Consider the following 69,972-nt stretch of genomic DNA (forward strand, 5'->3'; position numbering starts at 1 on the left):
AGTCGTTTGGACATGAATAATGTTTCACGCATTCCAATCCGAGCGGGCATGTAATCTTTTTCGCCTCGTATGTGCTCTTGGGCAACTTATTTGGCTGTGGAAAAACCGAAGCAAGGTAACTCAACAAGTCCGTGAAGCCCTTGTCTGACCAGCATGATGCTGCCTTCAGCCTCAAAAGTTCGAGCGTCACTTCTAGCACGTTGTTTTCTTCGCCAGCTCCATCATACAAGGGTGTGTTTGCGTCCTCCAACAATTTTTTGAACTGAGCACACTCTGCCTCATCTTCGGGGTCCTCCAGCTGGTCCCGTAGGTACGGGTCATCTAGCATTTCGGCAATCCTGCCACGTGGAGCTACTTCACCTTCCACATTAGCCTCCTCATCGACCCTTGTTTCTTTCTCGGAATCATTCGTCAGATCATACCGCAGGACATCATCATTTTCGCTACCGCTACCGACATCAACCACATCCTTCCCGTGACAAAGTCCAGCGAGAATAACCATCGACAAAACCCGATGCCAGCACATGCATCTGAACATCTTCAGGCTTCATCATACATGCGTTTCCACATTTGCGACATGGGCAACGCATCATCAAAAGTCCTTTTCGTTCGATATCACCTTTCGCGACTCCAAAAAAGACCGTCCATTCGGTTATCCATCGAGCATTGATTCTTTCCTTCACGTACATCCAAGAACGATCCTTCGATCTACAACACAATACACAAGAAAAGAAAAAACTAAAATAGTTAGCCTAATCATTGACAAGAAGATTAATGTGCTAATTAACCGGAGCTAACTAAAATTTTGAAATTAGAAACATTCGGAGAGAAATTGGAGGCCGGCGAGAAAGATCAGGAGGGAGAGAGAGCACGCAAGCGAGAGGGAAGCTCCGGGCAACGATGAGGACGCCGCATTTCGGTCGGTGGCCGCGGAGCTCAAAAATTTTAAATTGGGAAGGGGCCGCAGCTGGTCCGTCACGACGGCGCGGCGCGACCAGCTGCGGCTCCGCAGAACGTACTTAATACGCGAGTAACATCAGTGTCGGTCGAGGTTTTCTCGATTGTTACTGATAATCGTGTACACATCAGTAACGGTCGAGCTGGTCCGACCGTTACTGATGCATGGTTCATCAATGGCGGTCGATGTAACTCGCGAGCTATGAGTGTTCATCAGTGCCGGCCGTGTCGCGCGACCGCCACTGATGTGTGGCTAGGCGGGGACGGACTGTGCCCGCTCGGTTCATCAGTAACGGTCGTGGCCGCGACCGACACTGATGTTTTTTATCAGTAACGGTCGCGCCGGACCGGTTGACAAGTATAAATATAACTGACGAGCACCTTCTTTCCTCCCTCACGACGTATATGTCTGCATCGTCATTTGATCACGCATCTTCCGTTGAAACTTCAGTGAGAATAGTAGCTGCAGTGCAGGCGTCGTGGCCATCTGATGACGGTCGGGGCCAATGCGTACTGGGTTAGCAGACTTTGGAGCGAGTTGTCCCTTCAATGATCACATCAATCTTGTGCCCTTCAACGCCAGTGGAGTACTATCGATTTCCTATCGGCTGTGTACTTAAAGGATAAATATATGGTGACATGATCCACTCTTGAAGTCAGAGCTCCTTGACAAGAAGAAAGAGAAATTGGAGTCAAGCAGAATCGAAGGCATCCTCCATGCATGTCCAGATAGATTCACTGGCAGAATCAAGTGCGTGTCCGGTGTCCAGCAGAATCGAATTCTTTCAACTGTGATCGAGCCGTGGAGCTGTTCTTCCCACATGGTCTGGTCATTCTGTACCAGAAAAGCTTAAGAAACTTGGTGTTTAGTTAGCAGAGGCAGAGTCCAGGTCTGTCGTAATAAGGCCCAACGACACTAACTCGCCAAATCAGAAGTTAAGAAAAGATTAATTGGAAGCGACCCATGCGAGCAACGCGCACCTTGCCTCGATCCAGCCATCCAGGCATCCAGCCCAGGTGCAGGTTCGCATGCCTCGACTTGGAATCTAGATCATAGAAATTTCGTTATTTCTTTGCGCAAACCAACAGCATGGCTCACGGGAAAAGTGCATATACCCGCAAGGCCAGGCCAAATCCCAAAGCGGTGTGGTCGTCACACTGACGTGGTGGGCCAGTGACACACGAAGGAAGACAGGAGGAGCGTTTGGCTAGGCGGGGCATTTCCGTAAAAAAAATTGGTTTAGCGGGGCCGGGCTTTGGTGGTGGGGACTGTTGACAGCTGTCCTTTTCGGCCGCCACAGGTCAAAACGGAATGCGGATACGGGATGGACAGAACGGCGCTGTCCGTTTTTCTCCCGCTATATCTCTTTCCTTTACCGTGGCGCGTTTCCAGGTCGGCTCTGTCATCCTACCGTGATCCCGATCTCCTAATGACATGTTATTATTACTACCCTTGTAATTAGCCTGTTGTTGCTCCACTGAAGAGTCCAGTGCTACGATGGGCTATGAGTGTGCTGGATCCGAGGAATTCAGGGAGTCATAGGTTTGGAGTGGACTCTCGACAAGGCAACATAGCATTACTCCAATTTCAGAATGGGCATAAAAATCGTTGAACCGAAATGGATGGCCAAAGAACCGAGTACCGGAACCGATTAGACTGAAACCGAGCAATACAACTAAAACTTCAGCCGGCACACTTGAAGAACCGAGGTACCGGATCCGATTGGACAGAAGAACCAAATCATTCATATACCATGAGATATGTGTGTCCATGGAGATTATGATGGGGAATGGGAGAAAAACATCATTTTACAACAACATAAGTGGGTTGGCCATATCTTCCTCTACGAAAGGGCCCTAGGGCTGTTTAGATTGGTCGCACGGTGCATATGATGGTGCAAAATGAGTTAGGGGTGAAAACTGGATCAAAGCATTGGCAAGGTGGAGCATTCCAGATCAACTTTACCATCAATGTGGCCAAGTAGGGCGATGATTGGCTTCAAGTGGAGAGCATGATCTCTATGCAGAATTTTTACTATGTGGACATGTGGTTGGACCACTCGGTTGCTGGGGCCGCCATCGGAAAACCTCTCCAAGAAATTCTTCAAACCTCCCAAATCACTTCCAATGCCTCTAGCTTAACTTTGGGCTTAAGGATTTAGATATCATGGGGGAATGACCCCCTTTTGGGAGCAGGGCGGAACCAGGGAATACTCGTATGGAGGGCCAGAACAAAGAACATTGTTATTAGGAGGGCAAAAACGAAGAAATTCATACTTTATATTAGGGTAGAAGCAAGGGCTTAGGTGTGATTTTGGAATTTCGGGGGGGGGCTACTGGTCCTCCTGCCTCCTCCACTGTTTGGGAGGAGCACGCGGCAAAATGTCTTGTTTCATTATAATTAATGAATTGTCATTATTTGGAAAGGAGTGTGTTCTGAGGGTTTACGAGGTTGACGCGTGTGATTCTAGGCAAAGGCTCAAATCTTTTTAACTGGGTTTGATATCAATTTTGATGGAGCCAATGGGTGTCGTTTCTCTTTCCGTTCGACGACCATGTTGGCAGTCGAGGGCAACTTGGACCGATGACGACGTTGTTAGCTTCAATAGAACACTCGTGCTTCCTTCAGGTTGGTAGCCTTGGGATGTCCATGTTGTCGCTTGTTGGACGGTACTCCTGGCCTAGTTTACCAAGGTTCCTTGCCTCGTTGTCATGGTTTTGCTTGGTTGTCCGTTTATCAGCAACAATTTGTACAAATTTTTGCCTAATTTCTCCCACACACACTGACACACACACACACACACACACACACACACACACACACACACACACACACACACACACACACACACACACATATATATATATATATATAAATGTACAACAGCTCCCTGCCCTTTTGACAAGGTTTGTGTGATAAAAGACACATATCTACTATGTGAAAGGAATCCATCTTGTAAAGAAAGGTTTTTGTAATTCCAAATCTACCAATATAGTTCCAGGATTTAGTTACATGGTAAGAGGGTTGACACTCCGTAATTTATACAGGTTTGCAAGCCCATCGAATGCATAAGGAAATTCCATGAAAAAAAAGAGAATGTATATGGAAATGCCACAAGATCCCAATTTACAAGCTTTCTTTTATTTTGACCCATTTCGTTATGTGAACAAAAGATGTATAACGCGGAGAGAGAGAGCACCGAATCCCAAGAGAACGATGCATTTTATTTTGGCAAGAATTACATTGTTTCTCCACATGGATGACAGGATGAGAGCTGTCAAAGAGGATGGGCCCAGGTGGTAACTAGTCTGACCTCACAGGACACGCACAAGCTGAAGACAAACGACCATTTCGGTTCACTGACAGGTGGGCACCCAAGAGAAACTTTCTTCTCTGCCCCTCCTCGCCGTCGTGCCCCATCCCTCTTCTTTCCTCCATGCCTCCCGGACCCGTCCTCGGTGCCGGGCCTCGTCGTCTCCCCGATCTTTACAAAAAGAACCCCAAATCCACACCTTTTGTACCATTGTCCCCAGACCCCGACGGTGTTCCCTTATTAAAGGCCATCTCCCCAACCAGACAGAGCTAGTACTAGCACACTGCGTAGCAGCACAAATGGTGGCTTCCTCCTCTTCCCCATAAAGCCACGGCCTGCGCTTCTTGGCGTGTTCTCGGCCCTTTTCCTCGTACGGCCGCGCGCATCCATGGATATGGCGGGGGAGGAGGAGTACGCCTACGAGTACGAGTTCGACCTGGAGAACCCCTTCACCAGCCCCGCTGACGAGCCGATCGCCAGCCTCCTCGACGCCGAGGGCCCCCACTCGCCGTCCGTCTCGGCCGCCGCCTCCTCCGCCCGCCGCCAAGCCGCCGGATTCATCTCCAAGGTACGGGTATTCATTACCCTTGTCATGTGCTTCTTTATTCCTTTCTTTCTTTGTGGCCGGTACATCCTTATTCCATCCCCAAACTCCCTTGTTGATCTGATCGGCCTTTGGTACATCCAGGTGCGGTACGACGGGGAGCTCGCCGTGCACCCGCGGGTCGCCTACCTCGCGCTCAACTACGTGGATCGCTACCTCTCCAAGCGCCAATTGCCGGTAAGAACGCGAAAGATGGTGTTCTTTTTTGTGTGCCCAAGATTTGTCCCCTCCATCGGAATAATTTGGTCTGATCTGTCTGAGTTTCGGCTCGGGGCACGTGGTTCCTTCGTCCGCGCAGTGCGAGCACAAGCCGTGGGCGCCGCGGCTGCTCGCCGTCAGCTGCCTCTCCATCGCCGCCAAGATGCAGCGCGTCGACGCCATCTCCATCGCCGACATCCAAGTAATTACTACAACGCTTATACTCCCTTCCGTCTGTCGCGAAGGGGATTAGTTAGTTAACCAAAGGAATTGCGGCTGGGCGTGCGTTGTTGTTGCAGAGGGACGAGGAGTTCATGTTCGACGCGGTGAGCATCCGGCGCATGGAGCGGCTGGTGCTGGGCGCGCTCGAGTGGCGCGCGCGCTCCGTCACGCCGCTCGCGTTCCTCGGCTTCTTTCTCTCGGAATGCTTCCCGCCGCCGCGGCACCCTCCCCTGCTCGCCGCGGTCAAGGCGCGCGCCGTCGACCTCCTACTCCGCGCCCAACCCGGTACGTCCATTCCCTGCCCACGCCAAATGCCAATGCCATGCCATGGCATGACATCCATCCAAGAAACTCCCAACTCTTTTCCGTCAGATTCAGCAGAGGTCTTGTCTCAACTGCTGTTTGCGTTTCGCAGAGGTGAAGATGGCGGAGTTCTCGCCGTCCGTGGTGGCCGCGTCGGCGCTGCTAGCCGCCGCCGGGGAGGTCGCCGGCGCCCAGCTCCTCCCCGCCTTCCAAGCCGGCGTGGCCGCTTGCCCCTTTGTAAATAGCGTGAGCATGATCTTTATATAAAACCGCACATACATTTCGTTTCCACTGACTAAACCCCCACGCTTAATTCTCCACTAATTTTACGACCGCAAAACAAACCCTGTCAAGTCAAACAAACAAATTAACACTCCAGATCCTTTGCGAGAGGAGGAGACCTAGCTCCTCCATTTATTTACACCCACTGTTTACCTTTTCGTAGTTATTTCCCCTCGTGAAGTGGACCCCCAACAACGCGATTGACCGACTGGCCTGCTGCTAATAATAAAACCTTGTTGTTTTCTCAATGGAATCAGCAATAATTTTCCTCTGTTGTCGCAATGATTATTACCTGGCACCGCATGCCAGTAACGTAGTACTCCTCCTAAGATCTCTGCAGATCGAGATTGTAATCCTGTGCTGATTTTTCGCCGTGTATCATTGTCTCTCTGCCACAGGAGAAGCTACGAGAGTGCGGCGAGGCGATGGCCGCGGCCTGCGGCGTGGGGCCGGCGGCGATGAGCGCCGACACGCCGTCGACGGTGCTCGGCCACGGCCACTACCGCAGCGCCAGCTCCGAGAGCGACCGGACCGTCGGATCGGTCGCCAACGGCGCAGATGCGAAGAAGCGCTGTTGCATGGGTCCACCTTCCCAGTGGGGGTAGGCGGCGTGCGGCGGCACCGGATGATGACTCGAGTGACAGCTGGAAGAGTCGGGAATTTACTCTTGCCCTGTTTTTCTCCTTTTTTCCTTTTTTTTGTGTTCCTATTTTAGTCTGATCGAGGTAAAAGCAGGGACGGAGATTGGGGAGAACCGGTGGTGGTAGTAGCTGTCATTTCATTGTTTTTTTTCTTTGCTACTGTAGTTGGAGTGAATTTTGCGGCAGCGGTACGTAGATCGATGCGAGAGACTGGTGGATGGATATATTGGGACGTGAGGGCGGAGGACGGAAGGAAAACGACAATGTTTTGTTGCGGAAAATAAGACTGGAATCATGTTAGATTATCTGCATTTCTTTGATTGTTGAAAGTAGGAGTAACCTGCATTGGTAGAAAACCCCGTCGGCAGTGTTGAGAACATTTCAGTTTTGTTGACAAGATCTGAGATTAGATTACTAAACCATGCTTGCCGCGAGGTACTCAGCTGCGAGAAACGAAGAATGGTCAACGGAGATACGTGCGTACGAGGCGTGTCAGGGCGGAGCCAGGCAGGCAGCTTTTTGTACTTTACCTTTCAGGGGACGCCCTCCGCTAGATGGGCGACACTTGGTTTCACGGCCGCATCCCGGCCTTCTTCTGCGGGCAGGCCCCCACCCTGGCCCTGCCTGCGTAACCCCCTCGTGGCTCTCCCGCCTTGTTGCATGCAGTTTGCATGGACCTGTACACGTCCAGACCAGACGTACGTACTTTTTGCTCCTTACCTTGTTAAATGACTCAAATTTGTCTGAACGTGAACGTATTTATATATTAAATTACGTTTATGTTTTGTTTGGATGCAAATATTGGAATGCTTGGAATTGAATTGGACTCAATACCAAATCAACCTTGGTATTGGATTGGGCTTCAATACCAATTCCAGTGTTTGGTTGTAAATGAACTTGCTTCTTGGAATCGGATCTGATTTGCAATGCCAATTTCTGTTTGGACATCCGTGACATTGAATCACAATCACCATCGTCTTCTATGTGCAGTGCAGAAGAGGATTGAGAGGTTGAGGAACCTTGTGCACGTGCGCCGGTGTCGACTTTCTCGGTTTCTCCATGCCCAGACGTGTTGCATGCTGGCCCTTGCCGCCGTCAGCATCCTTGTGGCGGCCTGCGCAACCCTGCCCCTCGCTCTCTGGCTCCACTCGGCATTCCTCCGCGCACACCCATGCTGGGCGCTAGCCTTCGCCGCCGTTTGCCCGTTTGCCTCCTTATCGCGGCCCGCATCTCGCCCTCTGGCTCTACACGGTGTTCCTCTGCCCAGGCAAGCCGCTGCGCGTGTGCTGCCGCTACAGGTCCTGGGAGGAAGGTAAGAAGGCTTGCGGGTAGTCGGAGAGGAAGGGGCTGGACGAGATGGAAGATTGGTGGTCGGCGGCGGCCGGTCAGAGTTGAGGAAGACGATCTTCTCGAAGGGATTGGCTCGCGGTTGGAGTTGAGGAAGACGCAGAGAGGCGAGTAGCGAACAGGGACGGGACGGGAGGCTCGATTCCAGCCAATACAGAGGGTTACCCCACCGAATTGGATATGGCCTGTTTTAGTTGTCTGCAATTCCATATGGTATTGGGCCCAATTTCAGCTTTCAATTCCTAAGCCATCCAAACACCAGAATTCAGCTAACCCAATACCAATTCCGAATTCTAAGCTTGAATGCCAACATCCAAACACAGTGTTAGATACATGTAACAAAAAGTTATTTAATATGGAACAGAGGGAGTACTTGCAAATTGTAACCCTACTTATACCCGTATCCCTTGAACGTCGCAAATGTACACGGCCCACTCGTAACATCATACGCACCAGTGGTATAAAATCTGTAGCTGCAGGTACGGTACGTGAGCTTTGCAAAAGCGCACTGACATGTGGGCCCTATACGGTCGGTCTCCGCGCGGAGGTTGCTGGGTCCACGCATGCAGTTACTCATACATAGGTAGCCAAGGCCCAGACCGAACGTGTCCGGCAGATGGAGGAATTGCGTGTGCCAAGTGCCAACAACAACAATTCAGGTATTGCAACCTTTGTTCCACCGGAAATTCCGTGGAGATTAGCGTTGACGCCCACGCGTGGTGACCCGAAGGGCCGGCCTTTTTTAACTTACTACCACTCGAGTGCCAGCTATTGCTCGTGGCGCCGGCCGGCATGCATGTTGTGCTCGAGTCACTGTGCAATAAATCGACCACTCGTATGCTGTTGCCATGCGCGGATATGTTCAACTCATTACTGCTATGCGTTGGGAGTTTGGACGATTGGATGTGTTCAAAATTTGAAACTTGGAAATACTTACTTAATGAAGCTGAAAGATCAGTTGGTTATTGAATGAGTACCACGTCAAGCAAAAGAAGCATTAGTTAAGGCTTTATCTGTGAAGCTGAAACAATGTGTGCTCCGTACGTACGTGCAGGATCGTGAAGCTGAAACTAGGGAGTAGAGACTTTCCTCCTTTTCCTTGCAATGCCAAGTTTGCCCACGCAGACAGAGCAATCAGTGGAAAGTGGAAACAAAAACGACACGTACGGTCGACCATCAGCCAGTCTTACTTTAATCCTTCTACCAGATAGATCTGGGATCGATGAGGTCGTCCACATTGCGATGAGCAGTTTGGAGCAGCAAGCAGGCCGGCTCTCGAATTGAAGAAATTGAATCTGCCACAAGAAAGCTGGACACCACGGCTGGCCGGAGCCTTTAGAGGCACCGTTACGTACAGCTTATTAATGCCATGAATGTAAGGCCATTGTCGATCACTAAAAGGCTGCCCGGCAATATAACCTGCCACTGGTGCAGTGGCTCGGGCCCGTAGCCCGAAGACTGCCTTGCGATGAGCAGTTTGGAGCTTTGTTTGAAGAAATTCAATAATCTTATCGAAGAGCTTCGATCCCCTCCCCCCTTCCAACAAATTAACCTGCCAATATGGCGCTGGGCGGCGCGGCACGGCAGCGGCACAACGCTTCTTCCGAGTACAGGCTACAGTAAGTAGCGTGCATTGCATGCATGCAGTAGCGCGCAGAGTGTAGCTCTATAGGAGCCCGCGCGACGTGAGATATCCGAGAGATCGAGACAAAGGAGCCGGTGTGGCGCTGCGGCTCACATGTGCGCCACACATGACTCCTCTCTGCTCCCAGCTGCATGCCCGCGCGCGTAAAAGGCTGCAGCTACTTGCTTCTGCAGTAGAGCCAGCAGTAGAGTAGCTACGCACATCAGCAGCAGCCAGCAGCAGTGTTGCGTTGCATTGCGCGACAACGTGCGCCACTCGATCCGCCCGTCCGTGTATATCTTGGCTTTTCTCGATCGGTCGCGTCGACAGTCGACACGATGATCCTCTGCTGGGCTGCTGCTACATCGATCCCCGTACGTAATCATCTCGTACGTATACGCAGAGTAAATAAAGCTCGAGCTACTTACCGTATGATAAACACTCCAACTACGCAGTACGTCCATGCGTGATGCGTGTGGGATTATGGTATAGCTATGGGCAGGGATTAGTTTAGCTGCAGGTAGTGCCCTGTCACGAAAGGCGTGCGTATCTGCAGATCAGATGGATGGATGCATATGGGTGGATTGGACTGGATTGGGTTGGGGAACGCAAGCGGGCAAGCAGAATCCGTGGCGTATTTGTAGGATCTCGCTCGAGAACCACGGGGCGGACCGGGGCGGCATCCCATCCCTCCCCTGCTGGCTGCTGCATGCCACTCGATCTGATATGGCCTCTGCTGTCTGCTGGGCTGTGCCTGTGCGATGCGATCTCTCGCCTCACGTTCGCGTCGCCAGCAGAGACGCAGCTTCGCTTACGTACGTGGTAGCAGTACGCGCCTGCATGTACGTGCGCGGCACATCCGACTGGCAGGACGAGTCAGTTATCAACGGAGCTCCGAGGACCAATGGTTCGTCCTGATCAGTTAAAGCTAGCCGTTACTACGTACAGAGAGTTTATTCTTGTGAGCTCCGTAAGTGCCACCGGAGATTGACGTGACGATGGGGATTTTTTTTTTAAAACGCGAAAGCCTTGCGTCGATGCATTGATAGAAGATTGCTGCCGTGAAGAAAAGAAGTAATCCAGACCACGTTTTTTTTTGTTTTGCTAGTATTTCCTCCGTTTTTTTATATAAGCCGTGTAAAATTTTGTGCCAAATTCCGAAATATAAGGCGCGCAGCATCGGCTAGGAGAAAATCGGCAGCCCGTGCAGACGTGGAGTAAAAATCGGTAGTTTGCTTTGGGTGGTTGCACACATTTCAGGAGTGCAGGAGGCAGTTTGTTTCGTGGGAATTGACTTGTGTGCAAGTAGTTGCGTTTGGCTGGCTCGTCCGTGGATGGAATCAAGTACCCGCGCTAATATTCGTGCCAAAGGATACACGTCTTATATAAAGAAACGGAGGGAGTAGTACCATATTTTGTCTCAATTGAAACATGTCATTTTACAAAATGTCATGCGTAAGAGTTGAATAATAAGAACTTCTTTGGATCACATAATTTTCAAGAAAAAGGGTGTGGTTATATCTCAAACATCTGATTTTTAAGCAAAAGTCTTAAATTTGAGTCAAGCGTCAGAACCGTTGGATTAAGATCTGGGTGCCATCTTCACTATTTCCGCTCACACATGCTGTCATTGGATTAAAGTCCAACGTCCATGTCGACTTATTTGTAATTAAAAAACAGGTGACTTCACAATAACAAAACCGTTCATAATATAGTTGTCGTCGTCGGACTCTATGCTAGCCACCACGACAAATAAAACTAATAATTAGACGGGACCTTATCCGTTTTGGACCACAATTTAGAAGTGAAACGTTCTGTCTACACTTCATAGATGTCGCGACATATATGCGGTCAGGATTAAGAACAAGAACCAGTAGGGCGCGCAATGGACATGCAAGACACTTATATAATTACTTGTCTAGTCATGTTTCCTTTATATACTAGAGATCTGAGCCGTGGATTGTAAACTACAAACTCCCCCCTAGGCCGGCCAGAACAGAGATGAATGTCTTGGCATGGCACCCTTGAATTGAATGCACTATGGTTCCTGCAAAAACTATTGCCGCCAAGGTGTGACCACCTCTGCATGCATGCATGCATGGGTCTTGCACACTTTCTATGACTTGGCATGAAGACCCCTTTGCTTTCCCCAACCCTTCTTCTTTAATCCACTCTCACCATAGGATGCTACCACCATGAGTGGTGAACCCCAAAAGCAGGATGTGTATTACAATGAAAAGCCCCTTGTGTCGAGTTGACGCAATGCTTTTCTAGACATAGTTGGTGTGTGGGCATGATGGACTATGGAGTAGTGTAGTCCCGAACTATATACTCCCAAGAAATGATCAATGCCTAACTCTCCTATGTTCTTTAAGATCGATGCCGAGCATGAGATTTTCCCGTAGGGTACCATGCGGCATGCATATATACTGTACTTCATTACATCAAGGCCAATCGACATGACTGCTAACATGACAATTCAGTTGTGTGTTCTGACTTCTGAGCAGTAGCAGTATATATGGTTTATATGTCTTGCTATTTACAGTCTTGGCCAGTCCTGGTAAGAAAGATTTGACTCTTCCGTCGACGTGCCACAAGATTTCCTCGTGATGCTTGGATGCACCGAAATCTTAAACAAAACGAGTACAAGCAAAGCAAAGTTAAAACCAATCCGCGCCTCTCGTTTCGTTTTGTTTATAGCCTACATGCTGCTACATGCCTATCGCAAGTGCAGTCAAAAGTACAATGCTTTCCTTTTGGTTTGGTTTACTCTCCTTCTCTGACTTCGAAGAAACGAAATGAAAAGAAATATTTATTGGCAAACAAAAGCGGCAACAAGGCAAACTCCACAGAGTTTAGAGACAAGACTTTTGCCAGCTTCCAACAACTCTGGGAAATTAACCCAAAGGCAACGAATCAATTACCCTCTTCTCAGTTTTTCTCTGTCATCAAGATCCTCTTCTATTCTATCAATATTGTATTATTTTTTTGAAAAAGGGGAAGAGCCTCCGGCCTCTGCATCAGTCGATGCACACGACCAATTTTATTCCGAAGTATTCAAAAGTTATACATATCACCGATCAGAAATCGTGGATACAAAAATGAGCCGGCAAAAAAAAATCTAACATAGCGAGTCTATGCTTCAAGTCGTCTAGTACACTGTCAGCCAGCTCGGTTGAAAATATTCCGAGCGACCATCTCTAGACGGTTGCATCCAGTATCCAAAGGCTCCCACTGAACTGCAGGGAGCAGGAAGCCCATAGCCAAATCCAATGTGTCGGGTTCGGGATGGAGCTGACGTGTCGCCCGACATGTGGGCCCCACCGGTTAGTATTTGGGCAAAACCACCAACATGAGCGGTTTCGGATTAAGTGAGATGGTTTGACACAAAAACTGTGGTTCTGCGCACAGCATTGCATTAACTGTGCTCAGCAACAAAGCTGCCCCAAAAAATGTGGTTTCTTCTCTCTCATATTTCTCTTTCCTCCACATGAACGAATTTCAAATAAGAGTCGGTTAACAGTTAGCCTTTGTGGATGCCCTTTGGGTTAGATTCTTTAGGAAACAAACTACAGTTAACCATTGGACATCATCATATTTAATGATAACAAATCATTTAAAATCAGTTGAAAAACACAAACCATTCCGTATATTTTACGTTGACTCTAAATGACATGGAGAATCAGTGCTGATTCTACCATTGCGGATGCCCTTAGTGTTGAACAGTGCAAGATCCAGCAAAATTAGGCAAGATAGGCTTATTTTGAGAAGGACGTGCCCCGCCAGCCCTGGGGGTAGGATGTCTTGGAGAGTCGGTCCAAGAGAAGGTATCCATCCCATCCATCCAGATCCAGAACCCTATTCCCTCTGATTTTAAATTCTTGATTCAAATTTGTCCAAATATAGATATATCTATTGTTAAAATACGTCTAGATACATGTAATATTTCGACGACAAATTAGAATCGGAAGGAGTAGCAGTGAACATGTGGTCTTGGAGAGTCTCCGTAAATCTCAAAAAGCTATGGATCAGCGAGAGATGCGCGCCCAATAGATCCCGACGGATCCGGACGCCGACACGATCGAGCAAGTCTACGGCACGCATATTGTTAGTTTGTTACATCATGCAGATGGAGACCAAACGTCACATATACGTAGATCCCGTGTCCAAGATCGAGTATCAAAACCTGAAGCACGCATGGTCTGGTCGACAGACTCGATAGCCGTTAGAGAGGTAGCGCGCTAGCTAGCCTATCGCTGCATAATCCCGATCTGTGTATGGTCATACGGATCACCAACATGCCATATATACGCTGCTCTTGTCAACTGATGTTGTATAGGTCGACCTGAATGTTCGCCGAAGCAAAAGCAAAATCACAAACAGCCGCACCGACCGGATTGAGCAATCAATTTAATGGCACGATCGACAGCGCGAGGATACGGTACGGGGCCGCGCTGCATGCATGCGACAACGTACGAGCACCGGGCTGCATGCATGCTATCGAAACGTTTATAGGTCGGTCGGACTCTCGGAGTCGGAGATGATGGATACAGTCATACAGAGCAAGACCTACAGCGCTGGGTGGGCCGGGAAGCATGTTGCACGTCAGTTTCGGATGGACGGGTTGCCTGGATATGGTGCCACACGAATTATTTTCCCCGCCATCATCGTCTTGTCTCTATCATCGTGGCGCCTTGCTAAGATCTAGCTCGCCAACGCAGTTCTCTTTTTAGCCTCTAAGCCAAGATCTAGCTCGACAATTTCCGTTAATACAGGATCTCCGATGGGAGGTATAAATGTGGGCACGAATCTGTGCATCGGCAGCTAGGATGTGGCATTGCATTGCTGCATCAGATCCCGTACGTCCGGGTCCCGTCCCGTACGTTACGTGGTGCCGCACACTGCCACGCACGTACGTACGTAGACCCATCTGCAAGCGTCCACTGTCACGTGAGCAACGAAAACTTCCCGGCCGTAATTCTGTCCTCTGGTGTCCGTCAACATCGTCTCTTGTCCGTAACTTTCGCGGCCGCTAAGCTACAAGTCGTAGGTTGCAGGCGCCAGACGCGTGGTTGGGGCTGCTAATCTTGTCCTTCGCGAGCCCGCCCGCTCTGCTTCGATCTCCTGCTTATGTAGTATGTACCGTACGTGCATGCAAGATGGATCGGATCCTCGGGGTTTAATCGCTGCGGAGCGCGTGTATGGCGTAGCGGTGAAACTTTGGGAGGAACGGTCGAACGGCCGTGGCTTACCGCACATGCAGGCCAGGCCTTATATATCGTTGGCGAGCCGGCGGATGCAGTGCGGCGCATGCATTGCACAAGCTTCAGGGTGAGGCCTGCGGCGTGTCCGCATTGCTCGGCCCGCTAAGCCAGGCTCGATTTGCTTGCCTAAAAAAAGAAGCTAGGCTCATTTTACGGAGGCTCGATCGACGGTTGCTGAACTGTGTTGTGCTAGTTTATTTTATAATTTAACCGAAAAAGATACATATGTTAATCAAATAATAAAATAGATAAAAATGGGTGGGGAAAAATTGATTGTTTGATTTTTTTTTTACGGTTTTGCTATTTCTTAGACGACTTAGTCGATGATAACAACTTTTTAATTCAATCATTGAGATTCGTGTAAAGTCTGATGGATAAGAAAATTTCAATTCAATGGTTACGATTGTTGACTGAGAAATAACTATTTTTTAAGCGATTGAGAAATAGGCACCCCCTTAAAGATTTCTCATCTCACTTCATTCTCTTCTTTCTCTCTGCTTTTTTTTTTTGGCACTTCACTCTCCTGGGTTCTGCAACCAGGAAGAACAAGGTGTATGGTTAGGGTTAAAAGTAGTGCAGAACAATACAAATGTTTTTCGCCAAAAGAAAGAACCAATACAAATGTAGCAAGGCACAAGGGTCCTTAAAATACCAGTCCCTACACGGTTTAGAAGTAACTCAGGTAACATCCCCTTGAAATTTTGCATGTGAGATGCACCACCGCTCAAACAAACAACGCATCGTATATGAAACTCTGTAAATGAAATCCATATCCATCTGGCCAATCTACCACTGCCCATACAAAACAGACAGGTTACAGCGTCCTGGCTTTGGTTGACATCAGTGTAACTGCTGATGATGAAGCGTGAGACTCTGGAGTCTGGACTCAGCCTCTGCGCAGACCAAAAGATATTCAAGTCAAATGCGGTCATGCTGCACGTACATGCACGAACAGAGAGGCAGGTCAATTGAATCGCTGGTCGGATGTTCTTGGTACTGCACGCTTGATGTCACATTTGGAGAAGTGCAGGCCCAGGCTGCTTTCTTTGAGATCAGGTAGGCTGAGGCGTGCAGATTTTTGCTGCAGAGTCCCATTTCACATTCACAATTTTTAGCTGGTCTGGTTTTCCAGCAAACCTCGACAAATCTTGAATATTTAAACTGTTTCAAAAGAATATTTCCACATGCAAGAATGCAGAATTATTTAACTTGTCTAAACATAGCATAAACCATGATAAATATGATGTAAATCAACCTAGCGATTTGAACTAATCCAGAAAATTCCCCAAAAAAACCCTTCTTGTCCAAACACCCCTTAGTTCCTATGCTTAGCTTTGATAAACTAACAATAACAGTAGTAGTGTGGTTAATATTTTTCATATATATTTTGCAGGATATCACCATATTCTGTTGGGATGAGTATCTTTCATCTAACCTCTTAAGTTTTTGCCAGGTTGTAAAAAGTAAAAACCCTCAAACTTGCGCGAGGGGATCCAAATCCTACTGGATTTTTCCTGCAAAAAGAATGATTCCTACGGGATTTGCTCAATCTTTTTTGAAGAATACACAGTCAATTTGTGCATCATTGTATTGGAGGATATGCATCTTAAACAATAATCAAAGGCAAATGCTGGATTGTAGGCAGAGATGGATTTTAGAAGCATTACCAAATATCGATAATACATCTTGGATCATTATTGCATTTACATGATAACAAGAAAACAAATTAATAGACTATCACCTTCCAGTTTTATCTGCACATACAGAGTGCAGGTACGACACAGAAGACGTTTCCTATTTATCTGACTATCTTGACTCAGATAGGTCAGGAAAGACAGCATGTAGAGGAGGAGTATTTCCCGGAACTCGATAAATAAGATGCCAAGTCACTGAATGCCTCAAAAAGGGGGGAAACCATAGCTAGGTATATTTACATTCTCATGCTCCATGGTATCAAAAAGAAGATTGCTGGACAATAAACCAAGAAGCCAAAAAGGTCTACTTAACACAGATTGGTAGAGTTACAATCTCCTACTCCATGGGATTCCACGATAGAGGATTGCACAAGCAGCACAACAATAAACTATGAAACCAAAAAGGTCTACTTAACAACATGCAGGAGGTTACCAATCTTCACTGCAAGCCAGGTGCAAATGTTTATTTCATCAGAGATTCAGTGGTGGATCAACTGACCGAGAGGCGCATCCAGAACCACGGACATGTTTTGGGGTATTTGAGAAGAGGAAAATTCCGACAACGGATCCAGAATTTGACTAATTTTCAGGGACAAATGAATATTTTCTCTACAATATTGGTACATGTTCACTTAAATCGCGCTGTTAGTTATTTATATCAAAGTACCTTTTTCTCATCGCCCTTGCAAGACACTACCACCCTTAACAACACCTCTCCCGTTCCTTCGAGCAAATGACTGAATCTTCTCTATGCCCAAATTGCAGAGGTTTATCAAGAAAGATGCAGATACTGAAGTTTTGTCTGTAGCGGAGCTAGAGGGTGCACTTATGCAAGGCCAGATTTCTCCACAGCCAATCAAAAGAGAAAAGGCAACACAACTTAGCCATCCATATGACGGCGTGCTGAAAGGGAAACCTTGCCCCTGTATGGATTTTGATGAATGATGACAACATGGTTGAGGAACTAATGAGTTACACTGAGTGTTTCAGGTTTTAGTTCCTCAGAAGAGTTGGTTTAACCAGCATCAATGACCCCTAAAAATTGAAGTACAGGTACTGACGTGAAATATGAAGAACTCAGTGAAGAACGGTGAAGAAGGTGAAGCATATCATTCTTCATAGGTCTTTCCGTAGCTTTTTCTTTCACTTGAGTATACGAACGCCGTACTATTAAGGGGGGTTTGAAGTGTGGAGCTGCTTTAGATGAAACCTTATTCTTCATGTTCAGCTTAGGCGAAAACCATTTTCTGTGTGTGTTTTTCGTCAGAGTGAAGAATGAAGTATTTCAGGCTTCACAGAAACTTCCGCATGAAGTCTTCACTCTGAGTTCAAATGTGTTTGAAAATCTGTCGCTTTCGTGCTTGACCACCTAATCTAACCGTTGTGAGACAAAGTGATAAAGTGTGAGCTGGAAGCTCAAAGTTCACTTTATCCAACGGGTCACAACGGCTAGATCAGCCGTGACCAAGGCTATATAAGACGACCCACCCCGAAGAAATTCGGTGGTGATCCCGAGTGAGTTGTTTTGAAGAACACCTGATAAAACCCTTAGAACTGAACTGAGCGTGAAAAATGGGATCCCTTCTCTAGCCGAGCGCTTGAAGCTTGTTACTCTTGGTGATTGACATCACCTAGACGGCTAGGAGTCAATGTTGAAGAGCAATCGAAGATTGCGATTTGCCATCAATCAGTCTATGAAGGTCCGGAGATCACCTCAAGATCTACCACGAGTAACTGGGCGAGACTTCGGTCTTAACTCAGGAAGATTGGGTGGACTTGTGTGTCCGCGAGTCTTGTGTGACTCAGCCCCCTCAACGGAGACTTAGGATTGTGCCAACAATCTGAACTTCGGAAACAAATCCATGTGTCTTCAGTCTTGGTGATTTCGTTCCTCAACTTTTACTCTCTGAAGTATTACTGATTCATTGTGTTGTCTTCATTACTGCTGCTAAATCGTTTCTTCTTCTTTCCGCTGCAACTCTAAAATTGATGTGTAATTTATATTGTTGAAATACTGTGACTGTCTTCAGTCTTCAGTCTTCATTTTGAAGAAATAATTAAAACTGGTCACATTCACCCCTCTCTGTGACATACTCGATCTTTCATGCGCGCTGTACCAAACTCCTGTATAAGCCAGCAGAAGTTGCTCTACCGAACGACAACCAATGCCTAGTGGAATACTGATATTAGGCCGATGTTAGACCCATCTTACTATCTTAGAAGTTAGATCGCACATGAAATGGCGATGATGGGCCAGTCATGATGCCTTAGGCTGTTCTTGGACATTGCCTATCACAAATGAAACTTTCTGCAGTCCATGGGAGCTGCCAACATTCTAGTACCCTTCCTCCAACAGAAGGTGTTATCGAATTATACTCCTAAAAAAATGTTAAATTTGATCATCCATAGTAGCCACATCATCCCCCGAAATTCATAGGTGATAATAGCAGTTTAAGAACAATAAAATGAGAGGCAGCCAACAGATATCCGGTGGTTCGGTTATAACAGATTCCGTGCAACAAATTAAAAGATGACTCTACACATTTAAAATATAATTATAATACCATTTGTGCCGAATTAAATCATCTTTGAGTTGCTCTTATCTGAGTCATCTCAAACATTTATGTCAGATTCAATGTGTAGTAGCAAAAACATGACAGACCGGCAGACGCCACCGATTGATATCTTTATGAGAGTAAGATACAGAGATTCCATTAGACAAGCAGTAGCTAATCAAACTACAGGCAGATATAGCCAGTCAATGTTAGCTGATGTCTTTTACTCAAAGAAACATGTTCAGAGACACAAAGATGGTAACATTCCCTACCAGCGGATAGGAGTTTACCAGAACAAGATCATTTTGCGAAAACAGAGACTAGAACCAAGTGCGAAGAATACAACACCCCAATCAGATGACACCGTTTTGCCATTTCTTTGAGCAGCTTCATCACATGATCCAACTGGGATTTCTGCTTCTTCTTATGCAACAAGTAGGATCTTGATAAGTTTACCCTCCATAGATATTTGATTCCAAATCCACACAAAATCAATCTGTAAAAGAAACTCCCAAGGAACTTGATTCTCTATCCCACCCAAAGATTTTTTTTATTAATTTGACAGCCCACCCAATGATTTGGTTTTAAGCTAGCCCACATATGTAGAAAATGTGACTAGCATTTTCCCTTCGCTTCACATAAAGAAGCCAATGGCTACGTGCCAGCTGAGCTACTTTCGGTACGTTGCCTTGGAGGCTTTGCCACAAGTCACGGGATACTTGAGAGGCAACTTGGCCTTCCAAACGTCCATATTTCTGACTTTTGAGAATGAACCACACCAGCAAAAAGAATCCTGCTGTATAGAGATTTAGCTGTGCATGTACCAATGTTTTTCTAAGCCCCGAGAAATACCAGACTCCTCCCCCATCCAGTAGTTTTTGAATTTTCTGCAACTCATTCATGAGCAAATCCCACCGTTCAACTTCATCATTTCCCAAACTGCTTAGCTCCCAGTCACCCTCGGTGTCAGTAGTAACTGATGTCTTCTACAATAGTTGAGCCATCATGCAGCAGTCGATAGCCATGAGTGCTTTGTCCCTCCTTGAGAAGTCCTGCCCAATGTGTCATGAGAGTACACAGGACACACATTAGAGTTATCAATCATAAGTTCATAACTATATTAATTTAAACCCTGTTTTAAGAACTCGAATGCTCCAACATAGTAAACTTGCAAGTAAAACATATACATTCCAGTCTGCATGGGATTCCACACAACCAGAGTTTTAAACAGCACATAAAATTGATGAACACATGCTCATCAAAAAACATAGTAGGTAATTTTACGCACATAAACTCAGATTTAAGAAAAACTTCACAATAACCACATGTATCTTTGCAAAGTAATATCAACATACCCTTTCCTGTGACATCATGTCTCTTGAGGTACAGTTATGTGTGTAGGAACTAAGTATCGAAGCCACAAAAAATGCTCATGTAGGAATTAAACTAGAGAAAGTGTGTATCATCACTAGTCAATTAGAGAACTTAAGGAGCAAGAGAAAGATATGATGGTCATTTCAACTTATCTCCTTTAATTCTAGTGGCCGGAAGAACAACTGGCAAAGCCAGTGTCCTCCAATTCATTAATAGACATGTGATGCAACGGTACTAAGTTGTTCCCATCTACCATATCAGATTCAATAAAAGGGGATTATGGAATACATGATTGTCATATAGGTGGTATGGCCGCGAAAAATTCTCAAACAAAAAAAGTTATGTTGAATCACCAGTACAAAAATCGGTCTTCAGGACAGCTAGATTGTTTTTTAGATGATCACAGCTAGATTGTTGCAGAATAAATAATGATGATTGCATTCCCTAGTTTGACTTGCTTTACTAACAGTCTAACAGCACGAGAATACTGATGCAGCTATACATTTATGAATAATCGAAGAACAGACAGAGTTAAAGCGTGACAATGGTGGACAGAGATAATTTTGGTGCACCGAAAGAAAGCGTAGTAAGGGAAAAGGAAGGATGGCAGAACAAATTTATAACATAAAGCAATTCCCAACTGCTGAAAAACACAAGGAAGGTTACAGTAGCAAGCTTACTACTTCATAAACTTGGTGGAGACAATAATGGTGGGAAGCCTCTATACAGGTGAGCATGCATCATTTTGTGCTTCGATACATACATCCTCTCGAACTGCAATGTCTTGAGATCAAATGCAAAATACTCTATATCCGGCCTGTGCTGTGAAGAGCTGTCGAACCATGGCCAATCTAATGAAATCCCTCTTAGGAGTAAGTACTCCTCGTCTGCACCTATGATGCACCAGTGATAATTAGGCAAGGGGTGGTCTATTGCGTTGTGCTGCCACTCTTTGGTGCCTCCACTTTTGTTTCGCCAAATCTTACTGTAGAAATCTAACGTGCGCATACCAATATTTAACAACCCAATCTTGCCTTCTCCTGCCTCCACAATGGCGAGCCGTCCTCCTTGGCTGTTGGATGGGAGGTCTATAATGGAGAATTTCATCCCACATGGGTCAAGCATGAGCAACTTGTCCATCCATTCCAACACCCAACAGAAGAAGCCATGTGCATAGTGGCGCCGATGCAATCCGCAGCGTGCATACAATGCATCCACAACATCACTGGACAAAGCGCCTAGACCATGGCACAGAATGCTACTCCATTCACCAGTGCGTGAAGAGAAGACAAAGACGGCGACCTTATTCTCGCACAGCACCTTGCAGATCACACCGAATGACGAATCCTCGTGCACGTCCGCTTCACTGGCTGGAGCGAAGAAGGGCTCGAAATCCAACACGCCGTGGTGCTCGACGGGGGCCGCTAGGTCTTCAGGCACGGGCGGGATCTGGACGTAGCGCCGGGACAAGGGGTCACAGACGACGAGATCCACGAAGGTGTTGGAGGTGGCCTCTATGAAGTCGCCGCGGCCTTCGGAGGCGGAGACGGCGGAGAAGAGGACGCGCCCGTCGCGGACGTCACGCGGGCTCCAGCAGGCGGGGTTGGGGAGGAAGCTGAAGGTGAAGTCGGCGGACTGCGCGAGGGCGTGCGCGGCCGGGGCGGATGGGTGCGGAGGCTGGGCAGGGTAGAAATCGGCGCGGAGGAAGCCGAGGACGGGGAGCTTGTGGAGGGAGCGGAAGCGGCGGACGAAGGAGAGGGGAGCGACGATGTGGCGGAAGGAGGCGCAGGTGGTGGAGGCCCGGGCGAGGTCGGCCGCGGCGGGGAGGCAGAGTAAGATCTCCTCCAGGAGCTCGTCCGGGAGCGACGCCAGAGGCTCTGGGGGCGGAGGAGGGGCCTCGGAGTTTGGGGTCGGAGAATCGTCGGGGTTCGATGGCAAAGGAGGGTCGTCGGCGGTCGGCGGTGGCGGGGTAGGCGATTGTGAAACCATCGTGCGGTCAGAGCAGCCGGCCATGGAGTTGGGTTTGGGCAACACAGTCGCAGCCCAGCGTCCCAGCTTTTGTCCTACACCCGTAGAGGTCGGCAATCGACTGTCTTGAGCACGTCTGGCCTTTCGAATCAAGGTTTCCATTATGTCGCGAGGTCAGTACCGGACCATCAACCGTGGAACCTGGGAAGTCATCATCCATTTGGCCATCGATCCTTATTCTTTTTTTTGAAGTGATCCTTAATTCTAATCATGTGAAAGATTATGAATGCAGGAATGCAAAAGTGAAATTATAAATTGTAAGATCCTTGATGGTTATTATCCGTATGCTACATGCTCTTTTATCTTAAATGCTCAGTCTACGTCACACAATCAAAATGTAGTAGTCGACGTAAGGATATAATCCCTACGTCCCAAAATAAGTGATATGGAATTATATGGATTCTTACTTATTTTCGGACGGAGGAATATTACTTTTTTTTTTAGAAAACGAGACACTTCTTCCTTTTCGGTGCTGAGCGTCGTTTTGACGTTTCCACAATACGGTAGCCATTCTCCTTTTTATGCCGTACCAAGCAATTGAGTAACCGTGAAACGGACTACAACAATTAATAGGGAGAGGAAAAGACAGCGCAAGCTTATCGTTCCGGATTAAATCAAGCATTCTCTAGCTCCAATCGATGCACGAAACAGTACACGGCCTCCCTTCACCTACCCTAGTTGCTCAGAGGCCTCTTTCGCCACCGACACAAGCATGGCCGCCTCAGAGGCTTTACGCGGCCTCCTTCCTTCTACCTCAGTCGCCGCCGACCTCTCCTTCCTTCTACCTCCAGTCGATGCATGCAACAGCAGCACACGGCCTCCCTCCTCCAGTCAATCGCTTCATGCAGCCTCCCTCCACCTACCCTAGTCTCAAGATGGCAATGGATATCCAATCCATGGATCGCGGGTATGGGACGAGTTTTTGATCCATGAATATCTATGAATGGATACCCGCCAATTCGTGGAGTGGGCATGGATATCACATTTGATCCATGAATACTTGATATTTATTAAAATAAATAAATTACTGACATGTGGGTCAATTAGTTAGCTATATGCGTCATATAAATAGTTCCATTTTCACTCAACCCTAATCCTAACTCACTCCTCTCCCTCAATCCCACACTCCCCCCCCCCCCCATCTGTCCTCGACTCACACTGTTGCTGTTGTATACTGATGTATATGTATTAGTTACTGACATGTGCGTCCATGTGGGTCCATTAGTTACGATTCACGTTGTTGATGTTGCTGTTGATGCTGTATATGTTGTTGTTTATGAATATATTGCATGGATATGGATAATTCATGGATATCCGGATACCCGGTGGATATGGATGTGCATCCACGGATATTTTCGTGGATGGATAGGTTGTTTGGCGGTGGATATGGATTTGGTCGACCCGTCCAGACCTGCCCCATTGCCATCCTGACCCAAGTCGCTTGGAGGCCGCCGCTGCCATCGTCACAGGCATAGGCTCAAAGCCTTCACGCAGCCTCCCTCCTTCTATCCCAGTTGCCGGCGATCTCTCCTTGTCTCCCAAAAACCACCAGGCTCGAAGGACGCTTCTGTGGCTGCCGCAGCCCTGGCGAGCTCAGAGCACATCTTCGCCATTGTTGATGAGGATGCACGCGGCAGACATCGTCGCTATGTCGTGTAGTTTTCCGGCTGACAGCTTTCGTGCTCTAGTAAAGCATATTTAGAGTATAGGTGCAGAGTTGTGGGCGCGCATAATATCGCTGGGGCACACTAGAAGTTCTCAAAACTATAGAAACATGGAGGGAGCTACTTGGCGGATGACCACCAGGATGGAGATGGGCGAATGATTTTTATCTCTTTTTTTTTGCCTTTTTGGCAACCTTTTATTTCAAAAGAAGCATCTTTTTTGTTTTAAAATTTTAGCTTTTTATTTTTTGACTTTTCATTTTAACTTTTAATTTTCAAGCCTTTTATTTTTATTTGAAAAAAATAAATAAAAAACTCACCCGATCCAAGCCACCCTTGTCGTCGTTGGCGCGAAGTGCGGCGGCGCAGGGGACGAGAAGACCGGAGGAGTCCGGATCTAGTCTCCCCTGCCAACGGTGGTGTGCGGACGTGGCGGGGAAGCGCAGGAGGAGAGGCGGGCGTGGCGGGGAAGCGTGAGGAGGGACAGCAGCGGCGGGGAGGGGAGAAGGAGGTGGAGGAAGGCGGCCGCGGCCATGAAGCAGGAAGGGTGGTGCCCAGGTGGAAGGAGATACACTTTTAGAGGAGAATTCGTCCGTGTGATTTTGTCCCGCGGAGCTTCGCGCGAGAGGCTTCCTGGTTTGACCATTTTTATTTAATGAATGATCTGAGGTTGTTTGACCTGACACGTCGCCAACCATGCTATCAGAGAGGTGGTGCCACAAGCAGCCGTTGCCATTGTATTTACCCTTCGCAATTGTTTCATCGTACGCAATTTTCTCATTTTTTTCAAAACATGATTATAAAATGCATGCAAAGCATCAATACACCACGCAGTATGAACAAAGCAAGCGTTCTCGCTTTTCACCAGCGTGGCAAAGAAACTAACGTCCTCATCAACTTTATAGATGCCAAACCGTCAAAGCCGCCGCCGACGAAGAAGCTAATCCAGGACGAGATCTCAACCAATTCTAAAGGGGGGAATTCAGCAAAGCAGAAGAATATGAACAGATAGCAGTCTCGCTATGAGGGAAATGCCGCCAAGTTAAACGACTATTAAGTCTGATCACAAAGGAATATTGGCCAGAAGCCACGGGAGGCATCAAGTAGAACCTACAGTTCCTCCTACTCCCGGCAAACATCGGTTAGCTAACCTCTACCCCCGTAATCACAAAAATATTCCCAGATACTCATGGGAGCCAACTCGAAATGGCACCTAGCTGCCAACTGACAGCCAATGCCCGTCCGCAACAATAAGTTACCACCACTAACAAGTCTGAACAGAATGGAATAACATCATCTTCACAGAACGACCTCCTTGAATACAAGGGTCCTGTAAAATAGCAGAGATAGGGCAGCATCCGATGGGTATTTGCAGTTGTTCGATCAAAAAGGCTGCTGGGTGCAAAAACATATAACTTCCTTGGCGCCAACACCCATGAATTGTTAAGCTGTTTGATCAAGAGATTAAGTCAAAACTTTGTGATTTGACATCACGATGCATGTAACTGAACATTCTATAAGAGTTTTGGAACGACGGACATCTCTTAACTGATATGCTATTCTAGAAACACCTGTACTAGAATGACTTACCTAGTAACAACTCTGTCTACATGAAGGCATCCAACTTTGATCTCTTAAGATGCTGTGGTCTGAAATCCTCCAACTTGAGATTGGAGCTTGACTTGGCCTCATTCAAGACGGCATCCCCCTTCTCTACTTTGATGGACTCCAGAACTGCTCCAAGGATATCAGCTGCAATGCCTTCCCGCACAAGATATCCAGGTTCCTCTCCGCCTTCTTCAATCAATCTACCTACATCTTGCAAAAGCAATATCTTTTCCAGAACAAACCTTGCAAGAAGTCGTCCAAGATACTCTGAGGCTCTTGGAGAATCACTTAGAGCGTCTTCCAATGAACCAAGAACAGATGAAATGCTGAAAATGTTCTTAAGAGTCAGGATACAACAAATTGTGAACAGAAGTGGGAAATGAAAAGATACAAAAAGAAAAACACTTACCCCTCAATAAGTTGAGGCTTGCTTAACAAATTATATCCACCGCTGTAAAGGCCAACAAAGAGCTTTGCCAACAACTCTCTTTCCATATCTTTTCTTTCAAAGGAATCATTTACCCAAAGTGATACAACAGTAGGATAGAAACTCGGAGCATTCAACTCCTCAATACACAACGCAACCTCCTTCTCATCTTTTGCACTGCCAAAATAGTCGCATGTTAACACAGGACATAATGGAAACTTTGCAGTGTTCAAACTTTTCTGAACAACACAGATAGAAAACCTGGACATACAATAACAACAAACAACAACAACAACAACAAAGCCTTTTGTCCCTAGCAGATAGGGGTCAGCTAGATATGAAGCCCAGACAGAAACTCATGGAAAAAACCTGGACATAAAGCAATTAAAATAGATAATGCTCCACAAAACCAAGACTACAAGCAGAAGACCCCAACAAACCCATGTGCATTATTTGGAAGTGGTAATACAACACCTCATTTTGTGGTAAGGTCTGTATATTAATTATTAAATGAAGGTGAAGTTTATCAATTATCATTTTTGTTTCTAATATGTTCAAATTTTGACACTTGACAACCAAAAGCCACCACAAAACTCACGGATGATCACTTCCAGAACAATCAACTTCAAATTTGAGTGGATGAGACAGAACTGATACGGAGTATGAAGTATTAAGAGAATAGCAAGCAATGCAAAATTGTCAATGATCCAGGTAAAGAACATCAGCACTCCAAAAATTAGCAGTCAAAATCAGCAGCATGCTACCTCCATTTAATTTAAGGCGTATTAGATTTCGTTAAGACAAGACTTTGACCATAGATTTTTCTCCAGTGGTTTATATGATACAAAATCACAATCATCAATAAATACTTTAAAAAAGCAAATCTAGTGATTCCAATTTCACATGGTATGAAGCACTTCCTCGGTCCATAATAAGTGTCTCAGATTTAGTACAACAACTTTGTACTAAATCTGACACTTGTACTAAATCTGAGACACTTATTATGGATCAGAGGGAGTACATGTTAATAAAGTATTCTTGGTGAGAGCCTTGGTCTTAACGAAACCTAATACACCTTATTATGAAACGGATGGAGTACATAGTACTTCCATGTGATGGTAACAACGCAGGCATCACTTTTAACGGGGGGTCTTGTGCGTATTGAAGAAATGTAATGCATGGACAATTGTAGAGGTTGAAAAGCATTACCTGTAATATTCCCGGATGGCTGCAATAGATTTTTCTCTCAAATCATCCTCAGAGTATGATTTATTTCCTGTGCGGCCCTCCTGGCTGGCAAGTCTGTGTGAAGACCCAGCAGATTGTGTAGCAGGTGCTGTTCTCCCAGAAATTCGATCTGGAATCCTTGAGCTAGTGTCCTCTCTTGGAGTCGAAGCCACAGAATTATACCCGTTAGCACCAGCTACCACCCTGCGATTGTCAACACTAGGAAGCTCAACATTTGATAGAGGTGGCTGCCCTCTTAAGGACATACCCCTAGCTAGGCCACCTTGTGGTCCAAGAGTGATTTCGTCCTTGACAGAACGCTGTGGAAGGGGGACAGTTCTACCATCGAACTGATGCCTCTCCTGCTCAAACCGGATATCCTGATGACCAAATCCATGGGAGTGTGAAGACATTCCTCGACTGCCAGCTTGCTGAGAACCTGGAGATACCAATGCGGGTCCTGAGCCACGAGAGCCGTAATCCATAGGGGGTGCCCCTCTTCTTGGAGCAGAACTAGCAACTGGACCACGAGCTAACCTACTCGACTGAGCATGTCTTTCTTGAGCGGCATCCCTGTGAACCTCATCGATCTTCTTAGGGCCTTCCACTTTACGCCTTTGCTGCCATCTGTTCTTCCTGAGATCAATTGAATCTCTCAGCAGGAATCTAACACGGGAAGATATCAGCTGATTTGTTGACAAGCTACGCATTCTTTCAAAATATGCGTCCATATGTTCCTTAGCCTTTGCATGATCTATCATCTCTCCGATTGTGCTCATCAATTTGCATAGTGCTTCTATGTTTTCCTCATCTAGGGTCTCAAAATCACCACCCAGCAACTTCTTAATGCATTCATGCATGATGCGCTCAGTCAACATCCTCTTTTTGTACAATTCTCCGATCAACCTAATGTTCCCCAGCATGCGCCTTCGAGCACGAACTCTTTTTTCTTCCCTTTCCTCTTTAGTTTGCTTAACCTCACCTTCCTCCTCTGTTTTATCTGCTTCAGCCTCTTCTCTTTCGCCCCTCTCGAACTCCTCTTGGCATTTGTTCAACAGTAATCTCTTGAATGTAATTTTTTCATTGTCCTCACTGAAGTCTGGCAGTGCACCAGCCAAATGGAAACAGAAGTTCGCATACATTTCACAGAAAGTTGGTTCCATCAAAGCTTTGTCAAATATCTGTGAAATAACCCCAGTAAGAGTTGCCACATTGTCGATGTTCACTTCTTTCACACTTTCAAAAAGTTTGTCAAAGTTCTGTGGGGTCAATTTATTAAGGATGGCTTTCAACTGCCGCTGCTTTGCCTGCTCCTCATCAGAAACTTTGCCAACAACGTACTTTTTCTCTGCCTTGTGCATTATTTGCATTGGCGTAACAGGAGATGGCATCAGACCCTTTTGCTGCCATCTATCTGCATCTGAGCCACTGCGAGGTATTTGAGGTGCAATGGATTGCATTGGTCCCACAAGAAGTCCACCGCGTGGATTCCTCAAAACACCATGATTGACTCCAGGGGCGCCACGGTAATTCATAACTGCCGGACCGTTTGTCAAATCCATGTGGGCATCACGACCAGGACTGAAAGGAACGCCTAACTTTGTCCACTTATCATCATCCATAGCAGCACCACGGCGATCGCCACGAGATGTTGGTCTATCAGACCCCCGTCCAGGACTCGGGTGAGGTTCACGATCAATAACATAGGACTTTCCTACCAAATCTTTGAATAGAGAACTAGTGACATTATCCATCCGGATGCCAACAGGGAGACCAGGATACTGATGTGCAAAGGTTAGCAGAAAATCACGCGAATACTTCTTTCGGCCATTAGCTTCATTTGTATCTGAATCTGGCACTTGCACTACACTGGCCTGGTTTCCAGACCCCGAGCTATGCAGCTTTGGAGTAGACATGTCTGCTGCATCTTCCCAATCATCAGGCTCGACTTTTTTCTTTCCATCATCCTCACGAGCACTGACCTCCCTTTCTGAATCCTCAGGCAGGACATCTGTTCCATCAACCATTGAAGAACTATCAGCACCCTCTGCTGTGGCACTACTTTCTGATTGTTCTTCTGGTCCCTTGTATGCATTATAAAGATCAGAAGTCCCGGCAGCATCAGCTTTTGAAAGCATTTCTTTCCGTTTCTTCTTTTTCCCAGATGAAGACTTTGTTCGAGTAAGCTCCGCAGTAGGTTTTTCCCTTGATAAGGGTTGGATGGAACCTGTTGGTGCAGCACTTGATTGATCAACACTTGACTGATCCTTCACTGCATCTGCATGTTCCCCTTGCCCCTCAGATGTAACTGAGTGATCCACAGGTAACATGCTAGGAGTAATACTGGAAATGGCTGATCCTGCATCCTGAATACTCATGTCATCTTTATCATTGCTAATGTGAATGGTAGACTCTGATGAAGTTGCAGAATCAGCTGCAGACGGAGCATTGCCATCAACAAAAGCTGGCGAAACTTCAGTATTCCCATGTGATCTATTCACTATACTTTGTTCGTCCGGTATAGATGGTGTGGAATCTTTCTGTAGCTCTTCGTGGTCAGTTACACAAGCTGTCGCGTCTGAATTATCAGGTTTGGGAGGTTCCACTGATGTCTGTTGGACCAAGTCCATTGTGCATGTTTGAACTGATTCATTTTCAGCACACTTGGAAGAAATTTTGTCACCGCTAGATTCTGGTGAAGTTTTCTGAGTGATATCACTCCCAGATTCAGCAGCAGCAACAACTTCCCCAGTGCTCTCGGAGGACAATTTTGCAGACCTGATATCCGTGCTAGGATCATCAGAAGCTGGCAATGCAAACATGTTAGGATAACAAATAGGCACGTAATGCAATTATTCCTTCATTAATTTTCATCAAATAGATTGCATACCATTTATTGATGTGCTGTTAGCTTCACTCGCATCAACCACTGGAGAAACCCTACTTTCAGATGACACGGCTGTTAAGTTTGAAGCTGTGCTGGTTAAATTCAACTCATTGTTGCTATTGAAGCTATTTGCTTCCTTGGGACCAACCACATCTCCAAACTTCATAGAAGATTGCACCTTCAGCTCTTCAGCAGGCGAAACTGACTGAAAGAATGCAATGCAAGCATATTAATATTATTAAGCAAGGAAAACATGCGACAAACCATAAAAAATGGTGTTACTAAAAGGACAGGCAAAGATTGTACATGAGGATGTTGCGGCGAATTCTTGCTGTCTTTTCTGGAGGCATTTTTCTTGCTCTCCTTAACTGAATCAGCTCTCTGAATAACTTCTTTGTTCTTTCTATCAGCTCCAGACAAAAATGAGGGTGAATTTGCAACAGGAGATGTCACTGCATCAGTTTCTAATTTTGTAGCTTGAATCAACAAAGGTTGAGTCACCGCAGTGGAATGCTTTTCTGTGGCAGATGGTGCTTTACTCTCCTTCTCATTAGATTTATTCGAAACCACAATCCCAGAAAGAACTTCATTATCCTTTTGTTGATGCGGTGTCGCATGCTCAGTCACCCTTAACTTAGGTGTGTCAGGTTTAACTGGCGGTGTACTTATCTTGACAGAAGGGATAGATTTCTCCATGTGCAAACCACCCTGGTGCAGTTTACCTGTGATATGTGACTGGCCAGATGCTGCAGGCGCTGCTGTGTTGTCCTTGTGACTGGCGGGGAGTGTATTCGACATAGATGGGTTCATGAAAGCAATAGGTTGCCCAGCTTGTGTGGCAGGATAAGTAAACCTGGGAGCCTGTGATCCAGTGGGAAGCTGGCTGACACCAGTGGTGCTAGGATAATACATACCCGACTGGTTATAGGACTGCTGTGGAGAAGGATAGTAGCCCATATGTGGAGCTGCAAAACCACTGGCTTGCTGGGATTGTGTTGCTACATTAGATGGCGGCCTCTGAACAGGCTTATTATGCAAAACCACTTCTTTGTTAGTATGTGGATCAATAATTTTGACACCACTCCTCCGAGGAGCAACAAGCTTATTCTGGTGCTGCTGAGGATACTGTTGAGCCATGTTCAAACCAACATTGGTCAATTGGGGTTGGAGTTGGCCAGGATACATCATAGGTTGTCCTTGATGCATCATTTGCTGTAATTGATGCTGCTGTAGATTCTGGACATACATCTGCTGCTGAACCTGGGATACATTGCCACCAGGCAATCCCATGGACATCTGCATTGAGCTAGGCACCACACCCTGATTGTGACCACCAAACTGCAAGGGGCCTTGTGGTTGTTGAGGGTGGAAGTGCATGGGCATCCCAGGTAAAGACTGAACAGTGGGTCTCAGTGGTGTAACATTTGGAATGGATGGAGAAACATGCACATCCCTCTTCACTTGGGATGGAACATGAGTGCTCACGGTGTTTGACTGACTGGGACCAAGAGCATCCTTTCTTGTTTGCTGTTGTTGTAGCAGCTGCTGCTGCTGTGTTGAGGGCTGATGCTGATGCTGTGGCATGGGCAGCAGCTGCTGCTGCTTCTGTGGCGTGGGCTGCTGCTGCTGTGGCACGGGTTGCTGCTGCTGTGGCAGGGGATGCGGCTGTTTCACGGCTGGTGGTACAGGCATAGAAGGTGCAACCTTAAGTCCCTCTGGAAGTACCTGTGCAAGATGGAAAGATAACTCGATAATACATTCTTTACAAACATTGAAACCTAGCAATGACGGACAATGTGATACTAAGAATGCAAGCACCCAAACATCAGTACTTGTAAAAGGCTCCATGGATTAGATACTTCACAGGAACATGTATAGTTTAATACAAACTGTTGCTGATACATCCAGCAAATAAGTGCATCTCAAAAACAGCTAAGCACAGCAAACATAGAACAAGAAACATCAATGCATGGCAGGAGAATGTACCTGATTACGCTTCTGCTCATCCAAATTCGGAGGAGCTGAGGTTGTCCTGGCAGGAAATTGCTATGCAAAAGTTTCCGAAAATTAGAAAGGTAAATCAGAAAAGAACCAGAACAGAAAAAAATAGTATAGAAGTAGAAGATACAAGCTGCAAAAGACAGGGAACATAATCATTACCGGTAGACCGTTCATGTTTATGCTACCAAACTGCAAGTTAAATCCTTTTGATGATTCCCCTGAAAAGAAGAAACAGACAAAGAAGCAGAATTTTAACCAGGAAGTTCAACATGAGCGTCTACTATCTGTGAACAATGACCTCGGGAAGGTGCCCAGCACCACCACAGATGGTCACAGTATATGCTCAGTTATTACTTACGACTTCAAAGTTGCAAGAAGAGAACTGAACCAAACCTTTCGGTGCTCCCTGAGGAGCCGGTGCATTGGAGCTCTTTGATGGTGCCTTGGGGGCAGCACGAGGGATATTTTTTGGCAGGGGTATATACACTGGATTCTCGCTAGCAGGTGACGGCGAGGGAGCTTGCACTCCGGATGAATCTGCAATTTAGAACATTCATGCAAACAACAAAAACACATCAAGTCACGGTTTTGGTTTGTCCGAATTGTAATGCCACATAGCAGGATGGGTCGTCAAATCACCATGATTCTGGGGCCGTGGTGCGGAGACCGGAACATGCACAGGTACATTCTGAGGCACAGGAGGTCGCGGCGGCGGCGTCTGCAGGGGCCCGGGTGCCGGTGCAGGCTGGAAACCAGTGGTGTCTGGCTGGTTCACCACCCTCTGGTGACCACCGTGGCCATTGCCAGGCTTCCTGAAGCTGCAATCGAGATCCAAGGTCACGTCAAAACCCTAGCTTTTCTGAAACCCCCCATCGTGACGGGATCAAATCATCCAGCAGCAACGAATCAGGAAAAATCGGGTCAGGTCGGGTGAAAGGCCAGGTTTACCTGCGGCTGGATGAGAGGGGAGGCTGCCCGCCTGAGGGGCCCCCGCCGCCCTTGCCCGCGCCACCGACTCCGCCTCCACGGTGGCCGCTGAAGCTGCTAGACCGGCCGGGTCTCCTCGCGTGCCCCTCGCCCCTGTCCCCTCGCTGGGACATAAATCCACTACCCTTCCGATCTCCTCCTCCTCCTCGTTTACTACCCCTGATCCAATCACAAAACAACCCTCCTCCAAATAAATCGCCGGAAAAGCCGCGCGCGCACGTAAACAGATTAGAAGAAGAAGAAGAAAAAACTAGCCGGGACCGGTGCACGAGCGCGGCGCGGCGGTCCCCCTGGCGTGCTCGTCGGCGGCGCGCGTACCTGGGGGCCTCGGAGGGCGGCGGCGCCTAGGGTTTGCGGTCGTGTCCAGTGGCGAACACGAGGGGGGGCGACGGACGAGCTGTTGTTGTGAGATGGGTTTGGGTTGGAAGGGAGGGGAGAAGTGGGAGCGAAGCGAAAGGGAGAGGGGACACGTCGGGCACTAGTAGTAGTAGGGCAGCAAATCGGGGGCGATACGAATTGGGATTTGCCAAAGGAAAAAGGAAAAAACCATGCCTGCTTCGTAGTAATCCCGGACTGATTTTGTTTGTTTTAATTTTAATTTGATTCCAGTTAGGAGAGAGGGAGAGGAGAAAAGGCAAAGGAGGAAACCTTGAGCGGTCAGGTCAAGCGGAGAAGGCCAGATCAGATGCGATTGGATGGCTGTCGTTCGTTCGAGACGCCGCTTTGCTCGCCTTGGCCGTAGCCGCCCGCCCCAGTGCGTGTGCGCTCCAGACTCTCCTGCTCGTGCGCCGTTTGGTTATCTCGGCAGATAATAAATTACTCCTTGATTTTGGCTTGGCCTGCTAAATGTGCCATCTCCTTGATCCTAATGTTCTTGTTCGGTTTGGTACCTTGGTTTTGATTTAGGCCTTCTGATTGCGGGGATTCTTTATCTGTTTGTTACGTATTGATGATGCACGTCTGGGCTCTGTTGGGAACGACCGTTGTTGCGCTGGCTGGGTTTTAACGCATGCCTAAATTTCCTGCTGGTCCCAAATTGTCAAACCGACTTTCGTTCCAAAAGTGGTTGCTTGTTATGGTTGTTAAGCTGTTGTCATTATTATTGGCTCCATGGAGTTAAGAAGAGACGTGTAGTTCTTCACATGAGATTTTCGTTTTTCATTTTTTGGGGGGTTAAAATTGATCTACATTCCATCCTTTCAGGAACACATGCTCCTTCGGTCTCTCAATTTATTTTTAGCGTTGCGGATCATGACCAAAATCCATTTTGGATGGGCTGGCCACTAGAATGTGTTCAATTGGTCTCGCTGGGTGTAGTGATATATACTAGAGCATTGGTAACCAAGACGAGATCGCCGGTGGCCCACCACCTCGGTTGCTTTTTGTCTCTAACGTGCTGGTATCCCACACCGCCAGCCAAGCCGCATCCTCATCACCTCATGGGCCATGAAATTAAGGCCCATGGTAGTTTGTTCCTATCTCTCCGTATCTCTCATGAAAGAAGTCCAATTTGCACCCTCAAATGCACAAAATAATCCCTAAAGTTGGATTTGGACCGATTTACACCCCCTCAATGTGCAATGCCACATAAATCGTCCAATTGGGGCACCCAAGATGATGTGTCGTATATTTAGAAGTTTGTGCCGAATAAGCATTAAATTAGATTCTAGCCTCATTTTGTACTAGGGAATGTGTTGTTGGAACTTTAGCCCACGATATAGGATGGCCCGTGTGTTCATGAGGAAAAATCTAAATTTCTAAAAACCAAAACTTGCGTTAATGATTTACTCCCATATTGTTAAGACACAGGGTTGAGACACTACTTATTGTCCACTCGCAATGTTGCGACGGGGATGTTGTTGACCAGACAAGTGCAAAGGTTAGTAGACGGCGCCAAGGTTTCCCCTCACGTGTGCCTTGAAGTTATCAATCCACAGGAGCTAGAGGTTGGAAGCGACTCCCTCGAGAAACCCTAAAATCACAGCACATACAATCTCTTGTATCCCTGACACCTAGCAAAGTGGTCAAACCTATATGCAATATTTATTTGAAGAGATTGATTAAACTCAATTGAAAAAGCAATTTATTTTTTCGGAATCATAAATTACAGAAATTAGAGAAGGACATCGACGAATGCTAGAGGGGTTTTAGAGGCTCGACGCATGGGTTCATGGGTTTGCTAGTAGCATCCTCGTAACACGTGGTGATACGTTTAATCAAGCAGAGTATGGATAAATTTATGATAATTGCATATGAACACTAAAGTTGATACAAAAATAATATGGGTATTGCTACCATATATCTAAGCACCCTATAGTACGACTATATGCGTAGCTAATGCTCTTTCCAGATGTGTTATACTGAGAACAATTGACTAAACTAGATGATGTCCCGCGCGTTGCTGGGAACCTTGTTAAAACAAATGTATAAATAGATGCTTGAAATTAAAAAGATAGAAATGTAAAAGTGTCTTAGTTTACATTAAAAACAATAAAACCTAAGAAGTACGAAGTATGTGATAAAACGATGTATAAAAAGAAAAAACTTTTCCCCGGAAAAGAATACATGATTGAATTGATAAATTAATAACCCCTCCGATCCAGCTTTGTGTATATACGCATGTTTGTCGTAACTTTGTCTAGATAAAAATGTGTCTAGATGTGTTTCAGTGTGTAGGAGTACAACAGTGCAAATGTAAACATGCATGGCTGGCTTGAAAAATAGACATGCATGGCTGGCTTGAAAAAAAGACATGAATGACTTATAAAAAGAGACACCCCCCTCACCCCTACGAAAAAAGAAGACATGATTGAATTGATGTCATGGTTTGAAATGATAGATTAATGTAAACGAATACATGCATGGCTTAAATAAAACACACATGATTTGATGGGTGACATGTTTTGCATGACAATGTGGTGAGCCTGTTGTCATGCTTGTATGTTGATAGAATTAAGTAGGGGGGCTCCTATTTAGTTATAGAAGATAAATGCATGGCGTTGCTCACATGAAGTTGCTGGAATAAATTAGATAAGTCATAAAAAACCGTAGTAATTTTGAATTGATGAAATTGATTTGTAAATAACTCAGGGTTGCTATAATTAATTCAAACTTTCCGTTAGACACAACGTGGAACTAATGAACTAAGTTTTAGTTAATTTACTTTTAATAATTAATGGTGGCATTGGCCGGTAATTAAATGCATGGTTGATGTGAGACGTTGGATTTGCCTGACTTAATGTTTTTGGATTCTCTACCACAACAGCAGTATACACATGCTCCCTACAATCCTTAAATATATGGCATATTTTGAACATTTGATCACAAATTAGTCTATTAATATATGTTTTTTGAACTAAAATTGATATCATTGTTTATAGTTATGATTTGTATCTTATAAGTCATACGTTGATGAAGTGACTATTGATCAAAAACTCCATGAAAGGAGACAAAATACACTCTATTTTGAGGAACAAATGGACTAAGCCCGTTAAGACGCAGGCTGGACCGTGCCGACCCATTGACCGGCTATACGTAAGACACAAGTGGGCACGTTCCCATGTAGACTTTCTGTTGATTAACCTACATTATAACTGAGATTGTTATGGGAGGCATGACATCATCCCATTGCCTCAAAATTTGGAGAAAGGGAAAGGAAAAAAGAAAAGCATCCCGCGTCAAATTTTCTTAAGTAGCGTTTGGTCCAGAGTAACGTGGAATGAAATTGAATGGAAAATTTATATTTCTATTAGAATGTATTGGGTAATGGAACGGTTCTAGTTTTTTTACATTCTAAAAGCAAACATTTGAACCACCAACTGATTTCTATTTTTTTTTCAATAAAATGGTTAAACATATTAGGTGAATATTCTTTTTTGAGAAATCAAATGGTTCCATTCTGGTTTCATGTATTTTATGAACCAAACATAAAGACGATGCTCAGTTATGAAATAATCATTACATTTCAGCATCTTCTAAAAACCAAACACTACCTTGCTCCTTGCTCGCTTATCTTGGCTTGGAATGAAATTGAGAAAGCAGAAAAAGAGCAACAACAAAGGAAAACACGTTGTAAGCGTTTATTAGTTCCGAGCTGTGCGCCGCAGGCATCATCTCTCAGCCCACCATGACACGCCGACCGAAGATCCAACTGAACCTGACCGGTTTGAGCTCGCTGCGGGCCGCCCTCCGCTGGGCCAGACCCTCCATCCTCCGGATCCTGGACGGCAGCCCGCACCCGTAGTCCTGCGCGGCCCGGCCCTCGCCGGACAGCCCGCGGTCGAGCTCCGGCACCCGCCACCTGCGCACGAAGTGCTCCACCAGGTGGCCGTAGTCCCTCGCCGTGTGCACGCCGGCGCGCTGCGCAACGGCAGAGAATCTCGCGAACAGGCTGTCGTCGTCGTCGTCCTGGCCGTCCGACATGAGCAGCCCCGGCATGGTTACCTTGCCGCGCATGACGCACCATGCCGTCAGGGTCCAGCTCGAAGAGCCTGCCGACACCCTGGTGTAGCCCGCCTCGTGCCGCTTCTCGTCGGCCGCGATGACGCCGCAGATCCTGGCGAGCGCCCCGTCGCCGTGCTGCCTGGCCAGCCTCCCCGTGTGGCCGTGCGAGACGAAGGTCGCGCGCTCCTGGAACGCGCCGTAGATCACGCTGTGGTACGGGCTCTTGGGCACCACCATTCCCTTCATTTTGCAACATAAAAACTACTGTAGTCAAGAGTCAAGACTAGATGTAATGGCAGTCCCTAGTAATGAATGTATGCTCGTAGTACTACGTAATTGTCTCGTACCATGCCGTTGCGGAGGAGGTGGTGGACGGTGGCCTCGACCTGGCGCATGTCGACGCGGCCGGAGAGGTAGAGGTAGCGGTTGAGGAGGTCGCCGTGGCGGTTCTCCTCGGTGGCCCAGCCGCGCAGCCAGCGCGCCCAGGGGAGGCCGCTGTCGCCGGTGTCGTCGGCGATGCCGTCCGTGCGGTTCCCCATGCTCTGGTACGACGGCAGCGCCTCCTCCGTGACCATGTTGCCCACCAGGCACACCAGGACCTCGTCCGGCACGCCCGCGGCGCCCAAGCGCAGCTCGCACAACCCCTCCGTGAAGGCCGACAGAGCCTCGTCCTCCTCCGGAGCGCCGGCGGAGCACGGCAGGAAGTCGTGCGGCTGCCACGAGGACTCCACCGGGTTCAGCAGCGGGAGCATGTTCTCCGCCACCCACCCGTTGAGCGACCGGACGATCTCCACCTGCTCCCGCGGCACTGGCGCTGGCGCGCACTCGCCGTAGTCGATGCTTCTTGGCGGAGCCTCCGGCGGTGCAGCTGCTGCCGCGACCAATCTCCTTCTATTCAAACAGCAAGTTAGAAGAATTAACAATGGAACGTATCCTGCGCGCGCGCAAGTTGCAGCTGCTAACCTAGGATTTGCAGGGCAAAGGATCCGCGTAGCTCTTGTCGACCTCGTGCTGCTCTTGTCGGAGAAGCGGAGCTTCCCGGACACACATGCTGCTACACCTAGCGTCACCATCGATGGCCAATATTACACTAGTTTTGTTGGTTGTTGTTGGCTTCGTTGCTGAATGAATGCCTGAATCTTTGAATGATTCTAGACTTGCATACGCACACATATATGGGAAGGGAATATTGAACACACCGCATCTAGCAATTCCCATGAATGCGCTCCAATGTTAAGACAAGAGCTACGCAAATTTATAGTTTCGGCAAGTACTCTTCCTTCAATGGATTGCAGAAGGGGTAGGTGATCCCGGAGAAGCGATTCGGTCTGTCCACGGTTAACTCGATTTTTAGGACTTTTTCTTCAGTTAACTCTTCACTTGCACTAATTGGGTTTTGGGATAAAGTACACGAGGAATAAAAAATCTGAAGGCAGCAAGAGAGGGAGGAGGAGACAGTGGTTGTTGGTACTCTGGGAGTGGTTGGCATCAGAGCTATTCACTTGATTGTTTTGCATGTTTGGTTTTGACGGCCCTGGGTGCCGCTTGCAATGTTCTAAACTTTGTTAGCCCTGAACTGTTAGCTTCGTTTTGGTTTTGGGTGCATTCTTGCTAGTGCGTGCGGCAGCCGGCTAAGTATGTCAAAAACTCGATGTGGTGTGAACTCTTTCTCCGTTCCGTTAAGCCTTGTCTGACACTTGTGTTTTCTAGTGTTTTTAGAGTTTTATCGTTCTTAAATTAAATTCGAAAACACGGGAAACCCAAATGAACGAGTATTGGGTGAACACAAAAGGCGGAGCCAGAAATTTAGAATAGAGGTGACCAAATGCACCAAATAATGTTAGGAGGGGTCAAAGCGCATGGACCAAATAGTGATGGATTGGAGAAAAGTTGCTCGTGCTTGACAGTTGACACACAGTTACGATGGAGTTCCCCATTTTCGGCCTCCCACCTGCCTACCACAGGCCACTGATCGCCATTTTGGATGCAGGGGACGGCCGGCCTCTGATCGCCATTTTGGGTGCAGGGGACGACCGGCCTTTGTTCGCCATTTTGGATGCAGGGGACGGCCGGCCTTGGATGATTGCTGTCCGTGAACACATTGCAAATGGCAGGTCCGACATCTATTATACCATTAGGCAAAAAGAAGGCGAGAGCAGTCCCAACCGTTGGCGGATGGAGAAGATAATTTCATTAGACAAAATAGCCTACTAAAACGTCTTAGGGCCCCATTGATTCAAAGGAATTTCATAGGAAATTTGAAGGGTTCTATTCGGGCTTATTCGGTTTGCAGGAATTTTAAAGAATTTTTACAGGATTTCAAACCTTATGATTTTTTTCTATATGTAGCATTCGTTTCATAAGAATTAAGGCGCTAGATTCCTAAGGATTGGTCCCAAATTGACCTAAATCCTATAAGTATTCTACACATTAGGTTGGACCTCATTTAAGATTCCTAAGAACTGAAGTGTGCAAGATTTGAAACCACAGGAATGTTTTCTATGGGCTAGTTTGCATGCTATTCCAAAGAAAAAATTTCATGGGGTCCAACCTCATGAAAAATTTCCTTTATCTCCATGTCAACTATGATTAGCACATAATCCATTAAGCAAATCCTGCATTTTCCTGTAGTGCAATCAAACAACTTGTACTACACATTCATGTATTTTGAATTTCCATAAGGGCTTATTCGGTTCATAAGATTTTGAATCACGGGAATATGAAAAGTAGAGAATTGGAATGTCATGCGCACTTCAATACTTAGGATCCTTGAAATTAGGCCAATTTTGACATAATCCTTAGGAATACAACATCTTCATTCCTATGAAACGAATGGCACACATTGGAAAATCCTAAGGGTTGAAATCCTGTAAAGATTATACACAATTCCTCTAAACCGAATAGGGCCTAAGATTCAACATGTCATGACATTCAAATTCTACATTTGTCCTATTCTCGTGTTTTTGAAATCCTGCGAATCAGAGAGGCCTAGGCTCATTTGGTTCAAATGAAACCAGAACAGAGAAAAAAAGAGAGAGAAACTTAGGATTGCCATAGGGTGGCACATGCTATCCTAAGGAATTGTCCAACTTCATTCCTATGGAAAAAAAGGTTGGACCTAATGTTCAATTTCCTGCAAAAACAAAGGAATTCATCAAGAATTGGGATTCTCTCCCCTTTCCCCCCTGGCGCTATGCCGTCAGGGAGTTGGCCGCGGTCGTGGTTGAGCAAAAACTGGCGGCGTTTGGTGGCCGAAATCCTCGTGGTGGCCGGAGGGCGGTTGCTGCGGAGATGGTCGCTGGCGACTCCTCGAATAAGCTCGAAGGTTGTGGAGTTCCTGATCTGCAGGGAATCTTGTGGCCTTCTTCTTGCCGCTGGAATCACCATGGTGGTGGTTCTCCGACGAGGAGATGGCAGCAAGATGGAGTTCTCGAATCGTGGTCGACATCAGCGGCAGCCACGTGGCGGAGCTACGGCGTCGGCAGACGGCCGCTGGCTCCCACCTTGTTGCTGCATCCTCAGGCCAAGGGAGGCCACCCCTTTTCCTCCTGGCCAACACGCCAAATAAGAGGCAGTTCAACGTCCAATTGGTGGCCATGGAAGCTTGTTGTGGCAGCCTCATCATCCCAAGTGGTGAAGTCCCCGGCGATGGCAAGGTGATCTACGATTGGTTGTTGAGGACCCGATTGCATTTCTTCTTCTTTGTTCGGGGTCCTTTCTGCAAAATCCAAGAACTTGTGTGTAATTTTAGATCTTTAGGGAGTCTGCCTGTAATTTGTGCTAAGTTCACTACTAATGAACAAATTTTGGGATCCTTATGGATCCTATTTTTACAAAAAAAACCCATAGGAATTCAATGAGATTCTTAAGAATCAGCTTGCTTGTTTTCTACGAAACGAATGCATCTACAGTGAATTTTTCTTTGGAATTTTGAATCCTTTACGGCTTATTCGGTTTACAGGATTTTGAAATCATAAGAACAGAAAAAGTAGAGAATTGAGATGTCATGGGCCCTTCGATCCTTAAGAATTTTCCATGAGGTCTCACCTAATGTGTAGACTCATTTGGAATTAGGTCAATTTGGGCTAAACCTTAGGAATCTATGATCTCATTTTCCGTGCAACGAATGCTACATATGGGCAAAATTCTTAAGGGTTAAAATCCTGTGAAAATCTTACAAACCGAATGAGCCCTTAGATTTTCTACTCCGTATAAAATTCCTTTGAAACGAATGATGCCTAATATTGTGAACTAGAGGCAGTAGTTGATACTTTGATACTACCAGTATTATCTTGGATATTGCTTAGAGCCGGCCGGCCAAGCCCGTTTCCCCTTCGTCAAAACTCGAATGGCATGATCTCCTCTAGCACGGTAGCATCTACGAGACAGATAAACCGGTTCTGAATGTTCAAATTTCTTGAAGCCGTTGAGGTAAACCGTAAACATTGCATCGCCTTCTAATTTCTTCTACAAACTGACTTGGTCACGCAGCCCATGCAATGGGCCATTGACTTTTGAAGGCCAATTCAGTTTTGTTGGAGAGAACCTGCCCCAGATTCCCGATCCAGCAAGAGCAAAGCCATTTCGTTCCTCCACGCCGCCGACGACCGGGCAGGAAATGGACTCGCCGGCGGTTACCGACGACCTCCTGGCGGAGATCTTCCTCCGCCTGCCCACCGCAGCAGATCTCGTCCGCGCCTCCGCCGCCTGCGTCTCCTTCCGCCGGCTCGTCACCAGCCGCTCCTTCCTCCGGCTCTTCCGCTCCCTCCACTCCCCTCCCTTCCTCGGCTTCCTCAACCACAACGGCTTCCACCCCGCCCTTCCGCCCCACCCCTCCGCACCCGCCGCCCGCGATGTCTCCCTCGCCGCCGACTTCTCCTTCTCATTCCTCCCCTTCCACGACACCTGGATCGTGCGGGACGTCCGCGATGGTCGCGTCCTCCTCGACCGCGTCCCCAAGGACGGCGCCGGCAAGGAGTCCCCGGTGTTCACGGAGCTCGCGGTGTGCGACCCCTTGCACCGGCGGTGCCTCCTGCTTCCCCAAATCCCCCACGACCTAACCGCTGCGGTGGAGCATCCGCTCCGCGTGGAATTCGAGCGCTGGTGCGAGCCCTTCCTGGTTCCTCCCGGCGCCAGCGAGGAGGAGACGGAGGAGACGTCGTTCGGAGTGATCTGGATGGCACAGTGCAAAACAAAGCTGGTGGCCTTCCTCTTCTCTTCGAGCATCGGAGAATGGCGAGCCATCGCCTCCCAGGGTTGGGACGATTTGCTACTGGGCACGGGTGTGTCCACGATGTCGTCACGAAGCCCTGTGTTCTTCGGTCGCCAGTATGCTTGCGGCTACTTCTACTGGGTGATGGATTGGAGGGAAAAATTGCTCGTGCTTGACACAGTTAAGGAGGAGTTCTCCATTATCAGCCTCCCACCTGACTACCGCAGGCCACCGATCGCCATTGTGGATGCAGGGGAAGGCAGACCTGGGATGATTGCTCTCCGTGAAAACATCGCAGATGGCACATCTGAACTCTATTATACCATTAGGCAAAACGAAGGTGAGACTCCCAACCATTGGCAGATGGAGAAGATAATTCCATTGGATTCTGGGTACCGGTACTACATAAGAGGTGCGACAGAGAGGTACTTGCTCCTGCTAAGGTCAGAAGATGAGCCCATAAGCTCATCGCTGGAAATGCCAGACTTGGAGTGCTTCTCACTGGACATCAAGACGTTGCAGCTTGAGAGGGTATGCAGGTTGAAGCATCACATCCTGAGTGCGCACATATATACCAACTTCCCGCCCTCGCTGTCATCACAGACATTATGAAGTGGTAAACATTCTATTTCATCATAGTATAGTAGAGATAATGCTTCCCTGTATGGTTATCACTTATCACACAGCTTGTATAATGCTTGATAGTTGATAGTTCATTTTTGTAATTAGTAGATCTTGTTTAATTGGTTGTGGGTTTTTTCCTGAGCTTGTGGGAGAACTAATGTAATTCAGGAGTGATATTATTTACCTGTCTGTTCCGCAGTTGTGATATATATTTGTCATTTTTAGTAGATAATCGGACAACTAAACTAGTAAAAGCAAGGTTCGTTTACACCATAGATTGGAGAGTAGCATATCTATCCACCACTTGAAGACCTTGCAGGATCACAAAAGCACTAGACCTTTTGTGTGTGACAATTATAAGAAAAGGTGAAAGGATAGTGTTGCTCTTGCCAGAGAAGTGAGAAGAAGTAAATGTAACTATACTGGGGGTTTATATCCTTATATGTCTGGCATCCTGTGATTTAACCTTGACAATCACGATAAGAAAGATATATGGGCGGAGAGCCTCTGCAATTTGGCTCCTGAAGATGTAGGCACGCTGCTGAACCTCTTAAACTAAGCTTTGTATCTTCTTCCTTGGATATGCTTGCTTTTCCTCAGTAGATCATGTGTCGCCTGGGCTCCAACAAAATGACAACTGTTTTGGAGATGCAAGTTAAAGTCAAATTTATATTTGAACCTTTTGAGATTGAAATAATTTATATTCCTGTTAAGTGTTAAGCCTGACTTATCTTGTCCGCTTTTACTGTTGATAGATATAGAGACTGAACCATAACTCTGAAAAGTATCAGTAATCAATCTCCTGTGATCCTGCAAGGTCTTTTGTGTGTGACATTCAAGTAGCACTCTGAAGTAGTGAATCGAAGTAGTGAACTTCACTAATTGTTTACTTGACTTGCCATTCAAGTAGCACTCTGAAGCCATTTATGTTGAAATCAGCCTCTCAAGTTCAATTAGAGAGGTGGAGGAGGCACCTAGATTTTTACCAACACAGTTTAACTTTGGACTCACCTGAATATCTGTCCTGAAATCCCAATGGCAGAAGACACACTTCTAGTTCTTTTTTTTGAAGAACTTATAGCTTGTTGTTTGTCTCTACCAATTTCGTGAAATCCACTACATGAAGCTGCCAATCTTGTATGCCTACGTTTATGATTCATTTCTTTGTGGCTCCAGCTATGTCTTCCTACTTGATTGCATAATAATTACAATTACTAAATTTGACTGGTTGCAGTTGCATTTTTCAAATTCAGTTGAGATCAATCAGTGGGGATATATACAAACGTATCCCCTTATCCATGTTTTTCGGAAATTGCCATGTCACGGTATCCCCGTATCGCGTATCGGATACGTATCCACGTACCCGTGTTTCCTAGGCTAAAATAAACCAATCTGAAGGTGATTTTGCCTGTGGTGTTATTTTAAGTACTGGTATTTATGTCAGCCAAGTTACAACTTACAAGTGCTTTTTCTCATGATAACTTTACTAATCGCTCTTATATTTAACTTCATATAGGACTTGTAAATTGTTCATGTTTGCACATCTGCAGTTTGAGCTGAAAATTTTTGACAATTCTGTGACTTGTTGTCTTCTTTTTGTGTAGGATTCAGTGGAGTTGTGTTCACCAGTCAGAGCAACCATTTAAGTCCAGAAACTGAAAGTGATTGCTGTGATCTTGCTCTATGAGCCGTTCTCTGTTAGATTGTGTACCAGATTGCAGTGCAGCTATCGATAAACGTTCGAGAACTGTTTGTGTGGAAGGAGAAGACCCAAGATGGCAACAAGTGAATGGCAGCTTTGCCAGCATCGAACTCTTCCTTGGCAAACTTGGATTACAGATACAGACGGAAGAGACATACATTTTCCATGTTCTTGTTTTGGTGGGCGTCTGTTTTGTTGTACTATGTCATTACTATCTATATTTCTGGCGTCAAATGTTATGTCCAGTTTTTTAAAGGACCAGGCTTAACACTCTCGTCCATTCCCATAGAAATGACAGATACAACAGTTTGAGTTCTTACGTTCGAAGTTTTGATTCTGCTAACAGAGTAACAGCTGCTAGCTAGAGCTTGCAACAGCGACTGCCAGAGCAACAAGAAACAAGTACAGGTTCTCTCGATTAATAACACAAATCATTTTCGGACACTAGGACATACATGTGTTCTGATGCACCAACGATGGATAAACCCAATCAAGAAATTCACGAACAGAAAAATTGCGCATTGAAGAATTTAATCTCCATTAACATAGATCGACATATAGTGACATTAATTGAACTAGGTGCAATTTGGGTTTGTTACCCCCGATTTACAAAATCAAGAACATCGAAAGATATTAGAAACCCAACCAAGAAATTCGCAAGCTGAAAAATCGCACACTAAAGAATTTAATTTCCACCATAATAGATCGACATATAAATATATGATAACATTGTAGTACATGAATTAGGGTTTGTTTCCCCCTGATTTACAAAATCAAGAACAGCTGATCTCTCATGAGCAGACAACTCCGGCGTGCATCGTAGTAGCCTTCCCGCCGTCTTCCATCTTCCTCAGTTTGGCGTGCTGATCGGACCCCTCAGCATTAAGGCAGCCGCTCGCCCGCTTCTTCCTCTTGGCCTCCTCTGCGGCGTCATCCGCGGCCGCCATCTCGAGCAGCCGCGGCACCATCTCCATCGCGGTGTCCAGCCCGGGGATGTGCTTCTTCAGAATCTTGCAGGTATCAGGACCGTGCTTCTCGAACTCGGCCGCGGCTTCCCGCGGCTGGTGCCGGGACAAGCCCGCCAGGTGCCGCGCCATGGACGCGATCACGGCAGGGCGCGCCGCAGAGTCGACGAGGGACGCGGCGTGGATGGCGTCGTCCATGCCGATCGGGTCGTGGTCTCCGTGGCGCCGGCGCCTGATGCTGGCTCTGTCGGCGAGGGGGACGCGCAGGTCGCGGCCGCGCAGCGGGTGGCCGTGAAGATTGCGGCAGGCGCTCCGCGCCGTGGCGTCGTCGGCGTACTCGACGAAGGCGTAGCCCTTGCGTTTACCCGTGGCGGCGTCGGCGGCGAGGCGGAAGGAGAGGACGGGGCCGATGAGCTCGCAGGCGTCGCGGACCTCCTTCTCCGACGCGTGGAAAGGGATGTTGCCGACGTAGACCACGCGGCTGCAGCGGCAGTTCGCCGCGGCGGCGGCGACGGCGAGGCCGTCCATGCTTGCGCTTGACTAGAGGCGATGGATCGAGCGCGCGAGGAAGGAATCGGGATGTGCTGGATGGATGCTTGGTTGCGTTCTATACATAGAGAGGGGTATTCGTTCACTGCTCGGAGTCGGAGTCCCTTTTTGTTTCGAAGTCGGTCAGAGACTCGCCGGAGGTGTGGAACCGTGGAATTGAAAATTGGTTTTGGCAACGGTGTGTACTGAGAATAACAGATACTACCTCTGATACTAAATATTTGTAGTGGTTTAGTACAACAAGTATTTAGTAACGGAGAGAGTAATTTGCTGCGAAGGCCCCACGGTGAAGTACATATATATCATGCACCGCAATTACAGGATAATAAAATAGCTCAAACCAGAAAGCAAAACACAGCCTCATGAGGAAATCGATCGATCTACCGCGGTCGATGAATTTGCAGTACTATTCGTGCGAAACACTATGATTGAGAATCGCCAATGGCAAACAAAGTCCTCGTGCATATTAGCAGCATCACTTAATTATTACCAGGTCACGAATAAAAGCTAGGCTGTCTTCTGATTTACGATTCTAGTAGCTCCCATGCATCCAAGTCACCAAAGCACAATAATGCAGAGTCTCCTATTTTCCCGCAACAAAAAGCCAGAGCCCGAAGAGAAGAAACAACGACAGGACCGCCACAAGCGTGAAGAGCAGCGCCTTGTTGTCCTTCATCTCGGCGCGCAGCTCCTCGTCGGCATCTCGCAGACGGGTCTCCACATCTTGCAGACGGGTCTCGATACGTCGAACCTTCAGAGAGACGGTAAATTGAAAACGCATTTCGATCAGCAACAAGCAAACAACTAGCAAGTCTCGATCAGTTCCCACAAAAAGAGGAAAGGGAATAAGCCGATGATCGACCTTCTTCGCTGCCCTGGAGACTGTCTTGTGCGCTTTCTCTTGCGCGACGATGCGTTCCTCCAGGCCCGCGAAAATCTGCGAAACAGAACAGTACATGTGCCATCGCTTGCAAAGTTAATTAAGCGACCACTTGGCGAAAAACACAATAAAATAGAACAAATAAATAGCGTAGAGAGGAATGCACGGCGTACCTGGTGTGACTCGATAAGCTTCTTGTCGAAATTCAGGACCGCGGCATGGCGTTCCTCGATTTCCTCAACCGTGGCGGCGATGATCTGTGCAGACTGCAGAGTTACAAAATTACAGCTGCTGCTCCTGCTCCTGCTGCTGCTACTGCTACTACTACTTAACTAGTGGTTCTCTCGACCTATTGTTCCCTGATGTGCATTCTCCAAGATGCACGATGCTGCCGACCTCAATCACGCGAATCACCTGCCCATGTTTGGTTCCACGGTGAAATCGACATCAGAATTACCCTGCACCAGCAATCTAGCGCAGTAATACTAGCATTCTTCTTTTTTTGAGATTGTAAATAATGCTAGCATACTTTTTCATTTGAGTAATTTTCAGCTTTTTATAATACATGCATAGTTACCTCATCAGAAAGCTTTGTTCCGGAGACTGTTCCACGTACAAGAAGATTCAGGGTTATCACAGAACGGCAAAAAATATCATTCAAGTTACGGATCAGGAAGAGAATGGAGAAACTTGAACAAGGTTCAGTTACCAGACCTGCGAAAATCCTGATCTGAACGACTTCTTGGTACTCTTCTCGGATAGTGTTCCTCAGATTCTGAGAAGAATGTGGACTGTGGATTACTAACTGTGCAGCGAGATCTTTAATTTGATTTCCCACTGAATATGGACATGAAGTTAAGTAATCGCACCTGAAGGTCATTCTTCAGTGCTCTGGAATCAGCAAAAGCTAGTCAAATCTCACCCTTTTTCGTTTCAAAACAAAATATATGGATATAACTGGTAGCGTTTCCGAGATCAAACATCTCTATACGTGTCCCTATAACACGCAATATAAATTATCTAGCCGACTGGCACCTAGCAATTTTTCTGGATTTTTTCTCTCTCTTGAAAGTATGGCAAATTCATTTCTAATTTCACAATTGGTACTACCCACACATGCTGGCACCTAACAGTTCACAGTACTAACTTGCTCAAGAAATAGTTATCAGTACTAAGTTACTCTTGATTATTTATCTAATCGAGAAATGGATCAAGATCTTACATGAGCGTCGTCATGCTTGATGGAGCCATGGGCATCGTAACACGCCCATGGATCTCAGACCATGCATTATTCTTGTTCTCAAAACTCTGTAGACAGATAAAGGAAGAGTGAGCCCACTGCCCAGAACATCAGCGGTCAGGCGAGTTTATAATATGCTGATTTGGACAGGTTAATATCAGATCAGTACATCTAGTATCATTTTCTTGAGCTTATCTGTCATGGTGTGTGCCATCTTCCACACCTCGTCCATGTTTCTCTCCATGTGCTCCTTGATTGCTGGAAGATGTGTCATTTAGAATCTTAGATGGACAGTGCCATTTTTATCCCCTAGAAACGCAAACATGAACAAGCAAGGGAAGTTTTCACCTTTTACTGCAGAAGCTTCAGTGACTGATCTGAACTCCCGGTTAGCTTCCTGTACGTGGGGTCGTGGGCAGGAAGAACAAAATAAATTGGAAAAAGTGCAAGTGAAAAACTGATGTGATGAGAAATTGACACCTTGTCATGAAAAGCAAACATTTTCTTGCCGAAGGATGCGAAGGAATTTTACCTTGAGTCTGTGAACCATCACGGCCGTGTTGTCCAGCAACATCTCGAACTCCTTAATTTGTTGGAACAAATCCTGAACATCTGATGCAGCGTTGGTGTTCAAACGCCCCGACTCGATGCCCCTCTCGCCCACCGCGGAGGCAACCTGCAGTTAGTTCAAAGGATCAGGCGAAATATCGTCAATCATTTTTCTCCAGGTATCTAATCAGAGAACAAAACACAAGTAATAAGGAAGGAAAGGAACAGAGGAACTGCATGAATTATATTACCGCCGGAAGATTGCTCATGTTGCAGCTAGCAGCAGACAGAGAGTGAGAGACAAGCGAGGAAGAAGAGATCAATGTAGTATCTGAAGATTTCTTTGGAGTTCTGGCCTGCGATGGATGCAAGAATATATAGCCTGTAGGCTGTAGCTACCAAGAGTCCAAGACTCGAGTATAGTCAAAAAGTAAGACCGGTATTCTTTTCTCGATTAATTATCAGAGAGAGAGGCTTTGTGCAGTGAGATGATCTTTTTTCCCTCTCCGTACTTCTGCCGATCGCCGAACCAGCTCTCTCTCACTCTCCCTCTGCCGGAATGGGCAATGCAATTATGTAATGCATACGTTACACCGCGTCGCCCAGATTGGTCTTTGTTGCAATTCGGTGAGAGTCAAAACAGCAAGCATCATAACGCGCAGGCAATAATTTTCCTAGCATGTGGGTCCCTTATCCCCTTGTCCTATCCAAGCATAACATTGCCTGCGCAGGCAATAATATGGCAAGTCATCTGATCGACGACGCCGGACGGCCGGAGTAGCTGCTCCGAGACCAAGGTACCGTGGCCGTTGCCGGTGGCATCGCGGCCTCGTACAAGTTTGTGGCGGTGTCTGCCGTGTCCGTGTGAACCGAGGAGATCGAAGCGGCTGCAACGGCAGTGCACTGTCAGGGAAGATGCACAGCAATTTCAGGCATGAAGTAACGCATAGGCCTTGATTGATTTCTGATTAATCTGACGCGATGTGGAACAATAACCACAAAGCATTCAGATCGACGAGGAATTGCAGGACTTATCCCTTGTTTAGTCATGACACCGGCATGACATCGGAAAACCCACTTTGGCTCGCGAGATCCAGTGCTCTCTATAGTTCAAACTTCATGAAAATCAGTTTCAAAAACATTTGAATTTTTTTGTAGAGTTAGTATAGATGTATACTACATATCTGTACATTTTCGTGTAAAGATACATTGATCTGTGATCCGTGCAAAAATAACAAATTTGGGGATGTATAATAGCGCTATTATTTTTGCACAAACCACAAAAATAACAAATATGACATGTGGGCCCGAGCTGTAAGAAAAATTGTCAACTCGCTTAATCACGTCATTTCGGGCTTGTTGTTACATTGTGACTGGAAATATGTGGATTTCCGGACAAATTAGCAAAAGTGGTACCTGCGTGAGAAAGCTACCTGAATATGTGTGGTTTTATGAAATTTACTCAACAAACAAGCACAAGTTCTCAATTAACATCACAAATCATTTTCGAACACTAGCGCATGCATATTTGTTGTTTCTTTACGGAGTAAAATGCACTCACGATCAATGAACTTGGTTCCAATTCTCAGTTTAGTCACTGTATTTTGGAAAACGAAATCCGTGAACTTGACGAAATATCTCATTTGTCACCGGTACCGTATTTTGTACGTATTGGGCTCTATCCAGTGCCAGCTCAGCTCAGCATTTGCACTCTGACTCCTGAAAAGAATCCACGTGGACCGGACCCACCTGAGGGAGATTTACATCTGAACCCGTGACGCATTTTTATAAAATGAGGAGGTGTGGGACCCAACAAATTCTTAACTATTTCAAATCCCTATTCCCCTGCCGAAATCTATCACCTAAATCCCCTCCGCCGCCGTTGCAGCGACCCCGTTGGCGCTTCGTACCTGCGTTGCCATGTCTGCCGATGGCAGCTCGTCGGTGAGGATGGGGCCAGGTGAGCTCCCGCTCATCAGTTGTCCAGATTGCGAGTGGAGTCAGGTGAAGGTATTCTTGTGCACCACGAAGAAGCATCCTGACATGTTCTTGGCACCAAACTCACCCGAATCCCCTCCCCCTCACCCGGATCCTTGGCACCAAACTCATCCTGGCGCATCGCCATCGTCGACCGCATCAACATTGTCCTCGGGACCACCTCGCCCTCCTTTTCTCCGCCGCCGATCGCTAACCCGGTCGCCCTCTTTCTCTCCGCCTCTCTCTCTCTCTCTCTCTCTCTCTCCCTCTGTTACAATGGGAAGGAATGTGAAGAGTCGTGGATCATGCCGATTTCATGGGCCTCAGTCGTGCGCCACTCCTGTCCATGGATGTTATTTTGCCAGGGGTTGAAATGCAATTCTCCCTCAAGTGGGTCTGGTCCACATGGATTCATTTTCTAGGGGCAAAGTGCAAATTCCGAGCTGAGCTGGCACCGGAAACAGCCCAATATGTACAAAATACGATACTGGTGACTAAAATGAGATACTCCCTCGTTTTACTTGTCGAAATATTACATGTATCTAGATGCTTTTTACACATAGATACATCCGTATTTGAGCAAATTTGAGACAAGTAGTACCGGTCGGAGAGAGTATTTCGTCAAGTTCACGGATCGTAATTTTCGTTTTCCAAAATACAGTGACTAAATTGAGAATACGGATCAAATACAGTGACGATAAATTTTACTCTCTTTTTACACACCAACAATAATAGAAACCAAATCAAGAAATCCACAAATAACAGAAGAATTGCACATTAAAGAATTCAATTTCCATTAACATAGATCGATACATAGTGACATTGTTTTACAATTAGGGTTTATTTCCCCAGATTTACACAATCAAGAAAGAACAACGAAAGATACATCTCTCATCATGTTAAAAAAAGAAGAAGATGGTACATCTCTCAGGAGCAGGCAACTCCAGCAGACCCCTTCCCGCCGCCGTCTTCCATCTTCCTCAGCTTGGCGTGCTGATCAGACCCCTCGGCATTAAGGCAGCCGCTCACCCGCTTCTTCCTCTTGGCCTCCTCTGCGGCGTCATCCGCGGTCGCCATCTCGATTAGCCGCTGCACCATCTCCATCGCGGTGTCCAGCCCGGGGATGTGCTTCTTCAGAATCTTGCAGGTATCAGGACCGTGCTTCTCGAACTCGGCCGCCGCTTCCCGCAGCTGGTGCCTGGACAGGCCCTCCAGGTGCCGCGTCATGGACGCGATCACGGCAGGGCGAGCAGAGTCGACGAGGGACGCGGCTGGAAGGGATGTAGACCGCGCGGATAGTGATTGTGGATAGTGATTGACTGTTCGTGCCCAAATCAGAAAGCAAAACACTGCCTCATCATCACATCAGGAGATCGATCTACTGTTCGTGCGAAAAACTACGGCTGAGAAACACCAATAGCAAACAAAGTCCTCGTGCATATTAGCATCACTTAATTATTACAGTACCAAGTCGGAATAAAAGCCAGGCTGCCTTCTGATTCACGGTTCCAGCTCCGATGGAAGTCAGTCACCAAAGCATAATGCAGTATGCAGAATAGGACTGCTTCCCTTTTCCCTCTATCTTGTAGCGAGAAAAATCCAGAGAGCCAAGATAAACGCCAGCAGGACCACAAGCGCGAAGAGCAGCTCCTTGTTGCTTGTGGCATGTTCGAGACGTGTCTCCACATCTTTCAGCTGGGTCTCGATATGTATAACCTGCAGCAGAGACAGTAAATTAAAAACGCATCTCAATCAGCAACAAGCCAAACAAGAAGAGGAAAGGGAATAAGCCACGGGCACGGGTCCGATGATCGACCTTCTTCACTGCTATGGAGACTGCATAGTGCGCATTCTCTTGCGTGACGATGCGTTCCTCCATGTTCGCGAACACCTAAGAAACAAAACGGTAGATGTGTCATTGCATCGCTTGCTAAATTAATACGAGTAAAGTTTTTAGCGTATTGAGTAGTGAACGGCGTACCTGGTGTGACTCGATAAGCTTCTTGTCGAAATCCATGACCGCGTCATGCCGTTTCTTGATTTCTTCCACCGTGGCGGCTATGATCTGTGCAGAATGCAGAGTCGGTCGTTAGCCCGGTCACATGAGAAGAGCAAGAAAATTACTATGTACTTAATCTGTGAGTTAATGGTTTAATGCATCGTTGATGCAGAGGTCCGGGTTATCCTCTTTCCCAGGAAATTTTATAGTGAGATAGAGAATGCATGTATACTGACCTTCTCTCGACCTATGCCTTTAGATGCATTCTCCAAGATCTGCACAATGCTTCCGACTTCAATCACGCGAATCACCTAGCCATGTTTGGTTCCACAGTGAGATCAAAATCAGAACTAAGAGCGAGAGTAGTATTAATTCCCCCCCTGTACCAACAATCTATTGGTAGCATGCTTTATTTAGCTTGTAATACTGGCATGCTTTTTTGAGCTTGTAATACTGGAATACTTGTTTTCAGCTTGTAATACTAGCATGCTTACCTCATCAGAAAGCTTTGTTCCGGTGACTGTTCCACGTACATGAAGATTCATGGTTGTGGCAGAACGGCAAAAAGATCAGTGAATTTACGGATCAGTAAGAGAATGGAGAAACTTAAACAAACCAGACCTGCGAAAACCCTGAGCTGAACGACTTCTTGGTACTCTTCTCGGATAGTGTTCCTCAGGTTCTGAGACGAATGTGGACTGTGGATTACTAACTGTGCAGCGAGATATTTAATTTGATTTCCCACTGAATATGGACATGAAGTTAAGTAATCGCACCTGAAGGTCATTCTTTGTTTCTTGAAGCTTATTCTTCAGGGTTCTGGAATCACAAAAAGCAAGTCAAATCTCACACTTTTTCGTTTGAAAACAAGACATAGGAATATAACTAGTAGCGTTTCCCGAGATATCAAACATCTAGGAGTATATGCGTGTCCCTGTAAGTAACACGCAATATAATAAATTAGAGAAAAGTACTTTTTCGTCCCTCAACTTGTCGGAATGTTCGCTTTTCGTCCCTCAAAAAAATTTCGTACTTTTTTCGTCCCTCAATTTTCAAAACCATGTTTTCTTAGCCACGTGTCTGGTTTTCGCATAGTTTTTTTACTTATTTTTTTTCAATCAAGATATGGATGATGCAGATGGAGGAGAAGTACAACGAGTGCCTGGACGAGATCCAGAGCACGGCGACAGCCAATTTTAACAGCCTCATCGGTCACGGGATTAAGTGCAAACTGGACATGTGGCTAGACAAACCGCTTCGGATAGCCTTAAGGACTAAAAGTGTTCGGTTTTGAAAGTTGAGGAATGAAAAAAGTACGAGTTGTTTTTGAGAGACGAGAAATGAATTTTTTGACAAGTTGAGAGACGAAAAAAGTACTTTTCTCAATAAATTATCTAGCCTACTGGCACCTCGCAATTTTTCTCGATTTTTTTCTTAAAAGTATGGCAAATTCATTTATAATTTCACGATTGGTACTACCCACACATGCTGGCACCTAACAGTTATCAGCAATAACTTGCTAAAAAACCTATATATCAGTACTAAAACTCTGGATGATTTATCTACTCAAGAAATGGATCAAGATCTTACATGACCGTCCTCATGCTTGATCGACCCATGGCTATCGTTCCACACCCATGGATCTCACACCATGTATCCTTTCTGTTCGTCTCAAAACTCTGCAGGCGCACAAAGGATGAGTGAGGCAAGAACGGTCAGGCGAGTTTTTAGTTTGCTTATTTGGACAGATTAATATAAAGATCCGTACATCTAGTATCATTTTCTTGAGCTTATCGGTCATCGTGTGTGCCATCTTCCACACCTCGTCCATGTTTCTCTCCATGCGCTCCTTGATCGCTGGAAGATGTGTCATTTAGAATCAAATCTTAGATGGTACAGTAACCATTTTTTTTAATAGAAAATATAACCAATTTTACCCGCTTAGAAGTGCAAAAACATGAATAAGCAAGGGGTATTTCCACCTTTTATCACAGAAGCTTCAGTGACGGATTTGAACTCCTGATTGTCTTCCTGTACGTGGGCAGGAAGAGAAAATTGTGAAATTTACAAGTGAAAAACTGATGTGTTGAGCAATCGACACCTTGTGATGGACAAAAGGCATTTTGTGGCCGAAGGATGGGATGGAATTTTACCTTGAGTTTGTGAACCTTGACGGTCGTGTTGTCCAGCAACATCTCGAACTCCTTAACTCCGTGGAACAAGCCCTCAAGACCTGATGCGGTGTTGGTGTTCAAACACCCCAACTCGATGTCTCTCTCGCCCGCCGCGGAGGCAACCTGCAGTTAGTTCGAAGGATCAGCTGAAATGCCGTCAATCATTTTTTTCTGAAGGTACCTAATCAGAGAACAAAGCGCAAGAAATAAGGAAGAAAGGAACTGCATGTCCAGTCTGCAGATATGATACCGCCGGAAGATTGCTCATATTACAGCTTGCAGGCACATCTTTTTTTCGAGAAAACGCAAAAGCTTTGCATCTCAATGCATTGATAAAAAAAAAGTTTGTGTACAAGACCACAAAGGGCCACACCCGAAACACAACACGACGCGCCTAATTAGGATCTGCTGGCAGTATCGCACCGAGGCCTGCAGCTCCCGCACTCACCCAACTCTTAGCATCAGTCTTGACTAGGTCAAGGAGAGAGGCGAGGTTGGGGGCTGCATTATCGAAGACAGCGGCGTTGCGATGCTTTCAGATTGACCACGCCGTAAGCATGACCAGAGACGCAGTGCCCTTCCGAACGGAGGGGGGAGGAGCGGATGGACTCTTGACACCAAGATGAGAAACATTCGCCGGCGGTCGGCGGGACGCAGATGGAGCAGACCCATGAAAGGACCTCATGCCATAGGACGCGGGAGAACAGACAGTCCACAAAAAGGCGGTGGACGAAGCTCGCAGCTTGAGGGCGATGAAGAAGGGACATCTCGACTTCTCGAGGAGTCACGGCAGGTCTTAAGTAATATGTAGCCTGTAGCTACCAGGAGTCCAAAACAACGCACAGTCTACCCGAAAAAAGAAAAAGGACAGTCAAAAGTAAAAGTAAGACCGGTGTTCACTCTCATAATCTGGGCAAGGCTTTGCCTAGTGAGATTGTTTTTCCCTTTGGGGATTCTGGATACATACACTCAGAATGGAAACACGGTCATGTGACGGTAACTTCTGCCCAACCCGCTGCAACAAGCTTTCTCTAGGACAGAACACGCAGATGTCCAGAATGGCAATGTAATAATGCAACGCAGCTGCCCGGCAACTTCGCAAGGCTTACTATGCCTTTGGATCGAGTTGAGTGGCCGTTCCATCCAAGGTAACGTGCCCGTTGCCGGTGGCCGCGCGTCCTAGCTAGTACAAATTTGTGGTGTCTACCGTGTCCGTATGAACCGAAGAGAGATCAAATCGACGTGTGCTCCCGCCGTAAGCGTCAGAGGTGTGTCAAAGCTGACGTTTCCTCTCAGTTACCACCAGGATTCAAGTTACTCGGTTAGCTGAAACCTGGATAAAGGATTGATGCTACACTTGGCTTGCTACACATTGCTCTTGTATGATCAGAACTGCAACTTGACCAATCCTTTTTTTCCCCTTTTTTAGAGGAGCACGAGGAGCTCTGCTATATATGATTAATGCTGTGAAAACAGGGGAGCGAATCGAAAGCTGACTTAATTTGTGGAATGGCTACTGCCTGAGGGATTTTCTTGCATGTTTAGATACTAGCTGATTACCTAATAGTAAAACTTTAGAAGCTATTGATCAAGTACAACTTCCTGTACACACAAGTTTCTTAATCTGTACCTATATAATTGTTCAAAATTAAGCCCAGACTGATGAATCGAAAAAGTACCACACAAACACCAATACATGAAACAGGTACATACAAGTTCTTCTGACTTCTGAGTAGTATATTTTTCATGGATCATACAGTGCCACATCCATTATATACTAAAAGTAAAAGCAATATGAGAGATATCGTCCACATCACCCCAATTATCTTAATCGTTGGATAGAAAAATTAAGGGTCATAAATCGTTTGTCCGAAAAATATGTTACGCAGCTGAATCCTCACACGATTTCTGTTAAAATATGTCAAACATGTCACGTTATCTTCAGTTTGCTAAAGAAAAACACGTGACGTGTCCCCACGCACTAAACCATGTTCCCACACGATTTCCATAAAAAAAAAGGACCGAACACTCTTGGCTTTATATACGCTTTGCACGCAAGGTACAGAAGATCAATTAACAGCAGATTAAAAAAAAGATAGTAATTCTCCGGCAGAGATCTAGGAAACCACCACGGCGCGGCGATGCGCGCTTGGACGATCGCACGACGCCCAGGACCCAGGTGAGCAGCTCCTGTTGCGCATGCCATGTAGTCTTACGCAAAACAACAAAACAAAATAGGATGCATGCATCTTAGTCCAGAGCAGCAGCATGCAAACGGCGTTGCGCATAGAGGCAAACTAGCTGAGCTGCTCTTGGTAAAAAAAAAACACTAGCTGAACTGCTCGCATTGGAATTGCCGTTTTATCTATTATATCTATTACTCATTCCGATTCATAGTAAGCTCACCTCTATTCATTATAGGTTCATTATAATTTATATCTATATTTTTGCAAAGAGGAGTTATTAACGGTCATTTAAAGAATTATAACTCTACATGCTAACATGTGATCCTAAAATTAACTATGGACACTAATTAACATCATATATGAGCGACTGACTAGATACCGAATAAAAAACACTTACTAATAAAATATCACTACAAAGCCAAAAAGGCAAATTACTAGCTCACGATCTAAACCTTGATCCATGTATCGATAAAATAATCATGTAAAAGGTTAATCTCACATAATGGTTTGTTATCAAAACAAATTTATCTAATTATATAGCTTGGCATACACACGACATCTCAGTGCAAACAAGTGATTGACTAATTAAGCTTGAAGTTTAAAGTGTTGTACATAATAATATTCTCAGTGAGTTGTCTCATGATCAGTTATCTTAGGTAGGACCATCATCTCGCAATAGTCAATTAGTTTAACACAAACATTGATCAATCAATCAGGCTCGCATTGTAAACTTAAAATTGTGAATTACGATCTAAAGCCACATAAAAATAAAAGTCTGTGTCATATTCAAAACATGATAATTTCATACTTCTAAGTGTAGTGCGATTAGTTAAATATGCTTTCCTAGATTGAGGCTTTTTAGTTGATCCCTTTGTAGCTACGTCTTCAAATTTTATTTGAGTGTATATGTACAGTGAGGTTTATTAATTTTGCATTTGTAAAAAAAATCAATCGTATTCATGGTTCGTGAAGCAAGTTTTCATTTCTTATTTCCATATGGTCCTTTAAAATAATACAAATACAATGATACATATCTTTTGTGAACCAAAATACCAATAATATAGATGTTTCCCAAATTGAGCGGGACACCTTGCTAGTACAATCAACAATAATTGGTGAAGCACAGGAATCTTCACGAGAAAAATTCAGCACAGATTCAGCCACACACAGGCTCAATCAAGTCCTTACCAGAGATCCAGTAAGGATTAATTTGCCGGCGGAGGAACCGGCTGTCCTGCGACTCTGCGAGCACCTTAGCACCAAGGACACGGCACCAGAACTTGGTCGCGGCAGCGTCCGTCAGGCCAAGAGGCGGCGTCACCGCTGGGGCTCGTGCTCTCCTGCGTCCGTCCAGTCTCTCACCCTTTCGTCGCGTACGTCTGTCCGAGTGTCCGACCCCGAAACGAAAAGGGACTCCGAGCAGAAAACGAACATCCCACTCTTTATATACGTAACCAAGCAACCATCCAGGTCCAGCCATCCCGATTCCTTCCTCGCGCGCTCGCCGCTCGATCCATCGCCTCTAGTCAAGCGCAAGCATGGACGGCCTCGCCGTCGCCGCCGCCGCGGCGAACTGCCGCTGCAGCCGCGTGGTCTACGTGGGCAACATCCCTTTCCACGCGACGGAGAAGGAGGTCCGCGACGCCTGCGAGCTCATCGGCCCCGTCCTCTCCTTCCGCCTCGCCGCCGACGCCGCCACGGGAAAACGCAAGGGCTACGCCTTCGTCGAGTACGCCGACGACGCTACGGCGCGGAGCGCCTGCCGCAACCTTCACGGCCATCCCCTGCGCGGCCGCGACCTGCGCGTCGGCCTCGCCGACAGGGCCAGCATCAGGCGCCGGCGCCACGGAGACCACGACCCGATCGGCATGGACGACGCCATCCATGCCGCGTCCCTCGTCGACTCTGCGGCGCGCCCTGCCGTGATCGCGTCCATGGCGCGGCACCTGGCGGGCTTGTCCAGGCACCAGTTGAGGGAAGCCGCGGCCGAGTTCGAGAAGCACGGTCCTGATACCTGCGAGATTCTGAAGAAGCACATCCCCGGGCTGGACACCGCGATGGAGATGGTGCAGCGGCTGCTCGAGATGGCGGCCGCGGATGACGCCGCAGAGGAGGCCAAGAGGAAGAAGCGGGCGAGCGGCTGCCTTAATGCCGAGGAGTCCGATCAGCACGCCAAACTGAGGAAGATGGAAGACGGCGGGAAGGTGCCCGCTGGAGTTGCCTGCTCCTGAGAGATGTGCAGCGATTCAGCTGCATCTTTCGATGTTCTTGATTTTGTAAATCAGGGGGAAATAAACCCTACATGTACTACAAAAGTGTCATTATATGTCGATCTATGATAGTGGAAGAGATTAAATTCTTTAATGTACGATTCTTCTGCTTGTGAATTTCTTGGTTGGTGCTAATATCTTTCGGTGGTCTAGATTTTGTAAATCTGGGGAAATAAAAACTAATTGTACCCTGTACAATGCCAGTATATGTCGATCTATGTTAATGGAAATTAAATTCTTCAATGTACAATTTTTCTGCTCGTGAATTGCTTGATTGGGTTGACGTCGTTAAAAATCTGTTGTGTCGTTAACTATTCACACCGTTTCATAATTCTTGTCGAAATATTACATGTATTTAGACGTATTTTAGGAATAAATACATCCATTTTGAGACAAATTTGAGACAAGAATTATAAAACGGATAGAGTACTGTTTATCTTTTTTATTTGGGTGCGTTCTTGTTAGCCTAGCAGGCGAGTAGTGTGTGACAAACTCTGTTCTGTTGTTCCGTTATCTCCAGATAGTAAAATATCGTTGTTGCGTCAAAACCCCATGTACGTGCTAGTGTCGGAAAATGATTTGGGTTGTTAATCGAGAACCTGTGCTTGTTTGTTGTTGCTCTGGGAGTCGTTGCTGCAAGTTCTAGCTAGCTGCTGCAGTTAGCAGAATCAAAACTTTCAAACTCCGAACTCAAACTGCTGTACCTTTCATTTTCTATTGGAAGGGAAGAGGGCGTTGAGCTTCTTTTTTTGACAACATAAAGAGGGCGTTGTTCCTCTAAAAAATGAAACACAATATTTGACCCTTACATAGTTAGATGGGAACGTGACACACAAAAGACCTAGTCCTTCTGAGATCCTGCAAGATCTTCAAGTTGTGAATGGACTGATGGATATGCTACTCACCAATCTATGGTGTAAAAGACCCTTTCTTTTACTTGTTTAGTTGTCTGATTATCTTAGAATGGCAAGGCAAATATATATCACAACTGCAGAACAGAGAGGTAAATAGTATCACTCCTGAATTACATTAGTGCTCCCAGAAGCTCATGAAAAAAAAAGATTTTCTAATTAGAAAAATGAACTACCAAGCATTATACAAACTGTGTGATAAGTGATAATCATACATGAAAAAATTATACTATTCGTATGGTGAAATAGAAAGTTTAGCATTTCATGTTGTCTGTGATGACAGCGAGGGTGGGAAGTTGGTATATATGTGCGCACGCAGGATGTGATGCTTTACGATCAGATTGTAATCCTGACCTGAAATCGAACGATTCAAGACTTGTTGAAGCAAAAAGGTTAACATTTGAAAACATCCAAAAAGCTTCAGAAGGAAGCATCATTCGGATTAATGTTCCACCGGAGACTTGACAATGATTCCCACCAAGGACTTGTTGCAAAATTAAGTAATTTCGAGAATAACAATTCAATGATTAATTCCAGAATATAGATCATGACGACAGTAACAACTAACAGATGCATCTCAAAAATACTAGAAGTATTCAACAACACAATCAACACTAGTATAATCTCGCAGATCATAACTAAACAGTAGATCGGATCACGGATTACGTACTGTTTCGATGAAGATGAAGAAGCTGTGACGACGATCGAGTTGACTTGACGACGTTCCCGGTGACGAAGACGGCGGCACGTAGCACCGCCCGACTTGGACGGTAGACGACCCGTGATGACGGAAGCGAGCAGTCGCACGGAGAGCTTCCCAAAAACCTTATTCGCCCTCTCCCGTACAGGATCGGAAAGGCGAAAGGTTCCGGAGACCTGCTCTCTCGATCACTGGTGCACGCCGGCGCTCGGGATGGAGTAGACTACGACGACGGCGCAAAAGCGAGAGGCAGGCGAAACCCTAACGTGGTTGTGTTGCGTACCGATCGGAGGGACGGGGCGGTTGTATATATAGTCACGCAGGTATAGATCGGTTCAGTTTAGAAAACCTGAACCGACTCCACAAAATCCGCACGCGTCCGTAACAGATTCCAAAAATACCTCGCGCGCGTGACAAAAAGATAAGAGGCCCGGCCCCGATCCGACCCGACACGGCTCGAACTCGAAATCGATCCACGAAACGCGGCACGCGCGTGTCGTGACGAAGCGAGCGGAGGAGGAGGAGCGCGCGTGGGGATTTCCCTTGCTCACTTGCTCAATAGATGAGAAACAACATCCCTTATATGTTGGTCTCACTCACTCTAAACTAGTAAGGTGGGACTATTCCCTTCCCACTCCCGTCATCCCACTTCATGAATGGGCCTTTGAGATTTTTTAAAATTTATTAAAATTGGGCTTGGCCTGATCAGGCCCACAACACAAATTCTAACAATCCCCACCAGATCTCAAATACCCATTTAGAGATTTACCTGTTCTCGCTACTTGTTATATACTAGTGTTTCGGCAGAAACTGTTAAGTTGAACTTCTGCCTAGAACTTTAAGTTACACTCATCCACACTCACAATGGACTAAGCCTTGAATTGCAAGCTGGCGTGAAATAGATTTCACTCAAAGTCAACCAGTACTGGGCTATCAGTAGTCTGCCCCGCGGGTGGAGCATATGCGTCGTACTCCGTGGTCACTTCATGAGTTACTAGAGATCACCCAAATCTCATAGACTGCGATGTTAGACGGTCGGACTCATATAGGTGTGTTCTTTCAAGAATACTCTATAGGACAGCATCTACTCATAGCCGCAATGAACACATTAAGGCATGTCGCCAACCTGCCTTACAGCAATTTGAGAGTCGCACATCTTCACATAGAGGGGGTTATAACACACTCTTCTCTGTTATACCAATAGTTTCGTTCTTCCCATATCCTACTTCACGGAATCTCCGACCACATAGGTTGGGTTACCACTATGGCACAACATTCATGGGTCTCAGCCCCATCTCCCTCGATGCACTCTCTATCACATTACGTGATAGTCCCTTGGTAAAAGGATCTCCCAGGTTCTTCTCTGTTGGAATATATTTAACAGTTATCACTCCGGAGTTTTTCAATTTCCTGAAAGACTGCACACGTCTTCTCACGTGTTTTGATGACTTCGCGTTATCCTTTGAACTGTTTACTTTAGTAATAACCGTTTGATTATCACAGTTCATCAAAATAACCGGCACTGGTTTTTCAACCACCGGCAAGTCCATCAAAAGATCTCTCAGCCACTCTGCCTCAAAGGTGGTTGTATCTAAAGCAGCAAGCTCTGCTTCCACAGTTGACCTCGTCAATATGGTCTGTTTGCAAGATCTCCATGATACTACACCACCACCAAGTATGAAGGCATACCCGGTTGTGGCGTAGAGATCCTCTGCTTCAGAGATCCAGTTTGAATCACAATATCCCTCAAGCACAGCTGGATGCCCTGAATAATGTATTCCATAACTCATCGCACCTTTTAGATAGCGCAATATTCTTTCTAGTGCACGTCAATGATCTATACCCGGGTTTGACGTGAACCTACTTAATTTGCTCACAGTAAAAGAGATATCAGTCCTCATAGCGCTAGCTAAGTACATAAGGGAACTGATTATTTGAGAGTATCTCAATTGATCTTTCTCTTCTCCATTGTTCTTTCTGAGTATCACGCTGGGGTCATACAGTGTTGGTGAAGGTTTGCTGTCGGTAAAACCGAAGCGACTCAAGACCTTCTCAACATAGTGGGATTGCAACAAAGTAACTCCACTCTCATCTTTAACCAGCTTAATGTTAAGAATAACATTAGCCTCTCCCAGATCTTTCATATCAAAGCAATTTGATAGAAACGACTTGACCTCATTTATCACTTTTATGTTTGTACCAAAAATCACAAAATCATCCATGTACAAACACAAAATAACACCTTCGCCCCCACCATGGCGATAGTACACACATCTATCAGCCTCATTAATGACAAAGCCTGCAGAAGTTAAAGTTCTGTTAAACTTCTCGTGCCATTGCTTAGGTGCTTGTTTTAGTCCATACAAAGATTTTAGTAACTTGCACACCTTTCTCTCTTCACCCTTTACCACAAATCCATCTAGCTGTTCCATGTAAATTTCCTCTTCCAACTCTCCGTTAAGAAAAGCTGTCTTTACGTCCATTTGATGAACGACAAGACCATAGGAGGAAGCCAGGGATAGTAGTACTCGAATGGTAGTAAGTCTAGCAACGGGTGAATAGGTGTCGAAGTAATCTTCGCCTTCTTTCTGAGTGTAGCTTTTCGCCACAAGCCGTGCCGTATACTTTTCAATATTACCGTCATGCCTTAGTTTCTTATTGAACACCCACTTGCAGCCTACTGGCTTACAACCGTGGGGTCGTTCAGATAGCTCCCGAGTCCCATTAGAAAGAATAGAGTCCATCTCACTCTGGACAGCTTCTTTCCAGTCATCTGCATCCGGAGATGCATATGCCTCTGCAATGGTTTTGGGAGTATCCTCCACAAGGTACACAATGAAGTCATCATCGAAGGATTTTGCAATCCTTCGTCTCTTACTCCTGGAAGGAGCTTCATTGTCATCCTTCTAACAATCATCCTCAGGATGTTCAGATGCATTATCAAATGTATTAGATTCAGGTATGCTAAACTCAGGTAATATTTCAGAAGAAATTCTAGCAATGCTATGCATATCTTTCATAGGAAAAATATTCTCAAAAAATGTTGCATCATGAGATTTCATAATAGTATCAACATGCATATCAGGTACCTCGGATTTAACTACTAAGAATCTATAGCCCACACTCCGCTGAGCATAGCCTAGAAAGATACAATCCACTGTCTTCGGTCCGAGCTTGCGTTTCTTGAGAATTGGAACGTTGACTTTCGCCAAACATCCCCAAGTGCGCAAGTAAGAAAGTGATGGTTTTCTTCCAATCCACTCCTCGTAGGGAGTCTTCTCTTTATTTTTGTTTGGAACTTTATTCAGGACATGATATGAAGTCAGTAGCGCCTCCCCCCACCATGCCTTAGATAAACCGACAGTGGCTAACATGAAATTCACCAAGTCAGTCAGCGTGCGGTTTTTTCCTCTCGGCGACCCCGTTTGATTGGGGAGAATAGAGAGGCGTCATCTCATGAATAATACCATGTTCCGCACAAAACTCATCAAATACATTGGAAAAATACTTGCCACCACGATCCGACCTAAAACATTTGATCTTTCTCTCCAATTGAATTTTCAACTCCAGCTTATATATTTTAAAGTAGTCTAAAGCCTCATCTTTAGTTCGCAACAAATAAACATAGCAGAATCTAGTAGCATCATCAATTAACGTAATGAAATATCTCTTTCCACCTTTTGTCAACACACCATTCATCTCACAAAGATCAGAATGTATGAGTTCTACAGGTGCCAGATTTCTCTCCTCGGCCGCTGTGTGGGGCTGTTGCTTTGATTGCACACAACTATAACACTTAGAACCTTTGGTAATGGTGAAAGTAGGAATTAGACTCATAGTGGATAGCCAAGACATTAAACCAAAATTAATGTGACATAAACGAGAGTGCCAAACACTTGCATTATCATTAACACTGCCACAAATATGGTTCACTGACATATCACTAAAATCAGAAAGGAAAAAACGGAACAAGCCTCCGGACTCATAGCCATTACCAATAAATTGTCCATGTTTGGACACAACTACTTTATTAGACTCTAAAACTACCTTAAAACCATCTCTGCATAAAAGGGAACCGCTAACGAGATTCTTGTTCATGGAGGGGACATGCATCACGTTCCTTAGCCGCACGATCTTCCCCGAAGTAAACTACAGATCGACCGTACCAACACCACGAATAGCTGCATGCGACCCATTCCCCATCAAGACGGTTGAATCCCTTCTATGCTGGTAAGAAGTAAACAAAGAGATGTCAGAACATACATGAACATTAGCACCCGTATCAATCCACCAACATGGAGATTGATATACTGAAAGTACAGTAGGTAAAATACCATACGTGTTAGTGTCGCTAGCGGTCACGACGTTGACAGTCTTCTGCCCCTTTTTCCCTCTCCGATCTGCACGATCAGGACAGTCTCTGGAAAAGTGGCCGAGCTCTCCACAGGTGAAACAATTCATCTTGCCTTTGTTTACTTTCTTCTTCTTCTTGAAGGTAGTAGTCTGCGCAAGCTTGTTGTTGTGAACAACATCGGACTTCTTCCCTTTGTTCTTTCCGTTGCCGCGAAAATTCCTCTGTACCATGCGTTAGACGGAATATCAGCAACCTTCTCAGTGGTGTCCTTACCTCGAGCTTTCTCTTCAACATCAAGGGACGCTATCAGTTGTTCAACTGATATCTCCTGTCTCTTGTGTTTCAGAGACGTGGCGAAGCTCCTCCATGCAAGAGGTAACTTTGCAATAATGCACCCAGCCACGTACTTGTCGGGCAATTCACACTTGAGAATCTTGAGCTCTCTTACAATGATCTGTATCTCATGCACCTGTTCGACTACAGAACGGTTATCCACCATCTTGTAGTCGTTCAACGACTCCATGGTATACAGTTCACTGCCTGCATCGGTTGCACCGAATTTAGCATCCAGTGCATCCCACAGCTCCTTCCCGTCTTCTATGTGCATATACACATCACAAAGACGGTCAGAAACAACACTCAGAATGCATCCTCTAAAGGCAACATTGACATCTTGGAAATTTTCCTGAGCTTCTTTAGATAAATCTCCCTCTGGTTTGCCGTCTGTCACCCAGAATACTTTCAGAGTCTGCAACCAGAGCATGGCCTTTAATTGCCATTTCTTGAAGTACATCCCGGAAAATATATCCGGCTTCAATGCATCGGCTAAACCCATAGTTAAATCAAAAAATTGCCTACAATAAGGTTTTTGGACGGTTGCAAAATTAAGCAATTTCGAGAATAACAATTCAATGATTAATTTCAGAATATAGATCATGACGACAGTAGCAACTAACAGATGCATCTCAAAAATACTAGAAGTATTCAACAGCACAATCAACACTAGTATAATCTCGCAGATCATAACTAAACAGTAGATCGGATCACGGATTACGTACTGTTTCGATGAAGATGAAGAAGCCGTGATGACGATCGAGTTGACTTGACGACGTTACTGGCGACGAAGACGGTGGCACGTAGCACCGCCCGACTTGGACGGCAGACGACCTGTGATGACGGAAGCGAGCAGTCGCGTGGAGCGCTTCCAAAAAACCTTATTCGCTCTCTCCCGTACAGGATCGCAAAGGCGAAAGGTTCCGGAGACCTGCTCTCCCAATCGCTGGTGCACGCCGGCGCTCAGGATGGAGTAGACTACGACGACGGCGCAAAAGCGAGAGACAGGCGAAACCCTAGTGCGGTTGTGTTGCGTACCGATCGGAGGGACGAGGCGGCTGTATACATAGTCACACAGGTATAGTCACGCGTTCGAAATCGATCCACGAAACACGGCGCGCGCACGAGGCGAGGCGAGGAGGAGGAGCGCGCATGGGGATTTTTCTTGCTCAGTTGCTCAATAGGTGAGAAACAACATCCCTTATATGTTGGTCTCACTCACTCTAAACTAGCAAGGTGGGACTATTCCTTTCCCACTTCCCTCATTTCAGTTCATGAATGGGACTTTGAGATTTTTCAGAATTTATTAAAATTGGGCTTGTGCTGATCGGGCCCACGACACAAATTCTAACAGTCTTCTCACTGGGCTAAGTCTTGTCAGTGGTTTCAGTTGTTCTACACTGTAAAAGAAATGGCATAGTGTGGATAGTGATTTGTTGGATCTGGTCCAAGACCTGATCTCTGATCGTAAGCCTCTGTAGATTGTGGTTGAATATGGGACCTGATCTCTGCCGTAAGCCTCTCTGTAGATTGTGGTTGAATATGGTAACTCCGGCGATTGGCCTTGTTCCACGCCGTTTTTACTTCAGTTATAGCCTTTTCTTGCTGAATATGTGTACGCTTATCAAATGTTGTTGGCGGAGTGTGATCGGAAGTTTGCATAACCAGGGCTCTTGACTCAGTCTGGAGGAATGTCTGTCCCAGCTTCACATTGACTAATACTCTGACCAGCCACACGAGTGTAGGAATTTGTCTTCTGTTCTCTCATGTAAATTTCCTATTGGGAATGTCTATGTCCATTAATTCCATGGAATTGATGCACTCATTAAAATGTCCAGCACTGTCCAGTTAATATTTTCATTATTCTTCTCCGATGCAAACCTCTACGATGTTAAAATCCCCCGTGGTCATCCGTGATCCTGCTATGCAGTGCTGCTGTTATGGTATTCTTTAGCTGCAACATTATCTCACAGTAATGCTCTCTCTATCTTTCGATGTGTGGGCATACAAGTTGGCCACCATGACGCGTATGTTATCTAAAATTGAACAGAATTGCATTGTCAATGTGCGCTGAGTCTGGTGAATTAATGCCACTGTAATCTTTCGGTCATTCCATGCTGTTATCAAGCCTCCTGATGTGCCAATCGCAGGTACCAAATGGAAGTGATGTAATCTTGGAGGCAAGAATTGCGCTGCTGTAATTTGTGTTTTGCAGTAAAACTATATCTGAACCAGATACTCGTGTAGTGTCAAGTACCAGAGTAGTTGTCTGGCGTTCCAATTCACTGCAGCCATTGCGTGAGGCAGACATTGTGGGAACAATGCAATGTACGTTAGGAAGCATAAAAGAAGACAATAAGTCCCACCCTCCGAGGACAAGTGATATGCAATGCATGAATGCAGGAAACAGAGGAAAAGAAAACAGGAAACAGAGGAAAAGGAACTGGAAACAGAGGAAAAGACAACTGAAGAACAAGTTCAACGTACATGTTGTGGTACAGCAACACTGGATCGATGGGAGTCTCTAAACAGGAGAAGCTCGCAGCGACAGAGAGAGATTACGGAGAGCTGCTGATTTTTGTACAGAATCGGAGGAAACAATGTTTCTCCTTCCTGTGAGAAAGAAAAATAAACAATGTTTTGCTGGCTAGCAAAGAAAAGAGATAATCTTCAGTTGCTTCCGTCGCTGGTCCTGGCGTCAAGTTCGTATTGCTCCTCTTCGTTGGGCCGTTTGAAGCCGCAGACCGAGCAGTCACGCTGATCATGGAGCAAGGAGAAGATACAGTGCTGGTGGGAGGAATGGGCACAGGGCATCATCGTCCTCAGCATGTCGCCCTCCTCGAAATCTTCCAGGCAGACATGGCAGTGATCCTCCCTCGTGTCACCCACCCTTGGCACGTGCATCCTCGCCATGGCCTTGCTCGACGCCGGCTCAAGTTTCAGAAACTCTTCGTAGCGCCTATCAAGCTCCAATTCTATGTCAAACGTGGCGGCGTACAATTTCATGCCATTACTATTAGGAAGACAAAAATAATGGAGAATGGAACTTCCATTGTTGGCCTGACTGTTGCTGTCACTGACCAAGAGACTGGTAAAAGAACTATCCAAAATCCTCATGTATGAACTTATGGAAAGTGATATATTGCTTGCCTCCAAACTATTTGCTTTACATGCTCAATCCAATCCTGATATCCCATCGATTTCAACACTGGTCATGACGATATCGACTAACAATCCTGATTACGCTTACAGGTATTCTGAATCTGTCATGTGATTTTGATACATCTGTTTCAACTTACAAGAGATGCTACTTTTGCATTCAGATTTGACATGTATGAGTAATTGTTTTGGTTAACATGTCTCCCAAGTTACCAAGTATGTGTAGTTTATACATCTGTTGTAGCATCTGGATTTCTATGAATATTGCAGACATTTTAATTATGATATTGCACTATTTTATTTCCCTAAGTCATAACAGCAGTCAGAATAAAATTTGATGGTCTTGGCCTCCTAACTCTGATATAACTTGTAGTTCCTGAGATGCAGGGAAGGCTTTCTGGGATTCTTGATGATTTGGACCAAAGAAATGCATATGATTTTTTTTTTTTGAAAAGGGGTTCTCCCCAGCCTCTGCATCGAAACGATGCACACAACCAATTTTATTGCAAAGTTATATCATCTTAGTACACAAATCAA

At 46.0% G+C, this 69,972-nt stretch overlaps 7 protein-coding genes and 1 pseudogene across 9 annotated transcripts; 3 read left to right on the forward strand and 5 right to left on the reverse strand.

Annotated features, from left to right (window-relative positions):
- Positions 1-4,431: 4,431 nt before the first annotated feature.
- Positions 4,432-6,877, forward strand: LOC100821682 (cyclin-D6-1). Of its 2 annotated transcripts, none has more exons than XM_014901607.2 (6): positions 4,432-4,839; positions 4,960-5,052; positions 5,174-5,275; positions 5,373-5,580; positions 5,711-5,835; positions 6,279-6,877. In XM_014901607.2, exons 1-6 carry the CDS (start codon positions 4,660-4,662, stop codon positions 6,483-6,485), a joined length of 915 nt encoding a protein of 304 aa, XP_014757093.1. In that variant the 5' UTR covers positions 4,432-4,659; the 3' UTR covers positions 6,486-6,877. The 2 variants fall into 2 exon arrangements, with proteins under 2 accessions (XP_014757093.1, XP_014757092.1); XM_014901606.2 differs by having other exon boundaries at positions 4,433-4,839; positions 5,711-5,844.
- Positions 6,878-19,090: 12,213 nt separating this feature from the next.
- Positions 19,091-22,471, reverse strand: LOC100842497. Its single transcript, XM_003560052.4, has 2 exons — positions 21,060-22,471; positions 19,091-20,057 (listed from the first exon to the last, which is right to left on the reverse strand). Exon 1 carries the CDS (start codon positions 22,390-22,392, stop codon positions 21,064-21,066), a length of 1,329 nt encoding a protein of 442 aa, XP_003560100.2. The 5' UTR covers positions 22,393-22,471; the 3' UTR covers positions 19,091-20,057; positions 21,060-21,063.
- Positions 22,472-25,068: 2,597 nt separating this feature from the next.
- LOC100842805 (eukaryotic translation initiation factor 4G) lies at positions 25,069-33,684 on the reverse strand. Of its 2 annotated transcripts, XM_010238853.3 has the most exons (12): positions 33,527-33,683; positions 33,170-33,367; positions 32,861-33,039; positions 32,615-32,758; positions 32,381-32,439; positions 32,207-32,266; positions 30,527-31,945; positions 30,224-30,425; positions 27,316-30,139; positions 26,089-26,283; positions 25,662-26,005; positions 25,069-25,519 (listed from the first exon to the last, which is right to left on the reverse strand). In XM_010238853.3, the coding sequence occupies exons 2-11, from the start codon at positions 33,319-33,321 to the stop codon at positions 25,678-25,680; spliced, it is 5,562 nt and encodes a 1,853-aa protein (XP_010237155.1). In that variant the 5' UTR covers positions 33,322-33,367; positions 33,527-33,683; the 3' UTR covers positions 25,069-25,519; positions 25,662-25,677. The 2 variants fall into 2 exon arrangements, with proteins under 2 accessions (XP_010237155.1, XP_024315361.1); XM_024459593.1 differs by having other exon boundaries at positions 25,069-26,005; positions 33,527-33,684.
- Positions 33,685-37,185: 3,501 nt separating this feature from the next.
- LOC100843108 lies at positions 37,186-38,797 on the reverse strand (annotated as a pseudogene).
- A 3,227-nt stretch (positions 38,798-42,024) lies between these two features.
- Positions 42,025-45,506, forward strand: LOC100843410. Its single transcript, XM_010238862.3, has 2 exons — positions 42,025-43,479; positions 45,092-45,506. The coding sequence occupies exon 1, from the start codon at positions 42,270-42,272 to the stop codon at positions 43,473-43,475; it is 1,206 nt and encodes a 401-aa protein (XP_010237164.1). The 5' UTR covers positions 42,025-42,269; the 3' UTR covers positions 43,476-43,479; positions 45,092-45,506.
- A 372-nt stretch (positions 45,507-45,878) lies between these two features.
- LOC100843721 (cleavage stimulating factor 64) lies at positions 45,879-46,854 on the reverse strand. The gene has a single exon (XM_003560055.4). The coding sequence runs from the start codon at positions 46,680-46,682 to the stop codon at positions 45,981-45,983; it is 702 nt and encodes a 233-aa protein (XP_003560103.1). The 5' UTR covers positions 46,683-46,854; the 3' UTR covers positions 45,879-45,980.
- Positions 46,855-47,066: 212 nt separating this feature from the next.
- On the reverse strand, positions 47,067-49,695 carry LOC112270149 (putative syntaxin-131). Its single transcript, XM_024457920.1, has 11 exons — positions 49,624-49,695; positions 49,356-49,499; positions 49,172-49,220; positions 48,993-49,081; positions 48,806-48,891; positions 48,453-48,474; positions 48,298-48,358; positions 48,161-48,186; positions 47,757-47,997; positions 47,566-47,640; positions 47,067-47,454 (listed from the first exon to the last, which is right to left on the reverse strand). The coding sequence occupies exons 1-9, from the start codon at positions 49,639-49,641 to the stop codon at positions 47,908-47,910; spliced, it is 585 nt and encodes a 194-aa protein (XP_024313688.1). The 5' UTR covers positions 49,642-49,695; the 3' UTR covers positions 47,067-47,454; positions 47,566-47,640; positions 47,757-47,907.
- A 9,551-nt stretch (positions 49,696-59,246) lies between these two features.
- Positions 59,247-59,999, forward strand: LOC100844026 (cleavage stimulating factor 64). Its single transcript, XM_003560056.2, has one exon. The coding sequence runs from the start codon at positions 59,247-59,249 to the stop codon at positions 59,937-59,939; it is 693 nt and encodes a 230-aa protein (XP_003560104.1). The 3' UTR covers positions 59,940-59,999.
- The last annotated feature ends 9,973 nt before the right edge of the window (positions 60,000-69,972 follow it).

This window comes from Brachypodium distachyon, chromosome 1 (genome assembly GCF_000005505.3).
Source record: "Brachypodium distachyon strain Bd21 chromosome 1, Brachypodium_distachyon_v3.0, whole genome shotgun sequence".
In the NCBI taxonomy this organism is placed as follows: Eukaryota; Viridiplantae; Streptophyta; class Magnoliopsida; order Poales; family Poaceae; genus Brachypodium; species Brachypodium distachyon.

Excerpts from the sequence above, each read along its gene's own strand:
- LOC100844026 (XM_003560056.2), top strand. The coding sequence starts at position 59,247 with ATGGACGGCCTCGCCGTCGCCGCCGCCGCGGCGAACTGCCGCTGCAGC.
- LOC100821682 (XM_014901606.2), top strand. The coding sequence starts at position 4,660 with ATGGATATGGCGGGGGAGGAGGAGTACGCCTACGAGTACGAGTTCGAC. Across the intron at positions 4,840-4,959 it reads CCGCCGGATTCATCTCCAAG|GTGCGGTACGACGGGGAGCT; the intron begins GTACGGGTATTC and ends TGGTACATCCAG. Across the intron at positions 5,845-6,278 it reads CTTGCCCCTTTGTAAATAGC|GAGAAGCTACGAGAGTGCGG; the intron begins GTGAGCATGATC and ends TCTCTGCCACAG.
- LOC100843410 (XM_010238862.3), top strand. The coding sequence starts at position 42,270 with ATGGACTCGCCGGCGGTTACCGACGACCTCCTGGCGGAGATCTTCCTC.
- LOC100842497 (XM_003560052.4), bottom strand. The coding sequence starts at position 22,392 with ATGGCCGGCTGCTCTGACCGCACGATGGTTTCACAATCGCCTACCCCG.
- LOC112270149 (XM_024457920.1), bottom strand. Across the intron at positions 48,892-48,992 it reads TCAAGAAAATGATACTAGAT|AGTTTTGAGAACAAGAATAA; the intron begins GTACTGATCTGA and ends ATCTGTCTACAG. Across the intron at positions 48,475-48,805 it reads TCAAGCATGACGACGCTCAT|AGCACTGAAGAATGACCTTC; the intron begins GTAAGATCTTGA and ends TGCTGATTCCAG.
- LOC100843721 (XM_003560055.4), bottom strand. The coding sequence starts at position 46,682 with ATGGACGGCCTCGCCGTCGCCGCCGCCGCGGCGAACTGCCGCTGCAGC.
- LOC100842805 (XM_024459593.1), bottom strand. The coding sequence starts at position 33,321 with ATGTCCCAGCGAGGGGACAGGGGCGAGGGGCACGCGAGGAGACCCGGC. Across the intron at positions 32,440-32,614 it reads TCCTCAGGGAGCACCGAAAG|GGGAATCATCAAAAGGATTT; the intron begins GTTTGGTTCAGT and ends TCTTCTTTTCAG. Across the intron at positions 32,267-32,380 it reads TAAACATGAACGGTCTACCG|CAATTTCCTGCCAGGACAAC; the intron begins GTAATGATTATG and ends ACTTTTGCATAG.